This window comes from Ammospiza nelsoni, chromosome 1 (assembly GCF_027579445.1).
Source record: "Ammospiza nelsoni isolate bAmmNel1 chromosome 1, bAmmNel1.pri, whole genome shotgun sequence".
In the NCBI taxonomy this organism is placed as follows: Eukaryota; Metazoa; Chordata; class Aves; order Passeriformes; family Passerellidae; genus Ammospiza; species Ammospiza nelsoni.
The window spans coordinates 114,451,405-114,523,493 of NC_080633.1; the positions used below are offsets into that span (position 1 = coordinate 114,451,405).

At 39.0% G+C, this 72,089-nt stretch overlaps 1 protein-coding gene across 2 annotated transcripts; it reads right to left on the reverse strand.

Annotated features, from left to right (window-relative positions):
- Window positions 1-7,106: 7,106 nt before the first annotated feature.
- On the reverse strand, window positions 7,107-54,831 carry ATP6V1H (ATPase H+ transporting V1 subunit H). 2 transcript variants are annotated; one of them, XM_059486024.1, is made up of 14 exons: window positions 54,663-54,831; window positions 53,246-53,372; window positions 44,831-44,933; window positions 43,344-43,433; window positions 38,135-38,248; window positions 35,344-35,448; window positions 34,250-34,294; window positions 31,985-32,082; window positions 30,355-30,547; window positions 27,170-27,348; window positions 26,235-26,360; window positions 23,977-24,078; window positions 19,469-19,582; window positions 7,107-8,099 (listed from the first exon to the last, which is right to left on the reverse strand). In XM_059486024.1, exons 2-14 carry the CDS (start codon window positions 53,347-53,349, stop codon window positions 8,039-8,041), a joined length of 1,434 nt encoding a protein of 477 aa, XP_059342007.1. In that variant the 5' UTR covers window positions 53,350-53,372; window positions 54,663-54,831; the 3' UTR covers window positions 7,107-8,038. The 2 variants fall into 2 exon arrangements, with proteins under 2 accessions (XP_059342007.1, XP_059342015.1); XM_059486032.1 differs by lacking the exon at window positions 54,663-54,831 and adding an exon at window positions 54,422-54,535.
- Window positions 54,832-72,089: the final 17,258 nt, after the last annotated feature.

The following is a 72,089-nucleotide window of genomic DNA, read 5'->3' on the forward strand; positions in this document are numbered from 1 at the left end:
CTTGGAAAAAGTGAACTTACCAGAACAAGAATCCAGGTAGAACCTAGAGGAAGCTGTCCATTTCCCCCTAGTACCCCTTCACAGAGCCCAAAACTCCCCATCACCTGGACCTGGGTGATTACCAAGGGTCCTCCAGGCTGTCTTCTTGCCACAACTCTCCAACCAGGGACACAGCAGAATCCTTCAGCTGCACAGACTCTTTGCTGCCAAGTATTTTTAGCTGCACAACCCACCCAACTCCTCCCATTTGGTGAATGATGACCTCTCAGGCACGGCACACACATCAGCCTGAAGGCAGAAAGCCACGAGACCATTACTGGCCCTTTGAGTAAGAGTCAGACCTGATCAAATGATGCTCCTGAGACTATTTCCCTCACTTCACAGGCACTTCAGTAGGTAATAGTTTACCTGCCACTTCACAAAATGACAAGTTTTATCTGCAATTTCTAACAGTGTGACATAATAGAAAAAGAATATAATCAAGACTGAAAAATAGTAGCTTTAAAGAAAGCACTAACAATTCTCAGCCCTGGAAAAGCTGCATGGAGCTTTTTAGCCATAATTGCACCAGGAGAAAATACCACCTCTCCTGGCTTGCTTGGTGTTTGTGCCTCAGGGGGACCACGTTTTCCTGCAGACATGGTGGAAGAGAGAAAAATGAAGCTGCAGGTCTGCTTAAGGAAAGGAACAGATTGGCAGCAATGAAATACATTCAGTACAAGCCATGAGACTCCTCCTGCTGTTTGCCAGGCTCCCAGAGAGTCAGCAGGTCAAATGGGAATGCAGAGCAGCTCTCCCCTGCCCTTGGAGCTGGCACTTGTCTGCAGACACAGCACTGCACAGCCACCTTCAGGGGACAGTGCAAGAGCCACGTGTGCACTGAGCTGGAGCCTCAGCACACTGTCCTCAAGGGGCTGGGTTTGTTGGATTGTTTCCCTAAGGCAAGCCAGGTGGTAGCTGTCTGTGTGCAGAGAGAGGGGAGAAAAGTCAAGAGCATCAATTGTTGTACACCTCTTGAAAGGCCATACCAGCTTTTGTCAGCTGAAGGGCAGATTGAGACCCTCCACTTGCTGAGCTCTTTTGACATCTCTTTACCTGACAAACATCCTCAGTTGGGGACAAGGGAAAAGCAAACAGCTAGAGATGTTGCATCACAGATATTTCAAATTAAGTATGGCTTGAGACACTTACCAATGGGGGAGTTACATGGCACAGAGCAGTCTACCTTGACAAAGACTAAGATATTACTTCCTGTTGTGTAAGTCATTAGCATAATCTACACAAGCTGCAATGGAGTTCCTTTCAGTGTTTCTCAAAAGGTGGTTTACACTTCCCTGCTAATAATTTATGGTAATTAGGAAACTAATTAGAAAAAAGTTACTTTTTTGTTATTTTTGTTACAATCCGTTTATTTCAGAATTTTCTTTTATATTGATAATACATTACATAATTCTGTCAGGATACTGAGTTCAGGGCACACAGATTAAATTTCAAGTATCATGTTGCTGATATTGCAGAGCCTGACTCTCGTGAGGTATGACCAGAGTGAAAGCAAAATACGTCTATTACAAGCACTGCATGAAAATGCCCTTTATGAACTGGTTTTTAAAATATTTTTTTAAAACTGTGATTTGCCATATCTTTCTACAACAAAAGTTTAAACAGCAGTCTCACTGCCAACAAGAGATATGTGTTTACATCCCCATTGTTCCAGAATAAAACATCTCTGTCTCCTCAAAATACAAACTTAGAATCCAAACTTTTCATAAAAGATGCCAGAGATTATGTAGCAGAAAGGAAGGCCAGAGTAGACCAGAGGTCATCCCAGTAGAAGAGATAAAAGTCCTCACTTGTGTACAGTTGTTTTGCACGCAGTGAACCAGCTAAGGGGAAATTTAGACTGTGCACTGAGAGCAGGGACACAGGATGGAGAACAAAAGATGAAAAAGTATGCTAGTGGTTTGATGGAATGATGGACAACACCACTTGTCCTCCATGCTGACTTACAACATCGCAAGAGTTCATGGAAGTTAGGAAGTTAGGATCAGGAAACAAAGACCATAAAAGGAAGATCCCAGAAATCAACAAAATTCCTTTTATCTCCAGAAAGGGCACAGAGGCATGACAGGACAAACAGACTAAAAGAAGTTACAGTGCTTACTCCCTGCAGGGCAGTCAGAGTCATGAAGTTCGGCTCAGGTTAAAGGCAATTTAGGTAAGAATGTTGGAACTTCCATAGACATAAAATCTAGGAAGTATCACATATTCTCTTTAAGGAAATATTTCATCCCATTCCAGATTTCTTAGAAGAAAAAAAATCAGCACTGTGCATGTGAAGTCAGAGGTGATGAAATTCAGGACATTCAATATCTCAAAGTGGGAAAAAATAAAGAAGAAGAAAATAGGCTTGACATGTTAAGAGCAATATGATAAAAATCTTGACTATTTCTTTAGAAATAGTATTTGATAGAGTTTGAACTAGAATATATAAGAAAAACAGGTAAAACACAACAAGATAGAAGAGGCATAAATAGTCTTTTCTTACCAGAGGAAACTATTTTTTTCTAAAACATTTCCCTTATTCTAGGTCTCATCCATCATCTGCTTGACATAGCAACAAAATATATTTAAATTGTGAAATTCTACCAATTCTAAGAGAAATTAGAATATAATAGAGAAAGAACTAGATGCCACCTGAGAACTGAAATTTTGAAGTGTGACATTCAGACACTCAACAGAAGGTACAATTTATGCCCTTCCTGTAAAAGGACTTCACCAAAGACATCCCAGATGGATTTAATTTTTCATCAGTACTCTCTTACCCACAGACACGTGGATAGGAGAGGACCAGCTCCTTTCAAGTGCACCAGCTGGGGAAGCCAGATAAAGTGATTCTTTGTAAATGCATTGTAATCTTTGCAAATCTCCAAAGATGGAGATAGCCTGTGATCTTCTAGCAGAAAAAAAAAGAAAAAAAAAAAAGCTGTTGCCATGATCCCCACACTGAGAGACTCATAATCCAAAGCTGCATTTTAGCCACCTACACCTGACAGAACAGACTTGTTTTGCACCCTTCCTTACCACATGAAAATTGCCTAGAGAATGATGACCTTTAAGCCCACAATTTATCATGCTTTCTTCCTATAAAATAGTCTGATATTGTAGCAGTTCTGTGATTTCCAAATCAATAGGTTTTAACTGTCATTGCTACAATCACCTGTCCAGTTTCTTTGCCCATTCTTGGCAGAGCTGGATACATGTAGTTTTTTTAAAATGCTTAATGAACGACACTGAAAAAGTTATTTTCACCTTGACAGTTTGTCTCTGCACGGAGTCCAGACTTAGCAAACTGAAGAGCCTTGGAAAAATTATATTATGAATATGGTTAAAAAGGCACCAAAAATGACTCTTGAAAATCTTCTTTTTCCCTTTTGCAGATTTACTTTCACACAGAGGGAAAATATTGTGCACTTCTGGGAAAATCCATGAGATTATGAAGTTTTTATATATATATATATATATATATATATATATATATATATATATATATATAGTTTCTGTCCACTTTTATATGAAGAGGGATTGTCTTTTTTCTTTTTCCCAGTTTTGCCTCAAATTAAAATATTAAAATTACTTTTCCATAGTACATCTGTACTATGTACGTAGTACATAGTACAAGTTATCTTGGACATAACCAAGAAAGAGAAACAAAACACTGCAAAACATCAGTCGTTATTCCTTTTTTTTTTTTAATTGACTAGGCTCCTTACTATACAGTAATTTAGGTTAAAAGCATCAGTAAGGCCAAGGGGCAGGCCATGAAAAATATTCTTAAGCAAAGGATACTGGCAGTTTTTAGCACAGCTTGTGTTCAGCAATGTCTCGTGCATCTCAGAACCAGCTGTGCCAATGAAATATGCACACCACAAGGTAAAAGGGGTTCTGAGGTAACTCCCTAAATGCAGCACCTAACATTCACAAGACAGTTTGTTGCTTTCTGTGGTATTAAAATGATGATCCTCTCAGCCATTAATAAATCTTAACAGCAGTTCAGACTTTTTTAGTAATCACTTTGGAGTCTAAGAGGAAGCAAATACAATTAATAACATACCTGGTCATCACAAGAGCACGAGCTTTCTTCTCAGCTCTGACAACATGTGGCTCTAAGAAGACAATTCCCAACTATTCTGCAGAAGCTGTCAAAGGGAAAAGCAAAAACTTTTGTATAGAGGCGAGTCAACCAATTTCCCCGAGTCCTTGTCACTGCATGCACTTACTGCATAAAACCTGCATGCCATATTCCTGAAAAGGTATAAACCAGCAGCTCAGAGTGTTAGAAATGAGTGACCATCTTCATTTCCTCACACAGGTCCACAAAGGTATTTTTGAAGCTCAGATGAGATACTGAAAAGAGGTGTTAGGTAGTATGGTACACCCAGGGCCTGGGCAACCCAACTCCTGCTTAGCGCTAGTTCATTTCCAGCAGAGTATTTCACTGGCCAAGAGCAAAGTCTGGCCTTAAGATCTCAACCAGCTTGTGGGAATAATAAACATTCAGTAAGCACATGACTAAAAGCATTTTCCTGCCTTAGTTCTAGGTGTCAGTACCTCATCATGCATCCCTCCTATATAGAATTGTTACAGGTTTAAATTCTTTTCACAGTTGCTGTCTTGAAAACTCAAATTTTTTTCCTCTTCAGATTTCAGACCAAGACCAAAGTTCAAAGAAAGTCATTTAACCAGAAAAGTAAAAGAAATCTCAAATTAAACTTAAAAGTCAGTTTATCTAAAGATTTCAAAGACTCTGTTACTTTAATTAAACTCCAGGAAAATAAAGGAAAATTAAACTCCATTTATTATTAGAGGAAACATAAGAATGAAATCAAAAGTTAGGGAAACAGTGAATTTCTCCCAGAGAAGACTGATTACCCTAATTTGGAGGATGGTGACTATGTCTCCTCGCTTCAGGAGCAAGTTAGTCATCTGGTCCATGGCAGCTCATCTCCAGCTGTCTCTAAATCTTCACATCACCAGAGGGAACAAAGGAAGCTGCTGGCACACATTTCTCTTCCTGACACAGTGCTCTCCCCACACCGTCATCACACAGCCTTGAAGCACCCAATATGCACCATGGCATCTGCCTGCCTGCCTGCAGCAGGCCAGATTTTGGGAGAAAGAGGCTGAGCAAGGAAAGTGAGTAATGCAAACAGATGAATAGTAAAAACAACACTCAGTAGCAAAAGCTAGCACTAGGCATGTGAGACAAAAAACAGATTCAGTAGAAAGTTTTATTAATTAATTAAAATTCAACCAAAACTTTTGGTTGATTTTCCTGATTCCAAAGGTTAAAAGCTCAACAGCTCTGTCCTCCTTTCTCTCTCGGGACCATGGATGAAGGCCTTTCACTGCCAACAAGTGGGATGGGAGATGAAGAACCCACATACGGAAATTGCTCTGCAGCTCCCTGCTATGTCAAAATTCCCCAGGACCTGTAGGACACCATGAGCAGTCTGACTCCTGCAGAAATCTCAGCTCTGGCAACTTCAGTCCAAATTACTGCTGCACAACAATAAGTCCTCCATAACATCCACCCCTGCAGGTTTCCAGGCTTCTTAAGGTACAATTGTTGGCAGGAACTCACTCAGATCCAAGCTTTGAGCCACCTGAATGTTACCATTGGCAGCTGGAAACCTCAGAGCTAGCAGGCTTTCAGGTTTCACAGGCACCAGGACATCAATAACATACAGGGATGTAAGTGAAACTTCAGAACCATTGCTTTAATTAGAGAGCTGTTGGACACAAGGTGGTAACTAAATGTCAGTGAATGTCAGGTATCACACAGCTTAAAAACACGCCACATGATGAAGAACTAAATTATGCACAGGATAATACTAGCAAAGCAGGAGAGGAGAATTTATTTGTATAATACATGAAAATAATACTCAGATGTTTTAGGTCAAGCCCTGTAAGCAATTTTGTTTCACATTACGAGCGACTTGGTTATTTCTAGCTCCTCCAGAAGAAACGAAGAGGTTTCCAGTGGTAGTATTCATCATGTTTACTTCTACAATTCAATCCAGATCTCCTTACCCAGCAGTGCTTTAGTGTTCCCTTTGGAAAAGGAAACCTTTTGGTTTTGAAGGTGGGGAGACATTGCTTTCTCATTAATGCCACGCCACAGTTCTTGGACCCAACACTACAGCTGTAACCATAGGACCAACCTTTTAGAGCAGTCTTAGGCCCTGCTTTCATTGTCAAGTGTGACATGAGAAGCTGCTTTGTAGAGCAAGACACTTGGTGCTAATTCAGCATTCACTCTGCATGCATTTCTAAAGGCCATGCTTCAAACAAAATCTTACATGGTGCAGTAGCCTGAACGCTTGCCACGTAGCCAAGACACACAGGATGTACAGCGTGATGCACATCATGCAAGATGTGCATCCTGAGACTCAGCTTGATTGGAGAAGAACCCCATTCATGGGCTGACACCACCACACAATGTAAATTGAAGTGTGAAATGCAGGGAGGACTCAGAGATTCATTCCAAGAGCATTTAACTGACCCAAGGTAAGAATGGCAGTGTAGGTGCACCCCTGTTCTCCCAGCTGCTTCCCACACCACCCGTATCCCCCAGCACTGTGGGAATAGGCAAAGCTAAGATCTACTCACATAAACTGACTTTAGTTGGAGTGAGGGTTAATTCTTTCTAGTCTTGTGATACTGACTACAATATCAAGGCCTTTGCCTTCTATACGCAAAAGTAAGCAACAGTCCTTAAGCTACACAATCCAATTTTAATTAAGCAGACAAGAAATCATCAACTTGTAGTCCTCCAACTCTCTTCTCTCTCCATTGCAACAGTGGTCAAATTTTAATTACATATGATGAAAATCCAGGCTGGATAAGGAAGAGTTTTTCCAATTAGTCTTTTCACTTGATGACAAAGTACTCAAAGCTTCCTCAGAGACTTGCACCTTAAATGACTACTGACAAGATTATGTTCACTTTTTTTTTTAATTCTAATAATGAATCACAAGAATATTAACTGCTTGGTATTGCAAGTGCCTGGAGCAGGCTTCTATCTATGCAACAAAACTGCTCTCATATGCCAAGCCAAGATCAGCTTAAGTTTATTGATTACATATTTTATACTGAACACAAAACACAGAAAATATTGATAGCCAAATTATCTGGCTTAATATAAAAGAAATACAATGGATTTTGGAATGAAACCAGAACACTAACATTTACAAGTATTTTCAATAACCAAAAACTCCGTGAAATTACAATTTCAGCAGCTAGTAGTGCACATTAAAAAAAACAAACACACCCTCAACTTGATCTCTGATCTACAGCCTTAACCACTGGTGTTATACAGCTGGACTTATAATCTTGAGGGTGTGTTTTCACTGATGGAGGAGTGATTGTTTTCTTTTCCTCTTCTCATTTCCAGATTTTTTAATGTAGTTTCCAACAAAAAAACTACCCCACCCTCCCAAAAAAGCCCTACCCATACCTTTGCTTTTATATACAATTTCAACACTATTTTGAGACTTGGTATATGTTTTAGTATTGATAATCAATATTTCTCAGGCTATTGCACTTTCTATGAAACACTAAGGCAAAGCCTTACTAATTTGTCTGAGACATAAGGGGACAACTTACTTTTCTTGGAAAGTGACAACACTGATAAGCCATTAAAAGAAATGAACAATTTTTCTAGGCTAATTATAATATACATTATGGAACGGATATCCTTTAATAAATGTCTTTATTATGAGAATAAATACATAAAACAAATGCAATATATTAGCCACATTTCTTCATATACATTCAGAATAGAACAAGAAGCTAATAGGCATAATCAGCAGACCTAGTTAAACGAATTTTTAGTAAGCCAACAACACTAGAGGAAAGTTGGAATGTTTATGCACCCGTAGAAGACAAAGAGCATGTGATTTCAGAATTTCCTTTGTATTCATTTAAAGAGAAACACACTGTAGTTGTGAGCACAAACTGCATGCACTGATGGAGGTGCTTAGCTCCGTGCAGTGGCCGTCTGAGGTTGTTCTGACTGCAACTGCTTCCCAAGGTATTCCCTGAAATACAACAAAAAATTAGATTGAGAAATGTTCTGGAGAGTGGGGACTGCATCAGTGGTGGGAATTACAAAGTTTATAAAGAAGAAAGAGCTTTAAGTTTAGAATTAATCCCTCAAATAATGTCAACTGGAGGAACAATGAGCACACCAAGCATCCATCATCTGCCCTATGAAAATAAAACACAAACCAAACATAACCAAGCTGTCTAGAAAAGGAAAAAGCCTAATGGGAACATTTAGAAGCCCTGACAACTGACACAGAACACCCATAAAGCAGATAAATTTTGCTTGTTAAATATATATTATAGAAGCTATGGCAAAACATCTGAAAGTATCCCTTTCCACAACCCAGCTGCAGGAGCACATGTAACACAAAGGACATACTGGCAATACAACAGGCAAGCAAACAGACACTGACTCAAAAACTACATATTCAAGTCGAGAAAAATAAAAGATAATCAATCCAGGCCCTCTGTATACCAACATCTTCTTTGAAGTGTTTTCCTCACCTGCACTTTGAAGTGCATTAAGCCACTTACTTTCTATCTCTCCTCTCAACACTGGAACATCTCCCAGATTACTGGCACTTGCCCTGAGCAACAGTGTCTAAATTCCATGGAAAAATACTGCACAGTTCTTATGAATGTTACAGTCCTTCACTTTCTCTTGTGAAAGCAGATCAACACTTCACAAAAAAGAACCACAAAAAAAGCTGAAAGCAGTCCTTAATAATAGTACCTGGGTTGCTGCTTGTCACAGAAAACACAATGATTGTACCACTGTATCAAGTGAAAGAGAGGCTTCAGGACTTGTGAAATGTAGGCGTTCTTTTTCTACTGCTGATCATACACTTAGTACTGTGCTTTCTCACTACACAGATATTTCAACCTACACAGGTTAAGCACTAGAAGCATCTCAGAGGGATGGTGTTCAGAAAGAAGCCTCAAGAAAACCCTACATAACTCAAGAGTATGTGCTTTTGCTTTATTAAGAAAATAAATTTCAAAGATCAGGGTTTTTGCACATTTCAAAAACTAGTTTTCAGCTTAGTACCCTGTTGAACAGTTGTCCCTTATGCATTGCAATTGAAGTACAGCACTCCAACTGCACCACCCAACACCACTTTTCTTAGTTTTAACATTAAGCATCCAGAAAAGCAAAAGTTCCTATAAAACATTAACTTCAAACACCTCTAGCAAAGCAAATAACACATAATTTGTATGCAGAACCATATGTTATGGTTTAGCACCTTCATTTACAGCTCCATCAGGTGTTGCTGTAAAATCACAGTATTTTAATGTTTGGGCTCCACTTAATAGATACAACTCCTGCTTGTAACAGACAGGTTATCACCCTCAAAGTAGAGGCTCCTGCTGGCAAAGAAGGAAATGAGCTGCTCTCTTGTGGTTTTGCAGAACTCAAAACTGTACCAGCAAAACAAAATTTAACCGTCATCCAAAAACACAGACAGCAGCTATGGAAGAGCTTCCACACTCATCAAACCTCTTTCTGCTCCCTCTATGTTTTTGGTTGCCTTTTTTTTTCATTTGTTTCAATGCCTATATGCATGTACTGATTCTAGCATTTCTTCTCTGACATCCAGCCCTGAAACCAATTGACACTTGCTGCATACATGGCTCTGCTCATCATATTACAAGCCCACAAAAATATTTACTCTTAAAGCACAGATGAACCATATTGAATGTAAATATTTAATAATCAGCAGACAGCTACAACTATTGCAAAGCTTACACTGCTTCAGATGCATGGCCAAGGCTTTCTAAAAACCCCACTAGAGTGCAGTGCAGTCAGCAAAAATCTCCAAGGCAGCAGAGCAGTAGCACATTTTGTAGGTACTTAGTGCCTTCACACACACATTCAACTTCTACAGTAAGTAGAACAGTATATTCCCTACAAAACTTTTTAGGTGTAAGGTTTAACTCCAGGGTCAAGGAAAAGCTCTCATCCCATTTCCCCATACAGAATGAGTACTTGCAGTTACATCTCTACATTGTCATGCTGCAAACCCAAGTGAAAATCCCACAGTGTTCCTACCCCATCACTTCTTTAGCCACCACACAGGGCCACTGAAATGCAAAACCCTTGCATTACAAGCTGTTAGAAAGATCACTTAACCAAACAGAAAATTATCACTTCCATTTGAGGGTCACTGGTTAACCCAGGACAAGTTATTATTGCATGGTCTAGATTAGATGAACATGGAATCATAGAATGGTTTGGGTAGGAAAGGACCTTAAAGATCATCTGATTCCAAACCCTCTGCCATGGGCAGGGACACCTTCCACCACACCAGGCTGCTGAGAGCCCCCTCCAACCTGGCCTTGAATACTCCACAGGATGGGGCATCCACAGCTTCTCTGGGGAACCTCTTCCAGTGTCTCACCACCCTCACAGGAAATAATTCTTTCTGATATCTAATCTAACTCAGCCCTGTTTTATTTTGCAGCCATCATCCCTTGGCCTTGTGAGAAGCCCCTCTCCAGCCTTCCTGCAGGCCTCCTTTAGGTACTGTACAGGTGCTCTAACATCTCCCCAGAGATGCCTCTTGTCCAGGCTTAACAATCCCAACTCAGATCTTCTCCTCAAAGCACAGGTATTCCATGCCTCTAAATCATCCACACAGGTCTCCTCTGGACTTGCTCCAAAATGTTAAGTAGGACCCTGTTCTCCCTCTGCTATAACACATATTAAAATAATAAGAAGATTCAAATATATTTTATAAATACTGGTATTTCATCCTATTAGGAGGTTCAGAAGAACTATAAGCTCCAAATTTCACTCCTAAGTTGGACGTAAGTGTCCATCCCCATGCTATTACAAATTAAGGGTCTAAGACTTTATCCTGCACTGATACTTAGTTAAATCTTAAGAGAAAAACTGGGATTTTAAAATTACTATTTACCTCACAAAATTAAAGTCACCTGTAAGAATGCAAGCATTCAACACATTGCACTATAAGAGCAGGTATGATCAAAGGATGGATCTTGTCATAAGATAACAAATCAGTTAATAAAATAATCAAAATAGCATCTGAGATTTGTGGTGCAGGCTCCAATGGAAAGTAATGAGGTAGGTATTAGGCTTACATTTTTTAATTGCAAGCTAAAAGTCAATAATTGGACCACTACAAGATATTTTAAACCATTTTTACTCACATTGTAACAGAAAAGCCTTTATAAAAAAGTCAATTTTAGCCATCTTCTTATTTCCTTCAAAATAAAACTGTCCTTATTAGAAGCAGATGATGTTAGTGCAAACAATTTGCATTTGCACATAACAGCATTCAAACATGAAACAACTGATTCACTATAAATTTAAAAGAATAAAAAATATTACCTCTGCACTGCAGAAAAGCTCCAAACATGCAACTGTAGTACTCAAGACTACAGTACACTTTTGAGACTAGCTATACAATCTTCCATTTCTCAATTAAAGCTCAGACCAACAAGACTTGAAACACCACACACTTTCACTTCCCTGGTCACCCAAAATTCTGACAGTGAAGCATAAGTAATTTCCATTTGCAAATTTATCTTTTCATTCTTACTAGAACAACCAAGTGAGATTCCTTCCACAGTAGAAATTCCCCCTTTTTGAGGCCTCTTTTTAGAAGCATATTTTCTGCTATTCCCAAAGTGCTTTTTCCAAGAAGAAAAAGAAGCTTACAGGTGAATACAAGAATTCAGTTTATCTCAAGTTCTTATTCTTCCTTTTGTTTAATTTAATCAGTTTTTGTTTCTCATGAGAGCTACTGACACCTTGAAGCAGAGATATACTTAAATGTCATAATTGAAACAAATGCTTAAAGTTTATTTATGAAAAGGCACACAGAACTGATGCAACATGTAAATTCAGTGAATATGGAATAAGGAGATTGCAAACTAGAACAAGACACCACCTACAAATTTTATACTAAATATACCATATACTAAAAGATCACTTTCAAGAACAAACAATCTATGATAGAAGGGTATGATAAGACACAGACTAAAAGATCATTGTCAAACAACAAACAATCTGTGATAGAAGAGCATGACAAGACACACACAACAGATCCCTAGGGGCCATGTGTTAAAATAAACAAGCCTTGAAGTTTAAATAGTACTACTTTCAGTGTTATACTCCAAATTCAAGTGCAGTCAGATTTACCTGTCCTTTAAAGGACACTGAAAATTAATGGGCAAAGGAAGAAAAGGAGACAAAGCACAGAATAAAGGAAGGATTACATTTTCATATTTTCTCTTTTCTTACATTTAACTCTTGCATCCTGGTTATTAAAGAAGTTATCAAAAATATTTGATACTCTCAAATATCTGCAATCTCTGGCTTGGTTTAGCAAACTGAGGTTCCCAAGAGACAGAATGCCTTTCTTTGACAAAAACCAAAATAAAAATATTGATTTTATTTTTCTCTACCTAAACATAATCCTAGATTCCCATACTTTTGAAAATAAAATTGAAAAGTTAGTTCTAAAGAAATCCTTCAAAAAGTCTGCCACTTGACTCAATAAACTCGAAAGGCAGTGCCAACATATACTGTTTACAGAAAAATCATAAAAATATGACAAATAGTTAAACAAACAAGTTCACAGCACAGGCAGCAGATAGAATAGTTTGAACAATTGATCAGTTTTGCCAGCCCTATGTTACATTTCTGCTAGAGGTCTAATAACCTGGAGAGAAGTTATTAGACTAGAAAGAAATGGACCAGTTTTACTAATTTATTGTAATAAATTTTTTTACAAGTAAGTATTTGAATTACACAATTGATATACTCCCAACTCTAAGCAGGCTAAACTAACCCATGAAAACATTGTCTTGTAAGTGTTACACTGCACAGATTAACTATCCCTGGAACCTCTGAGCAGTACACATGAAGTGGCAACACCACCACAAGGTTGCAACCATCTGTCCAGTCTCCACCTAATCCAGTGTGAGACAGAGCTGGAACATCCACCCTGTAACCCACTCCAGCTGTGTAGGCCTGTATCTCACAAGGCAGTCAGGCTATTCTGGTGAGACAGCACTTTTTGTTCATTTAACTCCCAAGTGAATTGCAGTGAATTGCTTTCTACAAACAAGCTCCCTTGAACACGGTTACTGCAGTGTCACATTAACACTGGTGGTGGCTGGGGAAAGGCAAGTGGAGCTCCACAGGGGTCACCACAGGTGCATCTGCCTCCCCACAGAGTCACAGTAGGCAGGAAATAAAATAAAGAAGCCAGGCTCAAATCAAACCTGAAGTGATGTTAATATTTGGTTCCTGATATGTAATATTAACCTGTCTTACTGCTGGATCCAAATTTATAATGCTGCACATTGTTATATATCTTTTCTATATATAGTATAGAAGAAAAAAAATACATATATGCACATTACATGCTCCTCAGTATCATCTTCTTCACAAAAGTTAACAGGAAGAGAACAACTGTAAAAGCAGTAAAGTAACAAACAGAGACATCTTCCTAGAGAGCTGGGCTGGGAAGACTGCCCAAGTTGGAGTGCTACCACTGGAGAACTGCTGTTGTGTTTTCTTTTGTCATTTGTTTACTGAACACAATTTTCTTCTTTGACTCAGTGGATTTATGCATTATGAAATAGTCCAATTTAAAAATGGTATTAAAGAATATAAAATGTGTTTATTATACCGATGCCTGCTATGAGTGGTTTTGAAGCTAAGTCATCACAAACCAACAATAAAAACAACAAAACAAACCTACACAGCAGAATCAAAGTCACTTTGACCAAACAGCTTGGTCCTCTAACAATCCAAACTGAAGATTTTTATAAATTATCTTTTTCAGTGGAACTATGGTGATTTTAACCCTGTATCTTCTTGACCTATTAATGTGGCTGTGGATCTCAAGAGAGAAAAGATACTGCAAACATCTCTGCAAGTCTCAATACTTAGTTTAACAGATTCCACTTCATACAAACAAATAGAACAAAAGCCAGCTGTTGAGATAAACAAAATCTAGGACATTGTTTCTGTTTAATTATTCACAGTAAAGAGATGCTCAACATTCTGATGTGCACATAAAACTAAACAGCTTGAATGGTTGTACAGAAGGATTATGAACATTACATGAAAGGGGCTTTGTGTTTCTAAATGGAGCCCTTTCTTCAGCTGAATGCAGTAATATTAATAGACAATCTACAGATTATCATGATTACTGAAAATATTACTCATAGCATGGTTCAAAGCCCTCCTTACAACATCAAATGCAGCATTAATGTGAGTCTTCAAACTGAGACACTACAAGAACCTTCTTTCCTCTCAGCAGTTTCCCTGGTTTTGTCCAATCTTAGGAAGAGTTATTCTAGACTTCCAGTTCACAACTTCACATACAAGCTATGAAGAGACAGCAGATCAATGAGCTCTTATAACAAAGCTATGACTTAAGCATTTGATTTTAAAAGAAAATAAACTGTGAAATCCAATTCAATGTGTGTCTTTCTATTAGGGAGAAAAAGCACTAGCCATTTTTCACTTATAAGATATGCTATGAACTAACACACAGAGCCATTCCGTGAATTTAAAAGACCCACTTAAACTTGCAACATGGTTTGAAAAGTTTTATATTTAAACATAAGGTTTAGTTACCACAAAGAATTTTCTTGCTTACAGCACTTAAGAGGTTTTTATGTAAGAATGACCAACATCAATAGTGTTTCACTGAATTTTCCTATCAGGAAATCAAATTTTTAAAGAACACTAATCAGAAGTATTAAATTACCAAAAAGTTACTACTTTGGTGACATGTTTTTCAGCATAATGCATGAAAATGAGCAATTTCTTTGAAAAAAGAAAATGCAAACTGAGAAGAACATCTGATATCTTCCATGCTAACATGAGCTCTAGAAATATTAAAAAGTGTTTCTGCAAAGAGTAGGGATCTTATGATAGAAAACATGAGCACAGTGTGAATCCCAGAGAGCATATGCCCAGTAAAAAAACCACAGCCTCTACACCTACATGGGATGAAGTTTTACAAGAATACACATTTATGTGCAAATAAAAAGATGGAACACTCCACTAGATATCAAGTGTGCCTGCAATTAACTGGATTTTTGCTTGTCTCATTCTAGCTAGGAACTGTTGTCTTAAAAAAGATTCTTTTTTATCAGAGACACTATCTTGTCAAACTTTTCATTTAGTTAACTTCTGTTAACTACTGAAAAGGAATTGTAGCGATAATGAAGGCTAAGAACCAGGAGAAATAAATATAATGGAAGTCATTATCCTGTAAGTACTGTTTCCCAGATTTAAGCCTACTACTCTATTAAGCATTCCATACTTCAGTGTTGGGATAGAGGAAAAAATAAGGAGTGACAGTGGGTGTAAACTTCGTGGCTGCCAGGTAGAAACCACTACACCCTGCAATTGTCACTCCCAAATGCAGGCATTGTACAGAAGCTATCTGTAGAGTAACAGCTTCTAAATACAGCATATTGCAAATCCTAGGCAGTTTCAGATTTTTAACTGTCTCCCTGCAGAATCCCTCATTTTAAAAGATGGGAGAGCAAGTAATTTCTCTGGGCTGTGCATTTAGAAAACCATGTATGAACCGGCTGCATATTCAAAGCTTGCCCAATTTGTTGCTTCATTCAGTATGCCCTTTATGAATTCTGCTTCCATACCATACTTGATCATGCTCAAGTGACACATCCTAACTCCCACTGTTTAGCACCTGCCAACATACTCATACTCCTCATGTCAGTATCAAGGAGGAGGTCAGGAGCCCCACGCCCAGGCTGGTGAATGACTGGGAGGAGCCTGTGCTGGAGCAGGGTCCTGACAAGGATCTGCAGATCCATGGAGAGAGAAGCCCATACTGGAGCAGGTTTGCTGGCAGGATTTGTGACCCTGTGGAGGGACACATGCTGGAGAACCCTGTTCTTGAAGGACTGCACCCCGCAGAAGAGTGACCCACGCTGCAGTAGTTTGGGGAGGGCTCTTGCCATGGGATGGACTCATGTTGGAGAACTTCATGGAGAACTATCTCCCATGGCAGGGCCCCATTATGGAGCAGGGAAAGTATTCCTCTCTCTAACCAGTGGGACAAAACAACGCGTGACAAACTGGCCATTACCCCCATTCCATCTACCTGTAGCCCTAGGAGAGGAGGCAGAGCTTGGAAGGAGGGAGGGGTGGAGAAAAGGTGCTTTTAAGGTGATATTTACTTCTCACTATCTTGCTCTGGTTTTTTGTTAGCAATAAATTCAATTCATTATCCCTAATTTGAGCCTGTTTTGCCTGTGACAGTATTTGGTGAGTGGTATCTCCCCAAATTCCTTATCTCAGCTCAGGAATCCTTTGTTGTATTTTCTCTCCCCTGTCCAGCCATGGAGGAGAGCAGTAACAGCAGCTTTGGTGGGTGCATGCACCCAGGGTCAACCAACTACACTGGTTCCTAATATCAGCATGGGGTGCCATGACTAACACAATTCAAGTCAGATTGAAACTCAGGATTAATTCCCATGTACAGGCAGTAAGTGATGATAAAGATAATTTTGCTCCTCGATTCATCAAGTGCATGATCATTTAACATGCAAATGTAACTGGAATATTTCACTTGAACTTATCTCATCTGAAAAGCTGACAGCAGTTACTGCTTTTGCCAATGTAGCTTCACCATTTAAGAGAATGCCTGACAGTCTGATTTCCCCCCATTAATCCCTGACTTAAAAACCCCTAAGGGAAAGCCAGTTGAGCAGCCTGTAATGAACTACTCAAATTACTTAGGAGTTAATTGTCTCTAAGTTAAGCTAACAGTCAAATGATACAGCTGTGTTTTAGGCAGAATGCTACTTCAGCTGCCCCATGGCATTCCCTCAACTCAAGTACCACAAGTTTTCCTTTGTTAGCTCCAGGCACAGCACTTGCATCAAGCCTTATTGTGGCAGAGCAAAGCTTTATTTTCTAACCTTTCTCTCACTTAACCTTCAGGAAAACCTGACTACCTCTGTCACACGTGTCAAAGACAGATATGCCAAATTGTTCTGTACCAGTTAAACTCAAGGAAAAAAACACAATTGCTTTGAGTGAAATAACTGTGATTCCAGAATAAGTGGAAGCAAGAGGAAAAATGTTTATTGTTTCCCCAGGTCTGAAGAACAAGGGAAACAAAACCTTGAAGTTGCTGAATAACAAATTTTATGACAATGCAAAGCTTAGTAAGTAGGCACTTAAATCACAGTGTGTGGCAGTCAGGGGACTCAGCTTGTGTGGTGAGACGAGACAGCAATGAAACAGAAGAGCTCCCAACACTCATCAAAAGCCAGATCTACACAAAAAAATATCTAGCTTCCCACATACAAACAGTGTGTCATTTCTTTCACTTAAGCTGTAAGTCCATGCCAGGGGGAACACTACTTTAGCAAATAAGAGCCAAGGACAGTATGTCCCAGAGGCTTGTTCCACTATGAATTAAACAAGAAAACATTCCCTACAGAGATGACAATGTGAATCTGCAAGTGGCACTAACTTAGACAGATTCTTTTTACTGACATCTCTGAAGATCTGAAACTAGGTACTTTTGCCATCTTCCCCTCAGTCTCAAGTCTAAAGGTTCACAAACTGTGAAAAGTAGGCACATGTTCATGCTATTAAAAAACCAAAACAAATCTAGAAGACCAGATGTGATATTTTTACAAACAGTAGTCTCTCACTGAAAGTGAGAAAAAGCCAGGCTTGGCATTCAGGAAAATTTTTCCTACCACTGAGGTTTGTGCTGGAGAAAGACTAAAGGTCTTCCTACCAGATTTTCAAGACATCAGAACACATGAAATAAAGCCCATCCCTACTGCAGAAGGCAGTATCAGTAACTAAACTTTCCATGCTGTAATTTCTATTTAGGAGCAGCTGGTTTGTAATACTCGGAATGTTTCAAATGTATCAGAACAGCACAGTGAGAAAAGAAATGTATTAAACTGGGAAGCAGTGTAGAGCATAATATACAATAATGACCAAAAATTAGATTGAACATGACCATATGTTTAGACTCCATCTCCACACTCAAAATTTTCATGTGATTTATCAAAGTACTCATTACAGGTGGAGAGTATTAGCTGGAATTTTCATAGTAGGGTATTTAAACACGTTTCTCTTTTATAGAATGTTCACACAGCATCCAAGAGAGAGAGTAGGATAAAATAAATATAACATGTCTGAGAGTTAAAACCTTAAAAGTTATATTCTTCAGAAGAAGGGGAGAAAATTAGCTTTGTTTGACTTATGATACACTGCAGAGAGAGACAATGGGAGCTTTTTGTCAACTTAGCCAGCCTGTCACAGCAAGGTGGTGACTTAACCTGTCAGAAGGTGCTTAACAGTCCATGCTCCCCTACCACTTTAACACTACTAGTGTCATCCCTACTCAGCCTTTCAAAAAGTTCAAATTCTATAATAGGTGAGAAAATTGACAGATGTTATAGAAACATCCAAGCACTAAGCTTTTCAGAAATAAAAGGTTGTTTAAATCCAAAATTAAATTAGTTTTTTGTATTTCAACACTTATGTTCCAATATACTCAGATGTATTGCTGTATTTTATCTAGCTTTAAGACAATGCCAGACTGAAAATATGAGCTCTGGTGCACTCATAATTAATAACCAGATTAAAAGCTCCTCATTAGTATTTTTAACTCTCCATGCTTTATGCTTAGCATACCTAATTAGTTTGGCAACTTACATAAAGTTGCTTCATGAACACTGTTTTTCAGAGCTTCAGCCCCTCAATGCTTTCCTACAAAGGTCCTGTGTGCTGCTGGAAAGGCAGCCTCACACACCAGCAAGCTCTGTGGCAGAACTTGAGAGCTATTAGAGAACACTCAATCAGCCATAAACTTCTGCTACTCCACACACAGCTCAAATAATTCTAGAATCATTACAAAATATCCTGAAAAGAACCACAAGAACCATTGAGTCCAGTTCCTGGCCCTGCACAGGGCCAGCCCAAGAGTGAACGCATGTGTGTGAGAGCATTGTCCAAACACTCTGAACTCTGGTGCTGTGACCACTTCCCTTGGGAGCCTGTTCCAATGCCCAATCACCCTCTGGATGAAGAACCTTTTCCTAATACCCAACCTAGGCTAAAATACATTGTTCAAGTGAATTACTTGTGTGATAGTCAACCATGTAATGAAGCTATTCAAATCAACTATCTCCAAAACACACAGAAAACCTAAGTTTTTACCATAAGCATCATAGTAATCTGCTGTTTAAAAACTGCTGTATTAACACATAAAAATGTTATTTCTCCCCTAAAAGAAATCTACTGTTTTGAATCCTGTCTCCACAACAAAGATTTCTCATGGTTATTAGTATGTAAACAATCTTCACATACCAGTTGTGAACCATCAGCTTCTGCACAGCCAGCAGTGCATTGTAACGAACTTGCTGGTCTTCGTGATGCATGTGGTTCATGACCAGCTGCTTACCACCAAGCTGTTCAATCACTCTGAAAAACAGGAGAGGAGCAAGTTTTTTTCACATTACTTTCAATTCTGGGTAGCTATCCTATCCCACCACTTCTCATTCAAGGCATTAAGAGGTTAAGTCTAAATTATATAATATTTATTTCATTAAAATTATTTATTTGCCAAGATACACATCCCACCTGATCTGTTACAAATACATATTATCTTCTTTAATAAGATAATATTCTATATATATCTTTTAAAAAAAGATTTTTAAGAATTCACAACAGAGAGTGTTTATACTGGACTCCTGTTTGCCTCTTTGAAATAAATAATCCAGAAAAGACCCCTTTTCAGAAAGGGTTATTTACTTTACACAGCTCTGGAAAAGGGTTTGCAGGGTACAGAATTATCAATTATTAGGTAGGAGAGGTAGTGCCCTCCACCCCATAAATGAATGGCAATCAGGTCACTCAATTTTTTGCAAGAATAAAACCTCAATCTCTTCTGAATTGTCTAATACAGAAGAATATTTGTAATCACACCAAGACCTATTAAATCACCCACCTCATACATATAGTGCTTTTTGAGATTCAAGCTGTACTTCAGCCACAGCTACTGCTGCACAAGATGCAGAACTGGCTATTAAGGTTCCATTCCCAGAAAAAATGATATGCTTCAGCTGCATCTTTCACTACACACTTCACCACCACAGTCAGCCTTTTAACAGTTATACCAAATCCCCTATGAAATACTGATGAAACCTTGTATTGCATGCCATGAATATATTATTTCTTAATAAAACTGGTAGAAGGCAACACACTTAAAACCTGAAAAAAGTATCACTATCCAGATGACTTCACATGCAGCATTTCAGTCTGTCATAACAGTAAGCTTGGAGAGAATTTGCAAGGAATATATAAGCTGATTTACTCACTAACTTTCATATGTTTTTTTACAGCAGTTCTCTCACTTAGCAGTTAAACATGCTGTCCTGTGAAGACACTATCATTTGCTTTAGAGGCCTAACCTGATACTGCTCTGCCATTTAAAGCTTGCATTAGCTATCTGCATGTAGTACTGCTCTTTTCATGGCCAGATTAATGCATTGCTGCTGCACAAAAAAATGCATTTTTGCAAACGACAGAGCAGGTATGAAGACATAGCATGGAGATGAAAAAGAGAATTTTTAATTTCATCTTCTACCTCAGTCAAACCTATTCTTAAGACCACAGGGAATATTATTTCCCAAAAATATTCAAACATTTGTTCCATAAAGCAGGAATGGATTCAGACAAGTGCAATTGTTTCAAGCTGGAAAATCCTTGCCAAGAATTCAATAAGTTATTAGTAATGTAACAGATTCAAAAAAACCTTTCTGCCTGCCTTATGCAGCCTCACCTTTATAATAAGTTAAATATAAAACCACTGCACACAAAGGCAAGAGTATGAAACATAAATAATAATTTTTTCTTTAAAGGACTTTTAAAGAAGTCCTTTTCTATTAAAGGACTGACTTAGGCCACTGGATGTTCAGAAGTCAAAGGATGTGAAAAAGGCATTAAACTCAAAAGCTTCCTTATGATAGAGGTATGCAAAAACCAAAATGAAAGGTTAAAAGCCTATAATCACAAATGGTAATAGGCTTTTTCAGATGACAATACATCACTGAAATCATGGCTGAGAACATGAGGAGTTGAAGAACAGCATTATCATTCTTGCATAATGCTGCCTACAGGTACAGATCACTTCCCAGCCATGGGTTTAACCCAAAGGTCTAAACAGTGAAGAAGGTTCACAGTGAATCATGTTCCTTCAAGTTCCAAACATGTCCAAAACACTACATTTAGTTTCCCCTCTCCTCAACTGCTGCTTATTTTACAGAAGTAATGGAGACCAGTGGAAGAGTTGTATGTGCACATCTTCTGCAGTGACTGCTCCCCATAACATCACTGCACTAAGCCAAAACAGTGTCATTTCAAAAAAGTCTCTGGATGCTGAAGATTCAGGTTTTAACATGACCCATTTAGAGGGAGAAAGAAGACATAGCAGATAAAGACGAATGCAATTTAGACTGTTATAGCAGAAAACAAATATAAAATCCACACTACTTATCTGAAAGCCCAGGTGAAAAAGGGAATGCAAGTTTTTTTTCTGAATCCTGAGCTAAGGAAGAGAATGGCTCCAGGTCTCCATCTCTTATACATGTAAAACACAAAGCCCATGTTCATAACATTCAAGAAATTCTAAGTGTTGATTGTACATAACAATAACCTGTAGGCCACGTGGAAGCTTTGCTGGCAATCTGCATATTTTTAGTGTCAGGAAGCAACAGTGCTAAACTTTATTTCTGCTGTTACACTCTCAGAAAATGCATCTTTGTGAGCCTCATGAGAAGCCCACAGTGCTACTGTCTCAACAATTTCATCCAAAAAGTTTAATTTTAAAAGCAACTTAAAATTATTTAAGCATTGGAGAACAGCCATGAAAAAACACAGTATCTTGTTAACAAACATTTCTTTTGCCAGACAAAGGAAAAGATTAGCCAGAACTGCAGCTCTAGGTCTCCACTGTACCCAGCAGGTGAAGTCAAGGAGTTTTAGTATCCAATTTATCTCTGCAATCCTCAAAGGCTAAAGGATGATCCAGTTAGGAGTTTACAATAAACACTTAACAGAAACAAAAGTATTTAGGACACCTGAATTCTTCTACTCTTCTAAACGAAGGAGCTGTATCCATTCTTGGAGTGAGTCATGCAATGAGAGAGTGAAATACCAATCACATGCGGGAGCACTACACAACTATGTACCAAAAAAACATAAGGAATGGATTACTATGCTGGAATGGACACATAATACATAGGTATTTTAAGCTTTTAGTTAGTTCCAAAATTGCTGAAGTCATATTTGGTAGGAATACACTGGATTACAAATTAAATTCTTTAAAAGTTTGTTCAACGGGACAGAAAGTTAAATAAGCCAAGTCTGTAGACAGAAAGCAGCTAAAGTATTAGAATTTGAGATAAGATAAGAATGTGGGTTAGAACAGTATCTAGGACACTTTTTATTTGCTGATGACCACTTCTTTTGAAGACTGGCACATTGCTGAATAGGCTTAACAGCCTGGGAGCTAAGTGGAGCTGCAGTCCTAACAGCTATACATTTTCCCAGCCACAGACAGAAGAATACAGGTCCTGTTTATCCACTCTGATTTCATAGCTTTGGTCCAGCAACCACATGGCCATACTAGTCCGCACATTCAAGTAAATGCAGGCTAACTGTTCATCCATAAATATGAATAATAAAATAATTTCATACAAAGAGCAGGTCAAAGCAAGAACAGCTGACCAAAGGGATATTCTATACCATGTGGCAACTTGCTCAGCACATAAAATTGGGAGGAGGAGGAAGAGGGGAACTATTCAAAGTGATGGTGTTTGTCTTTCCAAGTACCCATTATTCATGATGAAGAAACACCTGCTTTCCCTGGGAGGGCTGAACATCTGCCTGCTCATGAGAAGCAGTGTATTAATTCCCTATTTTGCTTTACCTATTAAATTGTCTTTATCTCAACCCACTATTTTTTTTGCTCTTAATTTGTTTCTCTTCCCCCATCCTACTGTAGAGAGTGGTTATATGGACCCTGAATTGACATCAATTTAATCCTGTGCAGAAACCAGGAACAGACTGCTTCTTTGCTACAAAACTTAAGTCACATGTGCCTCTGTGTAAGTGATGAGCCAGTTTCCTGCAAAAACCAAAGGCTTCTTTCTGCTTCACTGGTCTCTACCTTAGAAGTGCAATTACTCAGTAAACATCTTCCCTCACAGGTTTTTAAAACAGGAAAACATAGCAATGTCCATGTGTATTTCAACAGGAATTTGAGTTTATAATGAACATGAAAGCTTTCACAAAAATGAATTATTTGTCTAGCTAAAACATGCTTAAATGGAAGAGTGAAAACTGAATCTGTGGATCACTGAAATTACACCACCAATTATTTGTGGAAAAAAATTTCTCTGTAGTCTTAAGTCACAAAACAGTCTTTAGCTGGAATAGTCCATGTCTACCCCAAGTCCAGTAATTACAGTCCAATTAGTCATAGAGAGGAAAAATTATATGTTGATTAATCTCTTGATAGTTCCTCCAATTTCTTCTGGTGCCTGGCTTCTGGTTTAGTCTAAACATTGTATTCAATACTTTAATCATTGCTTCCCTTTACAGTTAAGAGACACTGAAATCTATTAAGTCAAAGATCCAGTTTGCAGTTTCTCATCTGATCTAGTATGTGTTTCCTTATCTTTCCAATAAATAAAACTTAAGCATAATCTGCATCCATTTGTACCATATTTTAATACAAATAAGCAGAAAATGCCACAGGCAGAGTACACACTCCAGCTGCCTTCTAGGATAACAGCATTCTGGCATTTTCCTACCGTTTCCCACGGGGATAGTGGCGTACATATTCTCCCACGTCATGAGCAGCTACAGCCAGCACCTGCGGATCATCAGAGACCTCCAGAAGTTTTGTCAGGATCCTAGGAAAGAATGTGAAACAATGAAGTTCCACATTTTAGGTTGGTTTTTATTTTTTTGTTTTGGTTTTCTTATTTGTTGATGGGTTTTTAATCAGTGATAACTTAAAATAAAAAAGCCCATAAGCATAAAAATGTTTTACAAGTCACCCAAACAGTAAAGCTAGAACTTTTTCCAAACAATGCAGCTGTACTTAACAAAACTGGGAACCTGTCCTAATTAACAAAATTATTTTAAGTATTCACTATAGTCAGTTTAGTGAACTACATACACAAATACCTATAACCAAGGATTACAAAATCTCTCCTTTTTTTTTTACTTTGGCTCCAAGACCAACAGTTTTGAATTCTAAATAAGCTTCATTAGAAAGCAGTTCTTTCCTAACTCAAAGACTGAGATGAGAGCTATGCTCCTTGCAAATTCCTCCAGTGCCACATTATTTTCATAGTATGCCTAGAAACACAGAGGTGTAAGAAGCATAAAACAGCTTCTGGACTCTTAACACTGTCTGAGTTTTTTAATTAAGAAGTTAAACCACCTTTAGTGAAAAACAGCTACAAGTAACACTGCTCCCTAGACAGTAATGAGAAGGGAGGAAAATAACACAGACTATGAAGGTGAGATACAGCTGAAAAGGTTAAACATAGAGATCACTGGAAAATTAGAGTATTCTACGCTTAGTGAGATGACAAATGTGTTCTAATCAGACAAAGTTAGAAACAAGCTGAAATCGGTAGGTTGAAAATTCAACTGGAATTTAAAAAAGGAACATGCTAGTAAAATTAAATCACCACAGCCACTGCCTGCCTCCCTAGAGGCCAGAAAGTGACAGGAAAACCACTTCTCAAATGAAAAGAACTCCTACTTTTGACAAGAATAGGAAGCAGAAACTTGAATCATAAGACTAAGCAGAAGACACCAAAGAGCCATATAATGATGTTGAACAAAATATAAGCCCAACATCAAGGCAGGCAATAATGCAGAAGGTAATAAAACAATTATGTTTAACAGTAGCATGAAAGTATTAGATTTAGAAAAATAATAAGCAGGCAGATAAGGAAAAATAAAATTATATGGCTCAAAGCAAATAAGGATTGTTTGTCAAATGCCTTACAAGGCAAAAAATGAAGTTCTGAGGTGCAAGAATCTCCCCATTATGTTGTGGCGGAGGGTGTTTTTTGAGGATTGGTTTGTTTGGCTTGGTGTTGAGTTTTTGGCGGATTTTTTTAAAGTTGGAGGTGTGTTAGGAACTACTGAAGATTAATGTCTTTGCAGCAGCAGAAGTGCAAGAAAGTCCCAGAATCAGGAGAAATAAATACAGCAAAACATGGTAATCACTACAGGAAATACTAAGCCTCAACATCAACTTCATGCCAGAGTTGTCAGCATCCAAAAATTTTAAGTCTATAATCCTACATATTTAACAATATGCACTCGGGGAAGAATTTATCAGAATTTTTCTAAGGTATCAGGCCAGCTGAAACGCACATAACGCTCAGGATCACCTTGCTCTTGCCATGTCTTCTAACATCTCACATGCTCCATTTGACCTCCTGATATCTGTTAGATCTGGCACTTATTAGCAAGCCCTGAACTGGAAGACCACCATGTGCTATCAGTTAATGACAACAGCCAGGCATCATTTCAGGACATAGTTTCATATGCCAGACAGCCAGTCCTCGACTGCAAATAAATATGGGTTCAGGTTCACTTCATATAACAATCTATGTACTGCAAACACAGTCCCAACACAAAATAGACACATTGCAACATAATGCACTGAGTCAAATTTCTCATGGAACAGTACCACAACTTTCAACTCCCAAATATCCAAGACAAAAGTTCATTACTCAGATCAACATCACACACAACACAAATCTAAGATTAAGATCCAGTAAAAACATTTTTAATCAAATCAAACCTACATCCAAGTTAAACTAAAGATATTCCCTCTATCATAAATACACTTTCACCAGTAAAAGCAAATAAACAGTTCTGGTTTTGAACACAGCAAACTATACATTGTAAAATAAGCAGGATGTTATGACTTGCTTTCATTCTTGACTTTGTGTTAAAATGTAAAACCTTTATTAGAGTCTGGTTCATTTAAACACAGAAAATATTAAAGGATCACATTATTCAAGACTTGAAAACTTACTTGAGCAGTTCATAATTCTTCTCGTTTAGTCTTACAGCATTCTCCCGCCAAAACTTCTCAGATTTGTGCACAGGACTCCACTCCAGTCTTCCTGATTTGAGCTCAGAGCTGTATTCATCAAAGGAGCTGCAACACAAAACCTAAATGAGATATTGGCCAAGCTTCTACAAACTCTTTGAACCATATGCCCAAGCCTGTCCCTAACAAAGCTGGAGCTCTAATTGCTATGACACATTTGGAAGTCAGTGCTCTGCAGAACATGAGAATTGCTCCCTGTCTCACCATTTGGTAAGCAAGAAAATGCATGAGAGGCAAGAAGAAAAATTTGTTTTCAAACACAACCTTCTATCCGCCCCACAATACCATTCCCAAGAAATAAATTTGAAAAAAAAAAAATTAAAATGCAGCCAGGCAAATGCAACATTTGGAATTTAATTCTCTGTTTTGCTGGGTTTTTATGTTTTAACTTCCCCAATAAAGGATTTCAGTCTACCTTCCATCCACTTAAACCTTTGACACTACCTACAATATGCACTTGTATCTACTACCTACAATGTGCACTTCAATTTAGGCACAAGACCAAGAACTAGGTAAACACTAGCAAAAACTTTAGTTAATCTGGACAGTAGAAATTATTCTAATCAGGCAGACTTCAGTTTTGACTGGAAATCCTTTAAGATCACTTTCAAGTTCTTTAACAATTTCTCAGTTACAAAGATCACATTTATAAGTGAAGACTTATTTTCTATTTATTTTCTATTCAACCTCTAAATACTGACATACAATAGGAAACTAACAACCAGCACATCTCTGTATGCTCTTACTAAATAGCACTTACATATCATAATTCTGTAGATATTTTAGCCTTAAAAAGAAAAAGGTTCTACCAACATTCACATAACTGCATTTTTTAAAGTGCACACCGCAAAGCATACCTAAGGTCCTGCACGCTCTCACCAAGCTTGTCCAGTAGAAATTTGATATCTTCACTGATGTCTTCATCATCATATTTCTGCTGATCCAAATTCTCTAGCTGCTTTAAAACCTTGCACTGAATCATGGCAAGAGCATATTCCTGGCGAGTTTCTCTCTCAGTAGACTTCTCTAACAAATTCTACAGAAGTAAAGATGTATTCATTTTGTTTAAGAACAGACTACTTTGAAACAAAGCAGTATTTTAAAGAAATACTCTTACTGGAACTTTTTTCATTACTAAATGACAAAACTGACCACTTCCTGAAAGAATCTCTTTCTTCAATAATAGAAAGTACAAATTCACCTGTTTTGAATATTTTCCACATGAAACTGAGGTGACTACAAATACTATTCAAAGAAAAAGGGCAGGCTTATATCTAAAATACCAGAACTTCCACCATAAACAGCCACTTTTATCTTGGATTACCATTTTAGCTTTCTGTGCAGCAATAGCATAAGGCAGAGAGCCTTTAAAAAAATAACCTGAAGTCTTCTTTCCAAATCAAAGTTACCATCTGGATTAGATCAGCTCTTTTCAAGTTTGGGAATATTCCAACTAGACATTTTTATTTAAAGAGAAGCTTGTTGGTAAGATTGGAAGTACAAGAACAGAATGCAGTAGTCAAGTTCCAATATCATTTAGTCATTACATTTCTACTCATTTTTATCAGCTTTCAATTCTATTTTTCAATTGGAGTTGGCCACCTGCACTTTTTGATAAAGCTAAAAACATGAATTTCATATAAAAGACAAAGTCCTTAATAAACAGAACAGGTGTTCATATAAATAATATTTAACATCTGCCAGAAATAAGCAGTGAAACTATATAGAAGGAATTTGACTGCATCAATCTTGTGACAGAACTATTACACTTAAGGTTCTTTTATATCAGACATCCTATTAGTTACTTAAGCAAATCAATTTTAAAACTTGAAAACTAAATCTAAGTCATATTGCTGCTTTTAATGGCCATATATAATTAGCTTTAATGTGCAAAAAAAAAAGGCACCCCAGTTTCTACTTCAGTAAGTGAAATAAAAGATAATTCACAGAAAGTAATGCTAATTAGAGTTAAAACTGCTAATGAGAGCAAATGAAAAAATAATGAACCTTAAATAAGACAATTCAACAGGTTCAAGGAGCAGGTGGGAAAAGGTTCCAAAGAACTCCTAGTTAAGATGATTGCAAGCAGATGTGGAAACTATTCCAAATATTATTACCTATCTCATACCATAGTGAGATGCTCAAGCTTTTCACAGTGAATTTGAAAGGATATGTTAACAAAGTAAAAACACAAATATATTACTATATAGAATGGATCAGTAAACCATTCAGTAATAAAATCCAAAATCTTAAGGAATAAGACTGGGTCTAGGAAGGAAACAGATGTAAAAGGGGATAAAAGTATGAAAAATGAGGGGATAAAATAAAAGGCAGAGAAAACAGTACATTCAAAGAGAGAGGAGTGCCCAATACTTGTTGCTTTATATAAAAAAATGTAACATTTGCAGTTATATCCTTCAGGCACTTAACTTGATAAAAAAGTGAAATATGTCAACTAAGGAGAAGTAATAGAGAGGACATCCAAGCTGCCAAGACTCATGGAGCACTTTCCATAATGCATAGACAGATTAGGGAATCATCAAGCCTAGTCTTTTACTCAATTCCCCCCCCAGAAACTGTGGCATCTCATACAGGACAAGGACTACTTTTCCTCTGCTACCTATATTAATTTTGTTTCAGAACTCACAGCTCTGATGTCTAATTTCTAATCTATTATGTTCCTGGCTGCCAGTTAACAACTCATCTTCACGCCAACACAAGTCCTTAATGTTGGAGAAAGGAAACAGCTAAGTTACACCCCCCAAGCCTGTAACAGAAACAACTTATTCTTTCTTAGCCTTAATTTAAACAAAACTTTAGCTTCATTTTTGTCTCCTCTTGCAAAACACAGAAGATCTAAGAACTAGCAACTTTTCTTCTATTTTTATGACCTCAGAATAGGAAGAAACTGGATATTAACTGCTGAGCTTCTCAGCTTCTTTTTCTCTTTTAAATTTTTTTCCAATTTGTCTTGCTATATGTCCCTACTTAATCCTAACATTAAGATCTTTAAGAACACTACAAAATCTAGAGATTAAGAAGAGTAAGAATATAGTAAGAATATATAGTAAGAATAGCTCCTACTGAAGATTTCATACCACTGTTCTCCTTCAACAAGACAAACAGCAAATTTTTATGCTCTGCTTTATCCAGAAATATTTCAATGGCAGATGTTTCCAGATAGAGAGACAGAGTAAGCACCTTCACACAGCTTATCATTGCTAATCAGCAAATCAGTAATCAACAATTTCCCTCTCCCCATTCTAATGTGCTTGCAACACTTACTATTGGAACATCCAGGAAAACAAACAGCTTCCAAGACCTGCATTTCCTACTCAGGAATACCAAGTGCTGCTTGAAAACAGCATTACAAAGTTGTTACAGCTTTCCTGTATTACTCACAAGACACTGGCAAGCATGCACATAAAACTAGTAGCATCCATGAACCTAAAATGGTACTCTCATAGTAAAAACATCAAGCCTAGGAACTCAATTTTTCCTAATTATCTCATATAGGACCAGGAATTTTCAGGTAATGAAGACACAGTAATTCAACTAATCACTCTTACATGGGTATTCTCATCTGCCTTTACAGAGCCACCAAGAAAAGGTTTTTGGACTAGTAAATAAAAATAAGTTCTCAGTTGGACAAACATATGCATTCAAAATAATACTTTATTAATTAAAACTTCATAAGGGAAAATTTATCAGCTATTAGTAACTCCAGGGTTTTACAGTAGTACCAGTAGAAAAAAACCTTGAATTAAGTAAGAGAAATCACTAGTGCCCATGTTAACATTGGTTGTTTTAGTCAATCTTATTTAGAGAAGACATTGAATAGCAGATACCTATTACTAGTAATAGCCTGTATATTACCTGTAGCAAATGCTCAAGGTAACAAAAAGTAAAAGAGAAAAAAAACCCAAAAAAACCAGAGAGTTAAACTTTCAATCTGCTTACTGATATGGTCCAGCAGAAATAACTGTTCATCAGCCACATTTGAGACCTAGGACTCTGTGAGGGAAGCACAGCAGGTACTCACCCGAAATGCAGCGAGGATGATCCTGGTTACTTTCTCTTTGACAGATTCCTGAAGAATATCCGACAGCACAGGGACAATATTGTACCGACGAAGATATTCACACATTTGAGGGCTAAATGCCAGCAGCCACACACAGAAAATCATCTGATACTGCAGCTGAAAACCGCATTTGTTGCTCAAGACACCCATGATGCTAAAAAATTGACATAGTACACATTTAATTTTTAAATAATGACTACATAGGTTGCATTGCTCCAATCTGACATGTTCAAAGAAATGGTAACACAAACTTATTGGAAAGAGCTGCTGAGGATGAGCATACAACACACACTTCACAGTAACCTGCATCACTATTTATCATTGTATAAGCAGCTTGTTCAGAAAGCCATCTTTTAAAGAGATGCTTTTTATGCATTAGCCTTAAAACCATAAAGCAGCTTTTTACATTTGAACTGATGTGGTACTGTATCCATCTTCTGGTTAACCAAGACAGTTTTTCTACCGGTATGTTTAAAGCATTATTTGTCATTCTGGAAGAAACAGAGAAATCTCAGCCATTCCTTCGCTTAAGAAGAAATAAATAGAACAAAATCTACACAAATTGAACCTCATTCCTTAATTGTACTTGTCCACAGGAGTGTCTGCAATGAGCTAAAGTATTCATTATTTAACAGCAAGTTCTCAGAAAATGGCTCATAGATACAAATATACAAACTACTGCTAGAAAAATAATAGCACCCCAAGATCTTCAAGAAGACATCATGCAGATGGTTTGCTCAGCTGAAGTTTTGAAAATTTAATAAGCAATTTACAGGTCAATTTTGAAATAGATAACTCAATTTAAAATTTTAAAAAATAATCTACATTCAAAATCATTCTTATCAAGTTTAAGACCAGTTCAAACATGGTGAAACACAGGTTTATTGTAATGCTTTAATACTTGATTAAAAAGCTTCCTTGGTTTCAGCAGTGTCACCTTGACACACAGGAACATCACCTGAAATTTTACTTCAGTAAGAATTTTGACTTTTCTCCATTTCAGTGTAAAGGGATATTTTTCATTAAAGTGGAAATTATGTACCAACCATCCCCACTAGAGGCATAGATGGCAGAAAAATTATTTATAAGCAAGCATTTTTTAAATAAGATTAGTGCTGAAATCCTAGCCTAATGCAAAGCTATTTATTAGGAGAATTGGATAAAAGAGTGACCTACTTGAAGCCATATGTGGAAAAAAATTAGTCTTAGCTCCAGAAAATGTTTCTCCTTTCACTAATATTTTCAGACAGAACCATTCCAAACTCAAAGACTCGGATGATTAGCAGAAACTCATTTTGTTAGTCCCTGTTCTACTAAAAAATAAACAGAAGATCTCCAGCTGAAGACAAATGGTTATATTCCTGTTCAGATACATACTTAAGCAGTTCTTCTTGAACAGGCAAGTTGCATCAATGCCTCAACAGTGCAAGTTTCATTTGTCTATTTGATTCTGTTAATGTTTGAAAAAAAATCTCTTTTGTAGGCAAACAGAGCAGCTGTCTATTACAAGAGAGTTCCATTCCAATAAAGGTCACTGGGGAATGCACTACTAAATGCATGTATATCCATATAAATGGAAATAGGTGCTCACCAATTCACTCCATCTGCTTCTACCCATGCAAAGCGGTATTCATTGACCCTGAGCATCAGCTGCAGACATCCAGCAACACACTGTACATACTGGGAACTCTGGGTGAAAAGAACAACACTTCTTACCAGAAGAGTCAGGTAGTAAGAGCTGAAGTACAGTTTCCCTAATTATGCTTTACTGGCATAAAAGAAGAGAGTTCTGAATATTAAAGAAGTGTTATGCAAGCAATACCACTTTACATTATCAGAATATTTGAACATGCCTTCCTTCAGTATCTATGAATGAAAGCTGTCTTCTGTTTGAATAAAGTTACCAGAGCATGTTTTTCTTTCTTCTTACTCAAGTGTCAGCATTACCTTCACTGATTCTAATCATACATTAATCACGTATGCTGCTGATAAAATCTTGTTTGCTTTTTTCCTCCCTATAAGCCTTTTCCTTGAAATTCTCATAGTAGCTCACCCACATAATACAAACTCAAACCTTTCAAACATTTAATGAAATAAAGAAGTTAGGCAATCCCATATGAAAAGAAAGGAGGCAATAAACAGAATTGAAAATAAAGAGTAACTCATTCTGTGTCTCTCATGAGAGATTTAAGTCCTTTATGTAAAAGCTAAGTCTGTGCATCTAGGCTCAAATCATCTAGATCAATTTCCCTGTGAAAGTATTCATTTTCACACTCCATGCAAATAAAAGAGCTACAAACACACAGACCGATCTCCCACTCCAAATAATGCATTAATTTATCTGGATCACCAACCCATTGAACTTGGAGTTTTCTTTTTAAAGAGTCTGTCATAAAAGCATTGTCTTCCACCACCATTATAATTGAAATTTCATAATAAGATTCCAGTTCTCATTTCCTGTATAAAATGCTACAACTGCATCTCTAATTTACTCTGAAATTAGCCAGGACCTGCTTGAAAATCCTGCATAAGCTAGATCTGAATCCAAACACTAACGAAGTTAAGACAATACTTACCCACTTTAATTATCTAAAACATATTTGCACTCTGCTGCTCTGGGTCCCTGCCATGGCACGGTACATCCATGCAGCGCCACAGTGCAATGAATACTGATTTCTGAGCACATCAGAAGAGCTCATGGCTTCACAGTAAGTGCTGCTGTGTGCTGCAGAACTATATATTCTTTTATGGCTGTGTGACAAAAGGCTGTCAGTCTAACGACACCTAACGCTATGGAACACAGATCTGCGCATGAAATACTGAAATACTCCAACTTATATGCTCAGGCCATTGTTTTATGCCCTACCCAAAGTCATGAACAACAGTCTAGCATATTTTCTACTTTAAACCCCAGGTGGGCCTAAAGTAGGAAAAAACCTCCTTTAAACCTCCTCCTGTAGAGGAGGTTTCTCCTCTACAGGAAGCTAACACTTAAAAGCCATGACTACACTTTGAAGAACAACAAATCCCAAGTTAAATCTTCTGAGAAACTGTGACCACTTTCAGGTTGCAAAACGAACAAAAGACCAAACTGAACTGTACTCCACGTTCAAGAGCTATGATCAACTGCCTCATCATGCCACAACACCACAGAAAATCCAGTCAGGGTGATCATTTGCATTTGTTATACTGCCTCAGTTCATTTCCAAGCCCAGCAGCTTTTACAGCTACAGGAAATACAGTATTTAAAAAAATGTTGATGCTAAAAGGACAATCTGCTTTCCTCTGAATTCAAGCTACTCAGATATGAAAAGTTTACAGCTTTGAAAGCACTCCTGCAATTTCATGCCACAGTGGTTTATGGGCAGTATCAGCTTTAATATCTGATGTGCCCTTTTCTGAGTTCTGCACAGCACAACAGCCAAAAGCTTCTCAGTTTCAGGTTTCTTCAACAAGTCCAACAGCTCAGTGGTAAACAGACAGTACTGAATCACAGAATCATTTGGGCTGGAAAAGACCTCTAAGATTACCAAGTCAGGGACTTAAAACTGTTTGAATATTAAATTAATTTTATATAATTTTTTCAAGTTTTAACAAAGAGAATCCTAGACACATCAACAGCTTTAACAAGACAAACTAACTTGTAAAATATACACTTCCACTGCCAATATTCTATGTGAAATGAAGTGCTTAAAAATACTTTTGTTTCTTGGCGCCATCACCTGGCACTCTGCTGTACAGTTCTGATTCCAAGTACTTCTTATCACTGGCACCAGAAGAGATCTACATGTTAATCCGAGGAGTGAACATCACCTGCCCAAAATAGCAGATTGACAGATTTCAAAGATATACTCACATCACTTGTGGAGACTGCTCCTGAATCCCCTGTACCACGTAGTTTCTAGGAAAAAAAAAAAGTTTAAAATCAGAATTGTTCTTCACCCTTAAGGAACAGCTGTTACCAAGTTTCCTTCAGTTCTCCAATCTTTCTAGTCATTAAAAAAAAAAAAAAAAAATTAGAATATCTATTCAATATTTTTCCTGCTTAATATATTGTACTGATTTCCCACACACACTTCATGTCTGGGAGAACAAGCTTGGAACTGATCTGGTACATCAACATTTTTAATAATTTAAGTGTGGATTTATTCAAGACATTTATTTATCTTAGAATTTGAAAACTGCACTCTTGCACCTTTCTGAAGGAAACTCCAACTTAAAGATTCTCATTCCAGAGGGGAAAAAAAATTCTTCTTTAATAAGCCCAGTTTAGAAAACTATGAAAAATATACCATTAATAAACCCACTGAATGTTTCTCGGCTCTCCAGAATCCACTTCTACTACAGCACTAAGAGGAATGAATGACAAATCACTGTTTTGAAGGAAAAATGTCCAGAAATTAATGCAAAGGAGAATGATTCATCTTTTAAGGACAAGCCAGAAGTTCATGGTTCAAACAGAGCCAATACTATAAAAACACTGTCCGAGTAACTTGGAATTTATGCAGTTAGAAGACACAGGACTAAAAGTAAAGGCTTTGTACTACAGTAAACTGGAAAAAGGTTTTGGTATTCAATTTCTGCTGCCATGTTACTTTTCTTCCCAGCAAAAAACTCTGATAACCAAAATAGTAGAGGCAAGACAACTAACTCTCATCTCATATTTTCTCAGTGTCCAGAAGAAAAAAGATAGTGGGAACCAACAGAAAAGGCAAAAATATTTATTATTAATTTACAGTTCAAGGACTGGAGTAAAACACTTAAAATACTAAGCTAAAAAGTAAGTGCTTGAATAAAGAATATTTACCTTTAAAATGACAAAGTAAAATATCATTTAAAAAAAAAAAAAACAAAACCAAAAATATACCTCTTGTTTGCACATTTATACATTCATATTCTTTAGAAAGTTTCCAAAGTTACTATGAAGTTTAAACAAAAGTAGCTTTTTACCTGTGAACTAAGCTGAGTTTTAATCCAGTTGAAATAGTAATTCAAGTCACTGCCTTCCATAAGCTCCCTCCCCCAAGCAGCCAGTTTGGCAATAATTCTTGCTGCCTGAAAAAGAATGCAATAAACCGATTTTTCAAACACAGCAATTTCAGAATTCAGTGAGAAGTTCTCTAAACTTTGGAAACCAGTTTTAGATAAAAGTTAGTCCCTTACAGAAATCTACCTGTTTTCTATGTAGGGGACAGTTTGTGCCTGTTATCAGTTACCTATAGCTGTTGAAGTTAAGAAGGCACCAGTGAAGAACTCAGAAGGAGATGGAGGGAAGCTGTCGATGGGCTACTGCTGTAGGACACTACTAGAGTCAGAAATCAATCAAAAGCAAGACACTTGGTGGCCTAACACATGCAGGCTTGATTTAAGCAATGTGGCATATGCCAGTACAAATGGTAGCATGGTATTGAAGTGTTTTTGTACTTAAACTGAAGGAAGTCATCTTCAAGAAGGGAGAAGTTTCAAGCCCAGAAAAAGAAGAGCGGAAAAGTAAAATGTAGAGTACAATTTAAGAATGAAGTTGGGGAGTAAAAATGTGGTCAGGTTAAGAATTTTCATTATGCCTATGGCTTTAAGAGTACTTAAACAAGAGTATATTTCTACATCGGACTTTCCAAATCATATTTGAAGTCAATCTACACAGCAGCCTGCAGTTAATTTGCAAAAGCAGTTGAGCCAGCTAACATATAAAGAGACAGTGCAACCAAGAAATTACTGAAGCAGGGCTTCATTTGCATGCACACAGTTCCATGATGCAGTGAGGACACTATTCCCAGCCACCTGCCACCTTACTGCATTCACATGTGCAGCAGCACCACCACCACTGATTGTAGAGGGATTACAAGTAAGAGTCTGGAACAATAATTGCTACATTAAAATGTGTTAGATTCCCTTCTTAATGCAAGTAAGTCACCCTAAAAAATCCCTCCAGCTTTAAAACACAAGATATTAGCTCTCTAGTCAACAATTCTTCTGAGTTAAAACTGCTATCTGGCTCCTGAATGAGACCATTTATGCTTAGCAGAATTTGAGCCTACACAGAGGATGAGTATTTTTATCTGTCTCATCAGATGTAATGATGCAGCATCAAAAAATATTCCAGAGTGCATAGTAAGGAGAAAAATAAACCAAACAAAAATCACACAATCCTAAAATTTGTGTTTAAAAACATTCATGTGCTTTAAAAAAACATGCACTGTACTAAAAGGTAAAATAGGCAGGAAACTTAAATAGTGTCCACTTTAAGTGGATTCTCTTCACATAAGATTCTCTGTGTCTTGTCAAATTATTTTTATATTTTTGCAGTACCTAAAGAAAACAATATCTGAATAACACAAATCTGAGCAGAGAAATGCTGACCATCAAAATTTCTACACCATATGTTTAAAAAACACTATTCCAGGGAGACTAAATAGTTTGCACTGCAAGGGTCTAAAAATTATGCTTTACCTGCCTATTTGGGCAGTCAGCATTGTCTGAATGCTCAAACTGCAGTTTTGCAGGATGGGTCTTCAGTAGCACTACCACCAAAAAACTCACAAAACAAACTGCATTGGCCAATAAAGAACCCCAGCCACCTCCTCCCTCAGCAACATCAAGAAAATTGATTCCCATCCATGCAGTCAACCTGATTAAATAAATAAATCAAGCCTGACATTTTTCTTGAGAACAAGCCAGCTCACTGTTCAAGTTGCTGTACAGCCCCAAACACAGTTGCACTGGCCACACACCAGGGCAAACAGCATGGCTTGCTCAGTGTCCTGGAATCCTTGCACCAGTTCTGCCCCAACAGCCTAAATGGAGACCAGGTGGTGGGTTTCTAGTTTGAGTCTCTGATTTGACTCTACCATATCATTCCAGCACAAACATATGCAGTGTAGAAAAATTCATAGCTGTGCAGTTTTCTCTTCCTCAAGCCATAATATAAGTTTCACTGTTGGAAACTATGGTGTCCACTAGGAATTTAGAGTAACACAAATGTAGTTTTGGCCCACAAGAAAAAAAATGTGCTGAGATGAAATATTCAGTTCTCACCACTGACAACAGAAGAATATTAATATTCCAGAAAAGCTACTCCATATACAGGAGCAGCAAACAGTAGTAGTAGTCAAAGCACAGCAGAAACAATACACTGCACATGGCTGTGGGTTTGGTTGGGATGGACCTAATTCTCTTCATAGCAGTCCATATGATGCTGTGGTCTAGACTGGTGTCCAAAACAGTGCTGGGAATGTGTCAGTGTTTTAGCTGCTGCTGAGCAGCACTGGAACAACATCAAGCACTTCTCTGTTTCTCACTCTACACTTCCAGTGAGTCAGCTGATAAACTGAGCATATGACAAAATAAGGTTCATCGAGGTAAAGATATTTCCTTAGCACAAAATGAGAATTTAAATTCTAACATTTTACAGCATTGAATGGCAGTTGTGATAAAAGATTTTCAGGTATGTTTTACTGTACTTATTGTTCTGAAGTCCCTGCTCTTCTGAATTTTTAAAACCTGCCCAGAAATAAACCAATGCCAATCTCCCAGAAATAAACCAGTGCCAGTTAACAATGTAACTTAGCTTTTTAAATTGTGGTTAGGTGACACTTATATTAAGAATGACTCATCCAGACTGCAAGAAGAAAACTTTCCAGTCCAGGCAGAAGTTTAGTTTCAAATTCCAAAACCTCCTGAAGAAAAAGAGAGCCAGCATTTTTCTCTACCACTTTCAGAGACAGGTTCATTTAAAACTTACCATATGCACAGTGAAGAGATCTTGTCGATTCAACATTGGCAGAAAATAGGACCATGCAGTGTTTTTACCACGTTTTGCATAATCAAAGAAGATGCAAACACGCTGATGATTTTCCTGTAAAAATTGAGAGAGGAACAGATGACAGATTTGTAAAAGTAGTTGACATAAAGCAGCTATTTGCTCCTTGGTATGTTGGCACAGATTATCAGAGTGTATCCTGGCTTGTAAGAGCCCACGGAAACTCTTCAGTTAGACTGAAAAATTTCTTGTGGATACAGCTCATTTCAGCACTAAGACTGGAGATTTGGGGTGGAGGAAACAAACCTTGAAGCCTCAAGTATCAGTACTGCAATACCTGCTTGAGCAAACCACATATTCTTCTGAACATGCAAGTGGAGTAAGGCAAATGAGAAATAAGATAAATGTTGTCATTTTTAAAGAATGACACTACTCTTCATCTAATCAATTATGCTTGTTCAAAGTCCTCACAAAGTTTTCAATGTACTGCTACTTCCACACAAGAGCCTGTTGCTCAACTTCTACAAGTGGAACCCTAGGGGTGTAAGTGAGCCTTTCCATTCCTCTCAATGGGAAATCAGTTCTCTCCTAGATCAGGCTGCAGCTGATTCAGCAGTTCTCAGGCAACCTGCATATCTATAAGAGGGCACTGCCACCAGAAGTCTGTTCTCCAGGGCTCCAACCCTGAGCCATAGAGACCACAACTACCTGAGCTTGGGCACTAGGGACAGACTCTTCAAGTATTTTCCCTAATAATCACTATGTAAAGCAGCTATTACAGTTCTCTTTACAGCAGGCCAGAGAACAGGCCATACGATCATGACGGAGAAAATCTCTGCTGTTTCCTAATAGCCTAGAATATGGACAGACAGTCCCAAAAAAATCTCACATTTGAATTCTTGCTTTTCCTCAAGCATTTCCACATGCATTCCAGCCAGGCTTCCTGGTGGATTGGAAGCTTTCCTTCTGAAGAGATGTCTCCCCATTGAGGTCAAACTACTACCACTAAGTACACAACTACTATCAAGAAAGGCAAATGAGAAACTCACAAAAAGACAGTATCTCAGTCTCCACTGTGCAGACATTTTAATTTTCAAACTCCCTTAGCTAGAAATGCTTTTCTCTATCAATTCTGCACCCTGTTATTAACTCTAGGGATGAAGAACCAGCTAGGCAAGGTTCTTTGCTAGAATATGATCCATTAAGCACAAGACAACCCAAATGTATCCACGATTCAAACAGTGACATCTTACAAAGCCTTAGAGCTTCAACCAATTCCTTGAAAGTAACAGTCCTTACCTGAAAAAACAAGTTTTCTCACTTTTACTTTTCTGATTCTCTTCCCCATCCCCCTGCTGCAGGAGTGAGTGAGTGGCTGTGTGGTGCTCAGCTGCCAGCAGAGGTTGAGCCCCAGCAGTATTGCACCACACAGGCTGCAAATTGCTGCCCTGATCACTGACTGGGGAAGCTGAGACGTCACCAGTTATCTGCCAGTTACAACCCTGACAGTGATCCATTTTCTACAGGATCTACATTTTCTACATAAAAAAGCACCCAGAAATGTTCTCAAAATTTGATGTAAAAATTATGAAAAAAATAAAAGTAACATCTCAGGAACACAGAGCCTTTGGTGGAGAGTTTTTACTCTGTGAGCACTTGCTTGATGAGAAATGGCAGTTTGATCAAATAAATCACTGTTAGCATCTGAATGTGCTAAACAGTCTAGCTAAGAAAGATCAAAACTTACCAGATCAAAGAGTTCAGTTTACAACATAACTAAGACAGACAAGTCTGGAAGCAGAAATGAAATAATTTCAATATGCTGACAGACAGAAGACTTGTCTGGTTTGCTATTAAGGTGCAGGATCAAGACAGAAGGGAAGGAGTGGAAAACTCCCCACGGCCCTGAAATATGTAGTGTTGCACCTTCCAAGGAAGCTACTGACTATACTAATGAAAAGAAAATTCTGAAGCTCTCGCATCAACAGTTGAATAATTTAGCAGCTGTCATTTTCTGAAGAAGCATAATGAAGTTCAGGAGATACTGCTACCTGCACCTACTAGAGTGAAATTAGAAATTTCATAAGTAACAGACTGTGCAGTGTGACGAGGTCACTAATCCAAAGGAACTGTTTCAAGAATTTATCAGATGAAGAGAGTAAGAAATGTTTCCTCAAGGATGGCAAGATGCTAACACTTTCCACCTTCTGAAGTAAGCAGAAGAGTGATAATCTTACATGGTAAACACAACACTAATTTCATGTTTGCCAGTGTTCAAAATAAATCTTTCTTACAAAGGTCATCAAATCAGTAAGTAGAACTGCTGGAACAATCCTAGACACCCAAGTAAGCTTTTGGTGAGCTCAAAACAGAGTTGACATAATTTTTACTACTTCACAAGCAAAGAACAGAAAGATAATAGAAGCACCACAGTCAGTTATTATCAGACAAAAGCTGAATTCTGCTACCTGTGATAGTTTTTGAAAGTTCCAGCTGTCAAAAGCAGCTTCAAATATTATTTGTTCATCTCATGAAACTGCAGCAAACATACTTTCTCAAGGCAAAATTTACTTGGAGTCAAGGCCGTGTCCTTGAACAATTTCTTGCTTAAAATCTTTGAATGCACTGAATTAGGATGAGTCAAACAAAGATTGGAGACTTCATAACCACCACAAGGAAAATGGGGCAAGACTATTTACATGAGCATGTACTGACAGGACAAGGGGGAATGCTTCAAACTGAGTAGGTTTAGGTATTAGGGAAAGATTGTGAGGCACTGGAACAGGTTGCACAGAGAAGCTGGGGATGCTCCATCCCTGGAGGTCTTCAAGAATAGGGTGGCTGGGGTTTTGAGCAACCTGGTCTAGCTGAAGGTATCTGTACCCACAGCAAGGGGCCTGGAACCAGATGCCTTCAAGGTATCCTTCTAACCCAAACCATTCTATGATTCTATGATACTGTGGATTCTTGTGTCTGGGCAGTCTGGAGAGACCCTGCCCTAAATTCACCATTATTGGCCAATATGCTGCTTTCTGACAAGAATCTTACACCTTGAAAATGTGCCATGAGACACCACTGGCTGTATGTTCCAACCCCTGAATGTGACCAAAACAAAACAGAAGTCCTGTTTCAGCCTTGCAGAATGGAGTTATCACAAGTTAGGAAACTCTGAGATAATGCCATGTGGATGCCTTCACACAAGCCTTCTATGTCAGCATCCCTGAACCCCTGAATAATGCAATCACACACAGCATTGCAAGTCAGTACACCCTTCAGGATACTGAAGCAGAATTTCTACAGTGAAAAAGGCATTAAATTCCAAACAAAAGCAAATATGTAGTGTGCACCAATATCTTTGTTCTGCTGCATCACTATAAAGCCTGAATAATTTAAAGCCATTACATTTAACACTAAGAATTCCATACATGCCACTTCTGGGACAGGGTAAGGCCCAAAATACAGCCATGTCATAAAGTCCAGAAAACACATGCACCTAACCACCTATGACAGAAACAATAGAGGAAAAGAGAGGCTACTCAAAACTGCTTTCTGTGACTACCTACAACTATTCCATCTGTTCAAAAGTGGGCCAGTGAAAGCATTACCTGTGGGGTATTAATTCCACAGCAAAGGAGATATCATCAGCTATCATCTACTCTAGCTGCAGGCCATCTGCTAATACCAAAGCACATTAGCAAAACAAGGCCTACGAATACTCACAAGTACTGAAAAAGGGCAAGTGAAATGATGACTTCTCTGGCCACTGATGCACAGAAAGCAAGACCAATTCCTCACAAAAGTAGCCATAATAAACAGAGTTCTCACACACTGAGCCAAAGTTTGTCATCCAATGGGCAAACCAAAACAAGGTATCCCCAACCCAGTGTCCTAATCAAAGAATGATACTGAGGACACAGTATCTCTGAGAAGCAGAGGTCTTTTCTTCTCAACGTTTGTGTCACACTTGACAAAATGTAAAACTTAATGAGAAAAAGTGACCAAGCTACAGACAAGTAAATTGCTGCCACCACCACTAGCTATTATCCTATTAGCCCAGATGTCAGGGCACTCACTTAGGGCTCTATTGTGCAGACAGGCACATGAAAGAACACCATGGTCCCGATGTTATACAAACTGTGGAGAGGTTCACGCTTTCAACTTGCCTGTTGTAATACTGAATAGTCACAGCAGGAACTAGAACTCATGTGGTTCACCTCCTAGGGCAATACTCTAAACCAACAGCACTAAACACACTTCACTGAAACCTGGGATCAAATAGATCATAAAACAGGAGAAGAGAAACTATCAAACACAGATAGTATACGTGAATACTAGGAAAAAACGCTCACATAACTCATCTTGTTACATCGCTCCAAATGCCTTCTCTTAGCCAACTTCAGAGCAAGGAAACATAAAAGCAGGATTATCTGACTGGGTAAAGCCTCTTCTTGAGTTATCCCAATCAGCTCAACAGTCTGAGACCAAGTTTAATAGCCTGCTCGTATAAAGCACTGTTGTCCACAGCTACAAAGAGCTGTATGTTACACTGAATTAAAAGTTCCTCATTTATAATTAAACCATCCAGAATTTCAGAACATGTCCCAAACCACCTAGCTTATGTTGGAAACCTTATGCTGCAGAAACTACACCTTCTTGCTGAGGGTAGCCAAATTAACACCTTCAAAGGAAAAGCTTTAACAAGTTCATATCCTCCCTATACCACAGGAAAGGGCTGAGGTCACAAGTCACAGAACTTCAGCATTGTTTAGGTTTAGGAAAGACCCTTAAGATCACCAAACCTACCATTAATGTAACACAGACAAGTCTAACACAACATAAGCTGATATATCAAATGTAAAAAGTATTTAGAAAAAAAATCTGCAAATTAAGATCACATAAAATGAAACTACTATGCAACACGAGCCTTAACAACCAAGTTTTGAACTAAACATAGTTGAGAACAAACAGACAAGCATAAAAGTTTGTTTTATTTCCAGAATTTGAACATAGTACAAGCTAAGTTAGCCTTATAACTTTAGGTCTAACATTTAATCTCTGAAGACAGGATCTGAAAATTTAGCAGAATATTTTTAACACAGTATGACAAACACCTGAAAATACATGAATTACACTAAGGAAACATTCAAGCATGCATTTAAAGACTTAAAAATAATACAGATTATTGACCTACTTGCAGCATATCATCAACCATAGTCAGAATGTACTGAACAGTCTGTTCCTTGGAGATATGAGTCATCAAGTTTATAAATGTTTTAGCACACTAGAAAAATAAAAGAGACATTAAAATTAATATTAGCAATTGTCTTTGTTCCTTTTGATAATATAAAACAGGATCTTATTAATTCACAGTTAAGTCTTACATAAGCATTGAGCATCCCAACATCTTATTCAATTTCAGTAAGAGATGAATACATTTGACATTATCTCACAAAGAAAATTCCCTGTCACATTGGTTGCTCCCTTTACAAATTGTTTTATGGCTTTCAAATTAAATAAGTACTTGCTAGTGAAAGTTACCAACATACTTGGTTGCAAGTCAGATTAGAAAAGCCTCCCCCAGCACCCTTCTTTTAATGGTAGTGATATCAAGTAAACTGACAGAACAGCAACTAAGAGCACAAAAAAAGTTTCAGCAGTTTGAATGGAGGGAGGAATACAGGTAACTCCTCTATTCACTTACTATATAGTAAGAAAAGTAATTATGTAGAAAAATCTTTGTTCCTCTTTGAAGAATGTTATAATTTCAGCAACAGGCTGAAATAGTTATAACATTACTTTTTACACTTCCTCCTCCCCCTTCACCAAATTCAGCTAAGCCACAAAGAAAATTTAATGTTGAACTGCTACATTGTAATTATGTAGTAACATATAAAGTACACCACACTATGCAAACTACGATCCATTAGATAACAGTAACACACCACAATTTCAAGAGAAGAGAAATAAAAAACCAAAACAAACAGCCTAAAATTAAAGTTGAAAAAATGGCCATAAGTGTTTGTGTTTTGAAAGCATCTACACTTCACCTTCCTCTCCGCCTCTCCCAATCCTCTTGATGTCTGACATTCTGTGCTAGAACCTCAGGCTGAGATTCTATGGATTCAAATGTTATTAAAATGTCTTTGGGCATCCTGCCTGGTCTCCATAAGGGCAAAGGACTGATTCAGTCCTAATCAGCTCTGTCCAATGCAAAGGTCTCATATCTTACCATGCCTACAATGACACAAGACACCCATGTCCAAGTGAATCCACCTTAGCAGCCAATGGACTTCATGCTCTAACTAATTATAATTGCTTAGCTAACTAAGCAGCAATCTTACTGGTAGCAGCTGTCATCAATAAACTATAAAGAAAAAAATCTCAAAAAAAAGAAGTGACTCAAGTACAAGTGTGCATGATTAAGTAAACTGGGATGAGGGAAGACTTGAGCTAGTTAGTCCCACAACAGAGTCAAAGGCAGATGATTTTTAACAATTATTTAGTAGGTTTTAAAAATAATGAAATAACATCCAACCCATATCTAAGGAAAAATAAAAGAATCACGATAGTAAGCTTTATACTTATTCTAGAACATCTTAACTGTATGCATACAGTTAACAACAATAAAGTAAGAGTAGATTTGAATATCCAAAAGACACTTCATTAAAAGAAAGTTACTTGATTGCCTTCTGTTTGCAACAACTCCTGTTTTTCTTCTGGATTTCTTTTCTGTTCAAAGCGCTGAATAAATTCACAGTCTTCACCCGAAATCATCTGACCTCTGAAAAACAAAGCATTAAACTGTAAGTAACATGAACAGTAAGCTGGAAATAACTGTGCTGGGTTCACATGGCAAGGCTGTGTTAGTAGGGGACTGCTTGGGTGGCTCCTGTGAGAAGACACCAGAAATGGCCCCTGCGTCAGACAGAGCCAGTTCCAGCCAGCTCCAGGACAGACTCACCACTGAGCCAGCCTGAGCCACTCAGTAATGACAGTAGCACCTCTGTGATAACACATTTAAGGAGTAAAAACTGCTGTGCAACAGCAGCTGAGACAGGACTGAGGACATGTGAAAGAAACAACTCTGCTGACAGCCAGATCAGTGCACAAAGGAGGGAGGGGAGGTGATGCACAGATTCCCCTGCCTGTGGTGAAGACCATGGTGAGGCAGCTGTGCCCCTGAAGCCCATGGAGGTCCTAGGTGGAGCAGAGATCCACCTGCAGCCCATGGAGGTCCTAGGGGAGCAGAGATCCACCTGCAGCCCATGGAGGACACCCTTGCCAGAGCAGGCAGATAGATGTGTCTTACAGGAAACTGCAGTTCATGCAGGTTTTCTTGCAAGACCTGTGACCTTGTTTTCTTGCAGGGCCTGGAGCAGTACATGCCTGGAAGACTGGAATCTGCAGAAAGGATCCATGCTGGATGAGTTTGTGAATGACCATCAACCATGAGTAGGACACCTCACGATGGAGCAGGGGAAGAGTGTAAGAAGGAAGGAGCAGCAGAGACTGAGTCTTATAAAATAGCCACAGCCTCCATATCTCACTCCCCTACACCACTCAAAGCAAGGAGGCAGAGAAGTTGAAGCCAAGTTGAGCCTGAGAAGAAGGGAGAGGGTAGGAGGTGGTTCTTTGATTTTTTCCTATTTTTCATTAACCTACTCCATTTAATCAGCAATAAATGAATTTAATTTCACCACGTAGAGCCTGTTTTGCCCATGATAGTAAGTGGTCAGTGATCTCCCTGTCCTCACACCTCAACCCAAGCTTTTTGTTATGTTTTTTCCCTTGTTCTTTTGATGGAGTGTGTCCTGTCCTGATGGACACCTGGTGACCTGTCAATGTCAACCCACCATACAAACCTTGTTTCCTTCATCTTGAGCTACCTCAGAATCATAAAGTGGTTTGGTTTGCAAGCAACCTCAAAGAGCCCAGTCCAACCTGGCCTTGAACACTTCCAAGGATAAAGCAGCCACAACTCTCTGGGCAGCCTGTTCCACTGCCTTACCAACCTTGCAGTTAAGAATTTCTTCGTAACATCTGATCTAAACCTTCCCTGTTTCAGTTTAAAACCATTGCCCATTGTTTTGTCACTATATACCTGTACAAAGTCTCTCTCCCTCCTTTTCATAAGCCCTGCTGAGGTACTGGAAGGTCTCCCCAAAGTCTTCTCTTCTCCAGGCTAAACTACTCCAACTCTCTCAGCCTATTTTTGCAGGAGATGTGCTCCAGCCCTCTGACCATCTTGGTGGCCCTGCTCCAACAGGTCCATGTCTTTGTTGTGCTGAGGACCCCAGCGCTGGATGCAGCATTTCAGGCAGGGTCTTGCGAGGGCAGAGCAGAGGAGATACAGCATTGGTAAAGTGATATGGTCGATACTGTAGCCCACAACAATGTAACAGGCTCCTTCCTGCAAAGGGTCTCATGTAAAAAAATTTAAAACTTATGGTGGAATAATCTGTCAAAATGTCTTCCCTATGCATCACCTCTGAACAGTATTCTCCAAATAATTTTTAAACTTCCAGGGGCTGAACACAATGTCAGTTGTAAGAACTGAATTACACACAGCTAGCATGTTATGCCAAAATGATAATACATAACACGAGTAACAGTCTAATCCAACCAAGAAATAAGTGCTGAAAAACAAAATTAATTGTTACTTTAAGTTTGCTGTAAGCACTGAAGAAAACTGTAAGGAGAACAGAGATCATGGTTCCTAATTTATTTTTAGCTTTCACTAATCCTATGTTGAGTTTAAAAACTGATATGCATGCAAGTTCATCTAAACACATAGCAAGGGGGTTTGATATAGTGAACTGTTGTGGACACCTCTAAGATAACAGATGTCTACTTAATCTTCTCTTCAACTTAATGTTCAAGTGGTTACTGCCATATCAATGCTATTTCAGAAAGCTGTAGACTCAGCTGGGGTTTTTTATAATACAAAGCTTCACATCACAAGAAATAAAAAAAAATTGTCAAAATAGCACAGTCAGGTACTCTTCAGGTAAGAAAAGTAATTTTAAATCAAGTAGTCCTAAAATTATCCAGGATTTTAATAGGTGACTATCTTTACTAGGTAATACCAAGAGGGCTTCAGGAAAGAAGAAAATCACACGCAGTCACAGGGGATGAAAGCATTAGACACTCCTGCTTCAGTTATTTCCATCTCCTTTTAATATTTCCACTGAATGAAATGCCTCTTCCACTTTGCAAAGCTACATAGCATGGACTCTTCACCCATCTTTTCCATACTCAAGTTTTCAGATGTTCCATGACTAGAGATTACATTAAAATCATTGTAAGCTTTGCAGGAAGTGTTCACAGTTTTTTTACCCAACTGGCTCACCTGGATTCTTGAAACAGAAAACTAAGACCTACAATGAAGTTTTTTTCTTTGCTCTTACTTAAATGATTATGTCTTGAGTATGACCTCATCACAGAGCCACCTTTTATCTATTTACTATTTAAGCAAAGAACATAAGTAGTCCAGTGCCATGTGTGCTACTCCTATATTCCAGCTGTTTTGTTACAGATATCCTCATATGCACTGAGGAAAGACAACCAAGATTTACTAGAGGGAAGATTCGTAAAGCCAGTGGTAGGATAGCCCTTGCCCAGCTTCTGCAAAAACTTGAATAATTATAGATGAATCATATGGGATTGGCCAATGATGATCATGCTGCTACCATGCCTTTTAGACTGACCTATGCTCTTTCTTGCCTATTAAGGTTGGATTTAAATAGTTATGGAAAGAGCTGGACAATTCATCTGCCACAAACATTGAATTTAAAGACCCACAACTAGAAGCCTCTTTTGTTCGAAATAATGCTGACCAAGCCAGGAATTCATGGATCATACTGATACAAAAGTAACCAGATAAGCTGCTTGTTATAAGAATATTGCCATTTACAAAACACTTCAAACATGACCTAAGACAAACCCTTAATTTTCAGCTTTAATGCTGGAGAAAGCCTCAGCCCATGAAGAGAGATATTTCTTTACAGTCAGGCTATTAGAAGAGGTCTGCCAACTGCAAAGGGAAAAAGCTTTCAAGCTTTTGCTTTTATCCTACATTAGGCCACAGGAAAAAAAAAAAAAGAAAAAAGATGTGTGGATTGATATTGCTGTTAAAGAAAAAAAAGACAGTAAAGTTTATTCTTTATCATTTTGTTAGTGCCATTCAAAAATACATCTTCCAACCCATACAAAACATTACAAGGGATCTGACAGCTTTTTAAACAAGCTGTTAATATTTTATCAACAAACTCATACATCTGATTAATAGTTTTAGTAATTTCAAATGCATCTATTTCCATTCATCTTATTTTAAAATTGAAATGACTGATTATACAGTAAACCTTAAAGGGGGGGTTTTAAGAAAAACCAAGCAAAAATCATGAGAAAGTGCAGAACAGCCTCAGACAGCTGATACTGAGTCCCATGATGCTATTACACATTTTCCTCACGCCCTCTTCAAAGCAACAGAAATTTCACAGCACTTTTTAGCAAACAAGCAACCAAAGCCTCCCTCCATCCCTCTTCCTAGCAGCCATTTAACTTGTTATTTTCCAGGATGTGTTACAGTCTTTTGCCAAGATAGAAGTCATTTTGAGCTTCAGCTGTGTCCTGGTTTCAGCTGGGATAGTTAATATTCTTCCCAGTAGCTGGTACAGTTCTGTCTTGCAGATCTAGTATGAACCCTTTATTATTTTTTTCTTATTTTTTTCCTCTTCTTTTTCTGTTCCATTAAAGTCTCTTTATCTCAACATGTCAATTCTCCCTTCTTTTTTTCCTCCTGTCTGAGAATATCAGGTTTAGGACAGGAGCCCTGTAAGCACCTTTCAAGGCTCTGTTCCTGGGATACCAAGAGCTGCCTTTGAGAGCACTTGCTAGAGGAGACAAAACTGAAACTCAAGGATTCAGAAAGCATGAATTTGCAAGACCACCATTTTTAAATCCACCTGATCACTCAATATGACTCAGAATCTTGTGATTACTTCTTTCAGTTGTGCATTTCCTCCATCAACTCTTGTTCCTTTTTCTTTTTTTTTTTTTTTTTTTTTTTGTTTGGATGATTTAGCAAGACACTCTGAAGGTTAGGGTATTTTTGTTTGGTTTTTACTTTGGTTTTGGGTTTTTTATATTAAAAAAATTTACTATCTATGCAGCAAATATGAAGCTCATATGAACTTACCATATCAAGGCATAATTTCTTTTATCCAGGTATCTACAGTACTTTGCATGTACTAGAGACACTAAATGTATGCAACTGCTCAACAGTTTTAGCACTACAAAATTAAAACAGTAAAACAGACTGAATGTACTCTACAAGACTCAACCAGATTTGAGGGAAAAAAAAAAACAAACCACAAAACAAAACGGAAGAAAATCCCCCACATACTACAAATTAGGAAACTTCTATATTTCCTCTAAGACACGACTGACTTTTAAAGTCTGACATATTCAACCTGCTTTAGAAGGTTCTTCCACCCCCAGGAAAATAGAACAGATATTCTAGCATCAGAATTCACAAACATGCATGTGAAGCATTTGAAAACACACAGGAAACCATGTACAAATTAGCCATCAAGTATCTCATCTGATTAAATATAAAGTACTGTCAAATGCAATGTATCTAGAAAACCTACAGTGCAGTAAGGTGCAAGCTGAACTCTGAAACAAGTTCAATTTTCCACAGAACTCTTTTACTACCCTAAGGAAGCAAACCCAAACCTGCTTCGAGCAAGCCAACACACCCTCCCCTGGCATTCTGACACTCTGAGGCAAATGCTGAAAGCAACCACACAGAGCAAAAAAGCAAATTGCTTTTTAGCTCCAGGAGGGCACCCACACCTCTGAACTGCAACCAGCCTCAAGATCCAAAGGCAGCAAAGTCCACAGAACTAAAGCTTCCACAGGCAGACCCACACATCACCTTCCACTGCTACAAGCTTTGTTACTTTCCTCTCCCTCAGACACAGACCCCAGCTGGAATCCAACATAAAGACAGGATACATTTTAGCACCAGGTTTTTTTTTCCACAGCCTCATTTTGTAAGGAGCAGCGAACACACAAGGAAGCTGGCAATATAGACAATTGTCATATCTAACAGTATACAGAAAAAACATCAAAAGTCAGCAGTTGTGTGTTAGTGTAGTTTGATATTTAGTTTACAGTTACAACCTTCAGAGATGGAATAAACACTGTGTCAGTTAATCTTTAGCTTGAACTGACTCTACAAGAAAAGTCAGGCTACTGAAGTCTGACCAGCTACAAGTGAGCCATTTTACTTTTGCACTGAAGAACAGAGAAAGGAAAAAAAGAACTTCAGATGCCCTTCTGTGTGACCCTGAGCCCAATGCTGATGCAAGTGATGCAATCTTCAAAGCACCTTTACACAAACACAACTGCCACAGGCAGAGGAGAAAAAACACCTCATCAGAATTTCTTGTGAAATTCTTTGACTTCAACTATCTAAGTACTATCTACAGCTTCTTCAACTACATAAATACTGCCTCTAGTTTAAGAAGCATAAATCATGTTTAAGAAGCAAAAATCATGTCACACCTGAGTTGATGTGTTAACTTAGGGAAAAGAAAAATATTTCCTTACATTTAAAAACATCTGATGAGTTGAAATAATTCCTTCATACATATTTATATGCAAGTTTACCACACTAAGTGCACAGACAATCAGAACAAGGAGCTCAAAAGGAAGAGAACTGTCCTTTCAAGCACCCCATTTTCCTTCTCCACAAACCAGACCAAAACAAACCACTCTGACCTGCCTCTAACAGGTGCATCAGAGAAAGTACTTTCTACTCATTTAATAATGTGCTTCATTCCAGAAATGAATCAAATAACTGCACTGACTGACTTTCCAAGAAACCCCTTAAAGCTCAGCCTAAAAGACACCACCACATCCAAACCTGTCCATTGTCAAAAAGGACACGTCCAAATCAAGGTATGAGTTTATTTCCTTTGGAAGCACCAAAAGTTCTGCTGATGCTTTTCAATAACTCACTGTAAGGAAACTCCTCAGGCAAAGAAGAAGCTATCCTCAAGAAGCTCCACAATCCCTCTGGCACCATTTAAGTCAATCCTTGAAGCCAACTTATTCAGACAGCCAGGCTTTGTTCCTCAGTAGATACAAGACAAAAAAAATTACATTTATTTCAGAGCAATAATAAAGAAGACACACTGTTATTGACATACAAAGGACACCAAGCCTCAAAAAGTCTCACTCATCCTCTCACAGGATCATAATACCCAGATGTACTACAAGAGCCTCCAAAACCTAGCTAATTCCAAGAGAGGAAATAACTAGTTTATTCTTTCTTCATAGATTCCAGAACAAAGCCAAGTCAAATTCTACATGTAAAATCCAAAAAGGAACCCTGCCCTCTGGTCAAAAGAAGTTATATAAAAATTTGCTGCCAGATTCATAAACTAAACTCCCTGTTTCACACACTGCACCAGAGAAAGACAATTCCAAGAATAAATTAAAATTACTAACAGCAGGCCACACAGCCAAACAAATAATACCACACAAATTCAACTCCTTGTCAAATAGAGCCATCCCCTATACAAAAGTAATAGATTTTTCTCACCAGCCCTATAGAAACACTAGAAAAGCAAAGAAAGAATCTCATATTCATTTCCATGAACAGTGAACAACTAACTGTACTCCCACTTTTATCCCAAGTAACTGCAAACCATCACTGCACTAGGACAGCACAGGAACAGCTGTCCAGGTGTCCGTGGGACACACTTCCTGTCAGACAGACAAAAGGGCACACAGCAACAGCAAAAGCCACTTAGATTGTTTGAGAAGTGCTTGGGAGCTGCCACTGCCAGGTTACCACCCCAACCTTTCTCTTTTGCCTGCAAAGCCACTGAGCACCACACTCAACCAGGAACTGATCCATCTTAAGAATAGCCTAGCAAAAAAAATGTTCTCAGAAGATCAGTTCCTTTATGCAGATTTGTCATGCAGATATAGAGTCACATAAAAAAGAGTAATACAATTCAATGAATGGAATAAGCAAGTCTGAAATACACAGCACAGGGCAAAGCAGGTAGTCATTAGTAAGATTCCACTGGGTTAGCATTTCTCAGCTTACATGAGTACAGTTTTGCAAGGTTATTGCAAATATGACATATTTATATGTACCACAGCAATCTGAAAAAAAAACCCCTATTTTTTAAAGTGGTATAATGTTGATAATCAGAAAGCATCATCAGTATGGAATGTGTCTCTACAATCATGAAGATTTCTTCCTCTTTAGTTACAAAGCAATTAATTATAAAGTAATTTGCACTTTGTCAATATTTCTCATACCCACCTGTCACAAGGAACAGGCTGCAAGAATGTTTCATTTCACTTCAGAGTACACAGGACTAGTGAAAGTCTGTTTCTTCTCCCCATTTCCTACCTCACCCATAAAACTTTTCCTCAGCTTGTCTCTACATCCTCTCAGGACAATACTGCTCTTGCTTCTCCTGGTGCCATCACATCCATGCAAAAGGAAACTCTGAGCTTGCCTGGAACAGCAGCACAGCTTTCCCCAGACTGAAGCATTTGTTTCAGCCTACTCCCCAATTTACTTGCTTAAGTTGTCCTCCAGAATTAATGCTCCTTTACTTAAGGTACAGCTTCTTTTCCTGGACACCACTCCAGTTTTGCTAGTACAATGTGTATTCCCACAAAAAGCACTGCAGCAACAGATATACCACACTTACACTGAAGACAATTATTACTATAAACACTTCTTAATTCAGCAGTCACACAATAAGGCTAAAATTGAGACTGGTGTGTGAATTATCAGGCAAAGAAACAGTTTTACCAAACATTTGTGCAAACCTGTACCATTTGCTATTACAGCATTCAGCTGATACAAGTAGAGTTCCCCTTCTGGTAATAAGTCATAAGGAAATTTTCCACAGCCACTTCCATTTAATGTAGATTTTTTCCAACTACTTCCATGCAGACAGAACATTCTTCACTGCTACATAATGCTCCACTGGAGCCTAAAATCTCAAAAAGTCTAACACTTAAAGGGGGAAAAGAATGTGGAAATGCTTTACTTACTGGAGATATGACTGCCAGTTTACTTTGTTTGCCCGAACCTCAGCAGCTTTGGCAGCAATGATGTTTGTTGGGACAGCAGCATCCACAGCACCTCTGATATCCATCTTGACTGATAATTAAAGTGTACCTAGAAATGCAAACCAGATTTGAGACCTCTCATTAAACAACAGAGTATCTGTCTGTTAATATTTTTCAATATTTTAAAGAAATGAAAAGAAAAATCAGTTTCCAGGTGTCCCCATTCCTTAACACTGTACTAGTTAGTTTCTGAAAAAATCCAAGTTCTATAAAGCAATTAAAACATGGCTGATTGGAAACAAAAATAAGCCAAACCTACACACTCAATCATAAGTTCACTTAAAATAAAAGACACAGACCATTACTAAATAACTCCCAGTCTTGTGAATCCTTGAACAATGAAATTAAGTTACTTAAATTAAGGTGCCTCTTCTGCATCAGCCAAGTAGCCCTAAAGATAAGAGAACCTGTCTTCTTTCCAAATCTTTCCACGGTTAAAATTCAGTGCATATCCTCCCCACACCTTAGGACTGATTTACTTCACATATTTGTCTAAGAGCATTTAGACATTAGAAACATGCAAACTACAACTTCAGAGAGGAAAAAAACCCACAAGTATATAAATTAAATCCATGCTACACAGACTTAGCGAGAAAATCAAGATCATTAGTGTACAGAAAGCAAACTAAAAATAAATACGAACAGAAGCTCTTTATCAGGATATAACACATTACCACAGACAGTGACCTTCACCACTTCTTCCCCCTTCCTTTATGGTTTAAATCTCCACCTGACGTTGATGCCAAAACAAGAAGTGTGTTGGCAGAGACTCCAGATCCAGCTAGAGCTGGAATTCCTTACAGCCGGACCTGTACCCAGCCTCTCCACACAGCCTGTTTCTGGACTGTTCTCGCCCCCTTACAGACCGAGCAAGAGCAAACTGGCACCCTCAGGCCTATCCCTCACAAACACACCCTGCCTTTATGACTGAATGAAAATACAGTTTTATCAAAAGAAACCAGAAAAATAAGGAACTATCCTGGGCAGAAAAGGACAAATGCCCTCCCTTTAAAACCACTTCCGTGAGCAGACCCGCACACAGGCGGCACCGCTGTGTCCTTCAGTGCCCACGGAAGGTTCCCAGGCCCTGTGACCCACCCAGAGCCACTCGAACACCGCCCGAGGGCAGGCTCGGTACCAGCGGTTTCGGAGCTGCAGTTGAGCCGCAGCAGCAGCGCCTGGGACAGAGCAGGCACGGTCCTGCCGCTCCCGGCTCACCGAGGGGCCCGGCAGAGCCCGGAGCCTGGCGGCAGCGGCGGAGCCCCCGCCAGGGCCCGTGAGGCGGCACGGCCCGACCCCGGCACCCACCGCGCCAGGGCCCGGGGCAGCTCCCACTCACCGCAGGGGTGTGGCGGCGGCGGAGGCCGTGCGGGGCCGGAGGGGAGGAAGCGGGGAGGGAATGAAGAGGAGGAGGGAAGGAGAGCAGAGCAGAGGCGGCCGCGGCTGCCCTGGGCAGCCCGGGCAGAGCGCGCACCCGCCGGCCTCGCCGCCGTCATGTGACGCCGCTCACGTGAGAGCGACGGCGGCCTGCGAGGGACATCCCATGCCGCCCCGCCCCGCCCGCGGCTGCGCGCTGTCAGTGCTGTGCCTGTCTACGCGTATTTAGAGCGCATAAAAATACACATGTATGTTTGTATGTACCTGCACATGCCATAGAGTCATCGGATGGGCTGGGCTGGAAGGGACCTTCCAGATCATCTGATTCCACCGCCCCTTGCCATGGATGCAGCCCAGGGCAGGGTTGGCTTTCTGGGCTGTGAGAGCACATTGCCGGGTCGTGTTAAACTTCATGCAAACCAACACCTCCAAGTCCTTCTCCTCAGAGAATCTGCTCTCAATCCTTTCTCTGCCCAGCCTGTGTTTGTGTCTGGGATTGCCCTTGAAGCGACACGCAGAATAAATAAACTCCACAACCAGATATAGTTATGAAGTGGGTATGTATGTCAGCGCCCGGCACAAGCGAGATAGCTCTCGTGAAAACGTGTGCCGCGAGCCTCAGTCTGACCCACATCTTTATTCACAAAGGTATTCCATATGCAATACATTTAGACATTAGAAACACAAAAACCACAACTACAACTTTCCCATGCATATTCAACCCCTGGCCCCGCCTGTCCTCGCCTCGCAGGGTAATCACATCGGCGCCCTTGTGGGCATGCGTTGTTTGCTGTGGTGGTCCACGGGGCTCTCTGGTGGTCTCTGAGGCTGAAGGCCGTGGTCTTCCTCATGACTGAACTGCTGAACTTTTCTCCTTTGCGCATGCGCTTTGGTCTCTTGGTGCTTATCCGAGTACATCTGTCGGCCTTGATTAGCTTGGAGAAGGAGGAGTCCTTTTATCTGGGCTCTTTGCATCCCTTGGTCTAGCCTGGTATTGTTCTTCATGCAAGAAGCTTCAGAAATTTGCATTTTCCTATGCCCTTTGTACCATGGCAGAGGTTTCTTAAGTAAAAAGGTTAAAATTCAACACACAGTTCTACAAGCTAAACTTTAAATGCTTAATTTATATTGCTAATTCAAATGAAATCTCTATTGAGAGAGATTTCTAATGAAATCTCTATTTCACCCTGACCCACGTGTGTATAGGTGTACGGTTTTACACAGGGGATCTAATCCCTGACTGGGATGGAGCGTGTGCCCACAGATGCCCACCTGCGCTGTTTGCAGAAATGGCTCCACTTTTCTGGAGTGTGGAGTGTGAAAAAACCGCCAATCCCTGATTTTTAGAATTTTAAATGTTTAATAGTAATAAAATGGTAATAAAAATAACAATATAATTAGAGTGATAAAAAGTTGAACAATTGGGGTTAGGACAATATGAGACAATAAAAACAAAGAGTTGCGGACAGTCCAGGTACCTCTTTCTGGGCAAAATAGTCCCAAAAAAGGACCCACGTTAACAGAGGATTAACCCTTAAAACAATAGCCTGTTGCATATTCATACATCTCATACATGATGCATAAATTCCATTCAAACATAGGATTCTGTCTGGTCAGTGTCAGCTTCTTCCTCTGAGTCCTGACAGCATCTTCAGGGCTGGGCGGGGCGGGAAGGAGTTCTCTTCTTCTGATAATGGAGCAATAAATTCTTTTTCTCTGAAAGATTTAGGTGTCCTGTGGCTGCTATCTAGAGTGAGTACCTAATTCCTTTCTTTAAAAAAAAATCCCACATACATAGTTTCTATTTTAACATTATGTTATAACCTAAAACTATATTTAACACACTACTTTAAAAAATTAATACAGCATAACTTTCTAACATAACACATATAATATTCATTTTAATACTTGCAAAAAACCAATCATAAAATAGGCATTTTTCACACAGAGACAGCGCAAATGGCTGGGAATGAAACTTGAGACTAAGGACCCAAGTGTTTCAGAAGCTATGGGCTTAAACTTTTATGTTTCTGAGGAAAAAAATAATCTCAATGCATTCATTTGCTGAGTGAGGTTTTCCAGCCATGCCATGCTGAAGTGCATAGACATACCACTGCTGGTCAGAAATTATCCCAGACAGTCATTCTGCTAACAGATAAGGAGAAAACAAAAATAATCATGGGGGTTTTGTGTGAGCAGATCAAGACAGCCAATGTAGAGCTGGCTTAGAGCTGGTGTACAGCTCATCTAATTTTTCTAGGGTCTCTGTATTTTCCATTTAGAGGAGACACTATTCTTTAAATCATGCCTGGCATAATAGGTGCCAATATGTGGGGTGGGGATTTAACTCCAGGACAGTTGTTGTCACTGTGCTACGGATTTATACTTCTTGCACAGAATTTTTCTTTTAAAATGGGTCTTCCTTCATACACCCCCAAAAAAACCTGTTGGTTTCTTCATAACACAAGCATAAATCCCAGGTACAGTCCAAGTAACAGCATTTGCATGTCTTTCTGCTTCATCAGAAGAAAGCTCCCTAAGCCCTGTGCACACTCTGTGTCACAAGTCTGTAATAAATACATCCATTAATGTGATTCTGTGGATTACCAAACATGTGGGACCTGGAGATTTAATCTAACAAATTTACTGACAGTGATAAGAAATGCTGGCACAGCTCCTGATCTCTAGCACAGATATGTCCACACAATTTTGAAAAATCTGTTACTTTGAAAGTTCACTTGAATCTGATTTTTGCTTCATAGCTGAGAGTTAGAATTTGGCCTTATTTAAACCAGTTCCTCTTTTAAAAGAGTGTTAGTAACTTCAGTCCTGTGGCATTCAGTATTTCCTGCTTCTGCTCTGCCTGTTTATGGCATGTCTCACTTGCCACTCCTTTCATGCCTAGCATCAGGCCTGTGGAATAAACATACTCACCTTTTCCACAGTCATTTCAAATCACAGTACCAATGATGGTACATATGGCTCTACCCATTTTAGAAAGAAACAGAAGCCAAAGGTCCTGCAAGATAAACAGAACAAGGCCTGAAGCTTTTAAAATGCAACTTGCTTAATGAGGGCATGTGCTGGTTTTGGCTGGGATTGAATTTGTTTTCTTTACAGTGACCAGCATGAGGCTATGATTTGATTTGTGCTGAAAACAGGGATGTTTTCACTGCTGCTGAGCAGGGCTTGCACAGCACCAAGGCTTCTTCTGCTCCTCCCTCCACCCCACCAGTGAGAAGGCTGGGGGTGCACAAGGAGTCTGGACAAGACACAGCCAGGACAGGGGACCCCAGCTGACCAAGGGGATATCCCACACCATATGGGATCATCCTCAGCATGTAGAGCTGGGAGAAGAAGGTGAAATAAGGGGAGATATTTGGAGTGATACTGTTTGTCTTCCCAAGTACCTGTTATGCATGATGGTGGCATTCACATTCTCTGAAAAAAACCCTTCGCCCAGGATTTTTCTCCTGGGAAACTGAGAAGCCTCAGAGAAAAAGGAAAACCATTCTTATCTCATTTGCTTCTCCTGTGTGGAATGTGTTTGGAGATTGTTTACGCACAGGTGATTGTTTCTTTGGACTCCAATCTGAGCTGTTTTGACTCATTTGCCAATCAGTGCCAAGCTGTGTTGAGAGTCTGGAAAAAGTCACAAGTTTTCATTATCTTTTTAGCGTTCAGTAAGTATATTTTCTGTATTCTTTAGTATAGTTTAGTATAGTATTCTTTAATATAATATAGTATCATAAAGTAATAAATTGGCTTTCTGAGGACATGGTGTCAGATGCATCATTCCTGCCTTCATTGGCAAATACAATATGATGGAGCTCGACTTTCCTGGCAATGGCTGAACATCTATGTGCCAAAGGGAAATGGTGAATTAATTCCTTGTTTTGCTTTGCTTGCCTGAGCAGCTTTTGCTTTCTCTATTAGAAAACTATGAGTTTTCTTACTTTTACTCTTCCATTTCTCTCCATTCCATGGGGGAAGGTGAGTGAGCATAGCATGGTACTTGTTTGTGGCTGGGGTTAAACCACAACAAGGCTTCAAAGGCCTGAACAGTGATCCTACAAGCTACAGTCAGCACATCAGGCTTTGCTTCCATGAAGCTGCCTCAGTTGTCCACAATGATGCTTCTGCCCAGACCCCAAACTGTCCCAGCACTGAAAACACTAATGAATGTGCATTCTCTTACCTAGGCCAAGTATGGTATTCTTCCATCTTCACCCTTCCAAGCTCAGCCCAATAGTTTAAGTAAACCCTTAGAAACTGGATCAGCAGCCCTTAATGTGCATTTCCAGCTGTCAGTTTTAAGACACAGAGTTGCTCCTCACCATGTGCCCCTATGTCTAACAGGGTAACGTCTCAAATTCTTGCTTAGACATGCAAAGGCATTTCTTCTGCCAGGGATCACCTGTTTCAAGGAAATCATCCAAAATGCTGCAGTCTTCTTTGCCCAGCATATTTCTCCCAGGCCTTTAGCACACTTCTGGCTTAACCCAGGAGTGCCACAGTACTCTGTCTGAACCTGAGTACAGTTATGCACAGGGTTGTGGCTCTCTCACTTCTTGTTTCTGCTTTCAATATTGTTTCAGGACCTTACTGTAAGCAGAAAATAATAATTCATGGTTTCACTTTGGTGCCCAATGTAATCTCTTGTTCAGAATATGCATCAGGTCATCAGTGGTCTTTTTTCTTTATAGCAGACTATTTTTTGCCACCTGCAAGAGTTTATCACCATCCATTCAGCCTGAAGTCTGGCTTAAATAAGATGGATTGCTATTTGCAGTCAAAATTTTGATACTACAGCAACACAGTCACTTGTCTGTAGGAAAGTTTTAAAAGGTGTGATTTGGCATGTTGACTTCATCATAAACTTCAGTCTGGTTTTACTATTCATTTCCCAGGCTGTTGACAGGCTACAGTAAAAAATATTTCCCTGTAACTTTTCTGTAGTCTTGGAGTGAGGTAAACTGGTTGAAAGTATTTATCTGCTGAATTAGCAGAAATGCAAAGAGGAGAGAAATAGTTATAATAGTGATTACTTTTTTTTTTTTTAACATAGATTCCAGGGGGTATTTAAGGAACTATGAGAGTAAGCATGACATCTGTGCCAGGCTACAGATGTCTAAAGGTAATAGAATTTCTAGCAGAGGAATCAGAGTAGTGAACCCAATGTGCCATGTTAGAGATTGAAAACAATATATTGTTCCTGAATATATTTAATGCATCAAATATACATATATATACATATATATTTATATATATATGTATTTAATTTTCCTATTCTTCTATGCCATGCAATGAAATAAAGGCGTTAACACAAATTTACTGTAGCTGTAAGGGACAGTCATGTCTCACACCTCTGCAGGGCTCTTCATGTTTTTCAAGGTGTGTAAGGGGTAGTTCTCCATCCAACCACTCGCCTGGGTTAAGAAGGAAAGTCTGGGTGTTGATTCCTAACTCTTGAATGAGACACACAGAGCAGAGGGTAGAAAGAAATTAGCAGTTTTATAATACAGGAAGATCTTCAACAGAGTGCAAAAAGCATCTGGTTGGAATTTGTTCTGTTCAGCACACTTAGAAGTGTTTGAGGAAGGACAGATACAATAGTGTCATATACAATTATACATATATTACACAATAGTGTAGTGGAAACTTTGCTGGTGACAGTGTTACTCCTTTGACAAGTGCCCAGTGGAATTGTGAACGACTTTGCAGAGGGTGGTGGGTAAACTGCCAAGATTCCCATGTGCTTTTATCCCCCATCTCCAAACACTTGGGCACATCTGAAAATTTGCACCAGCGTGAGTCCCATGAGGCACTCTCTGTGTGAAGGAACTTCATTGCATTGCAAGGGAAAGCTTTGAGATAGGAAAGAATTGTACAGTTTTTACAGGAACCTGTCTTGTGTGCCTGTCACTACTATGACAGCAAAAGGCAATTCTCAGCAAGCAGCACAAACCCATCCTGTGTCATCAGCTTGGAGCATCCCATGGTGCCTTGTTTATGCTGGCTGATTCTCTGGATCTTGCTGAAGGTAATGACTGTAAAAGTTCTGTGTGCCTGTTTTTTTGGCAAGCAGCTATGCTTTAGGAGTCAAGTGTGCAAAACAATTCTCATTTAGCTATTTTTGGTCACATCAGTGCTTGTCCATTAACTTCTGGCAATGCAGCTTCACTAGAAGTTGCTATGTTTAGATGATTTTATTGATGTGTGAAACAGAGTGAAAAGTGAAAAGCACATCAACATGCAGGAATAAAAGTCATCAATTTCCTGGATCACAAAAAATAAGAATGCTCAATAGTTTAATACTAGAAAATTGATGCAGATGAGTCATCCTCACACTAGAACTACAGACAGCTGGATCGTGAGAGTGTTTTTCTGTTCTCCTTTCTTTCTTGTAATAAGAACAATGTGTCATTGTCTACCACTTATTCTCCAAACTACAGAAGTGTTTTGCACACCTGCCATTTAACCTTTCAGCACTCTGTATGTCACCTGGCTCCTGCATGTCTGCACAACATGTATATTTAACATGTATAGGAGAAAATGCTTTGAAAGTTTATCCAAGCAAAACATGCTTAGAAGGTTAGGAAAGTGAGCACACGTCCCTATCACAAAACTATCAAGTAATTTTTTTTTTCTCTCCTGTCTAATTGTGGAAGGTTGAAGAGGCCTCATTGAAGAAACCTCCTTGCATGGAAACAGAAGTGATTTTTCAATATGAGATGTGGAATACTTCATTAGATGTTTGTCCTGAGGAACTATAGCAAGATTGGCCCATTGTGAACTTGATTTTTACTACTTCATCTGTCTTTGTTTTCTCCTCTATTTTATCTTCATTTTATTGTGTGCGTCATGGTGGGAAAATATTATTTTGTGAGTATCCTTTTTAACAAGTAACACCTGCTTCCTGCAGCCTATATAGACTTATCTGATTTCTAGGTCATAGATCATTTGATAGATCATGGATCACTTGGATCATTTTTCTTTTAAATTAATCAGATTCTGGCCCAAAGGATCTGGCAAAGCTAATATGCTACAGTTGTGCATATGTTACAACAGGCAACCTTCTGATTGTTCCACCACCTCTTTGAAATTAGGTTTTACAAGTTCAGTGAAGGAACCACACATAACTTATCTGCAATAGGAGTGGTCTTTTTGAAAGAAATATAAACTAACATGTTATTGTAATAAATGCATCTTCTGTTTTTTCCCCTAGTATAATGGAACAATGCTGTAGTGCCAGAAAATTGGAAGTGAAGTGGTATGCATAACAGGAACAGAAAGGGCTGTGCAGTACTGTTTGTAGCCTTGAGAAATAATGCATCTGGGGTTAAAATAGTAATGATTTAGGGAGTAGGGACACGTGTCTCTGCCTCATGTACATTCCCTTTTCTGTTGAAAGCTGAATCTCCAGGCACTCTTTGAGCCTACAGCATCTCCTCCTTTCACCATCAGTCTGTTTCTTTGTGCCAACAGCTTTTGTCTGTACACCTGGAAGTGTAGAAGGAGTGCTCTTCTCCTTCATCCTCTCAGAAAAAGGTAAAGTCAGAACAGTAGCCTTTTGGAGAAAAAATGAAATGCTGAACTACTCAGTGCTGCTGATAGTAAATCTGGCTAGAGGACAGAAAAAGAAAAAAAAAAGTTATTTACTGGAGCTTACGCTACAGCTTTCTGTAACAGAGTCTACTTTACAATGACTTCTACTGCCATTGTCAAGCCTCATTATTCTTAGTTTTTCTCCTCAGCATTTACTGGATTTCTCTGAAAAGAGGACAGAAGTGTCACCAAGGCAGCTCTTCTCACAAGAGATGCTGTGTGGGCAGATATGTTATATCTACCTTGTATCTACAATGCTGAATTGTCGAACCTTTAGACTCTTGGTAGAAAAAAAATGTTGGGTTAGACATATTTTTTAGTTTGAAAAAAAGATGTAAACAATAACAAGTGAGTGTTAGCAAAAACTTGCCAGCCCTCTATACAGCTGGGAGATATAATCTATTAATAATCTACCTGGAGCCATAGTCCTTATATTTAGTGTGTCTGCATCCTGAGACATGGCTGCAGCTCGTGTGCTGTTTTCACCGGTGCTGCAAGGATTAGCAGCAGGCCATCTGTTCAGCCACTGAGGAAAACCATGTGATTGGCAGGTACCACTGACCTAAGACAGACATCTCCTTTTGGTGCTGCCTGCAGAGTGGAACTGTGTGCTGAGTTCCTTCTTCTTTCAAGTTGTGAATAAAAAACAGGCACTCTGAGGTGATAAAAAGTGTCTCATGGTTGTTCCAGCTTGTTTCTCTGGCATGTTCAACCACTCTGTGCTTGTCTTTCTCCTTTGCAATTTACTAAAACCTGCAAAGTTGTAAGTCTAATCTCTAAGCTGGCACATGCTGAAGGGATGAGACACTGCAGATATCTGAGGGCAGATAATCCTGTTTGTCTCCAGAACTCCCCCAGGCTGCAGGAAGAACTGGCAAGCTGCAGGAGGCCTGGACATTTGTCCATCAGTGTAAGGACAAGCAATCTTTATGTTGTTGTCATTCAGCCCAATGTCTGGGATTTGGTTTAATTTCATCATTAAATATAAGTGGTGCTTTTCCAAGAAAGATCATTGTAAAATTTGATTCAGGAACAGCCTTTTTATTTCTTGATGTGGAGGCAAGTTGTGCTCTACTTCAGGACTCACAGCTACCATGCAGACAATTGTCAGACAAAGGACAACCTCCAAAAAGAAGATGAAGCAGATATTAAAGCTGCACAATGGATTTTCAAGGTAAGAAAAAAATGCAAGATTAGTTATACAAATGTCCTATGTGAGGGGGTGAAATGCTGTATCTGGAAAAGAAGAGAAAGAAGTATTGATGTCATGAACAGCAGCCATAGGTTGTTTATCACCAAGACATCACTATTCATGCAGTTTTCCTTTTTCCTGAGCCTCTTCCCCTGCCCTCTGTTCCTCAGCATGTTGCAACCACAGTGACAATGGAGGTGGTGATCTGCCTGCTTTCAAAGAATATAATAAACACATCCATCTAACAAAAAAATTCATACTTTGTGAAGCTAATCTGTCGCTAAAAGAGTGAGGGAAAATATGTTGCTTCATGGTGTTTAGACGCTGAAGAGTTTTGCTGATTTTACTGGTACTATGTCAGATTATTTTTATTGGTAGTTGAAAAAGATGATATGCTAAAAAAATCAAACTGCGTTATACTGAAATCTACTAGGGAGTTACAGTAAACCCTCTTTAGTGAACCTATAGAGTATTCCTTAATTAAAAACAACAGTCATGTGTCTTCTAGATTTAGTCAAAAGCCTGAAAGCTGCCTGAGGAGTGAACTGCTATTATTTATTTAGGCATGCATGCATGTTCCTATGCATCACAGCAAGAGAGACAAATGCAAGAAACTGTATCTTATTAAAAGGGCAAAAGTGATGCACAGTTGCGCATGATAGGGGAAAGAATATGATAGCAAAGTCCTGCACTCCTGGAACCACAAAGGTTGTCTTTTTTCAGACTTAAAGCCAGAATAGAGAGGGGCTAAGGCATCCAGTTGAGTTTGTTGACAGGGCTGGTAAAAGTTGAGACAGGGAAAGAAGCCATTCCCAATTCCATGTCTGCCTTACAAATATTCAAGTTAAAGCTAGAATTTATCTCTCCATCCCATTTCCTTAGCCAAAGTATAACAATTTGTAAGAGGCCATTTCATTTGAATTATAGGAATGCACTCATCAGAAATCCTAAATTACTTTTAGGATTTTGCTGAGAGAAAATGTTCAGCCTGGTTTGCTGATATCAGAAGACTGTTTCTGATAATGAACAAGTACCCTCTGTTCAGAATTTCATGTCATTCTGTTTTCTGTCCATTTGGCACATGAGCCTGGGGACTTCTTGACCCTCTTCAAGGTGAAAGAGGTTTTGTCATAGGTCCAATGGCTCTTGAACTTAACCATTGACAGTCATAGTTTCTGAAACACAGATTCTGAATTCTTCATAACTCATGTCCCCAGACATTTCTTATTTATCCATCCTTTAATTCACTGCAGGTGAATTGTTCCCTTCAGCTTGCTGATTGCTTTTGTGGATATTGCCTGAATTTGTAACTTGTAATTTGCTGAGATTCTGAGAACTTGGTGCACAGGACTGAGTCAGTGACCACACAGAGGATAACTTATTATTTCTCTATTCTGCAAAGGATTTATCTGTAGAGGGACATAAATGCCACTGGAATGTTCAGAGCCAGCTACTGTCCACAATTCCTTTAACAGCACTGCTGCCAGCTTCCCTTCTCCTGCTTGCTGTCTGTTCCATTTACTTTATTTAGTGCTTTTGCTTCTAAATGCTGCAGCTCTGCTGGTGTGGCTCTCATCCCTGGTAGCAGACAGCCTGCAGAGACTGCCCAGGAGATGCTGTGTAGCCACTTTCTGAGCTCAGCTGAGTTGAAATTGCTGGGATGTGGAAGCTCAGGTATGAGGCTACATTCTCGGGGGGAACATGTCTCCAAAATTTCATAAACCACATCAGCAAATGATTCTTTCACATATGTAATGTAAGCAATGTTACTGGTAGCTAATGGGTCTACAAGGATTGTGTTAGTGATAGGAAGTTAGAAAACTTACCCATCCAGAAGTGTGTACAGCCCTAAGGCTGGGGAACTAAAGCAAACTGCAGGCTTTACCTCACATGCGTGGGAAATGCCTTTCTCTTTTACTGATAGGGAACCACTGCACAGAGGGTTTACATGATTTCCTAGGAGTATTTAGGAAAATAACTTCAGGTTTGTAAGGCTCAAGACCAGTTTGTCATTTACACTTCCAGAATCAAGGAGATCACATTCAAACTTTTATATTCTTTTTATTAACTGCTGGTGACATTGAAATGTACAGAAAGTTCAGGTTCTTTTGGTAAAACGTTTCTATATGTGACACTGGTTGCTACAGAGAGATTATGTTCTTAGACCTGTAATTTGTGTGACTGACAGGGTCCTTGATCAGACTGATTCCACAGTTCTCATTAATTCCCATGCTCCTTTTCACTTTAGATGAGATTTTGGATTTGATACTTGTCAATGTGACTGGTGACTGCTTCTGAGAGCAAGTTGGCATCTAATTCAACATGCCAAAGAGTAAAAAACCCAAAATAGCAAATAATTTTTTCAATTAAAAAAAAAGCCAAAAACAAAACCAACACCACTAACAACAACAAACCTAAATATTTTAAGGGAACACTTGAATTAGGTTTATTTATTCTTTAATGTGCTTTCAAAGAGAAACTGAATTACAAGAGAAATGTTTTTGAAAAGTAGTAGGCAGAGCTTAAAGGCTTTTTAAATTCTCTTCATGACATTTAAATTAACTCAATGAGTTGTTTGTTTTTATCTCCATTTACATTGCTTAAAAAGCCTTTCTCTCTGCCATGTTGGCATCTTGATTTATAAAAGTGTTAAAAATCAAAAGTGAATAAACTGCTTTTTACCACTATCTACACAAAGATACAAGGACTTTCTTAAGCTAGAGCTAACACGGACACATTTATGTGTGCTCCCTAGGAGCTTTTAGCAAGTAAACAAAATAAAACACCCCTGAAACATTATGATGCCTTGCATCATATGATGCACTGCATAGGGAGATAGTGCAAGGTTTCAAATATATCTCAGTTTCTTTCCCCTATGGACAAAATTTAGCCAAAGTCCTGTTCCACAGAGCTCATTGCTATCCTTTCTTCAGAAAAGGGTGAGAATGTTCCTCAGAGAGCTGCCACATTTTAGTTCATGTGCAGATTACACCTGGATAGAACCTGTTTCACTTCTATAACATAACTGTGGTTTCTAAGCATGCAGTCTCCAGATTTGGTTGGGTTTACATGAATAATGCACCTACAGACAGCAAAGGACAGGGCAAGTGCAGATAGGAAAGCAGTGTGAGGGCTCTGAGGGCATTGATAAATGTTAGAAATGTTCATGGCCCTGACCAGCCTCAGCTGGGATCTCTCTCCTCACCCATGGAGCAGCAGCTGGTTAAGTTTAGCCCACAGGGGCTGTTCCCTTGAGCTGAGCCCAAAAGGGTGATGGTCTCCAGCCAAGTGACAGCCATGCAGGGGAGCCTCCCACCCTGGGCTGACTCTCTGCCTTGGCCTTGGCTCTCACCTGTCAGGGTGGGCTTGCCTGGTGGTTGTGGGACCTGATCATAAATCTGATCTGAGAGTTGACTTCCACCTTGCTGTGGTACTTTTATTATCTGGATCTTTCTTGAATTTGTCTCTATGTTCTGTTTACCTTGCTCGAGTAGTGGGAGTGGGATGCGGGATCCCTTTGCTTCCAGCTCTCCTCCTGTGAGGAGGCAGCCCTGTTCTTGCTAGGGATTGAAGCAGAATCCTTTCCAGCTTCTGCTGACACTTGCCTCACCTGTAAGGGCTTCCCTTCCTCCACAGGGCATGGAGCAGAGAGGTGAAGAGCAGCACAGTGTTAAGTGAGGAGGTATGTGCCAGGGAGATGCAGAGAGCCAGTATGAATCCTCCTTAAACAATAACCTGCAGCTGAGGCACTGTGACACCTGCATGGTTATTCCAGCATGGCTTTCCTGCTTGCCAAGTCCTCTCCACTTAAATTCTGTGTGGCGGACCAGGCAGAAATGGAAATGGCCTCGAGCATGCTGTCTGAAGGAGCAGCCCAGGGAAGTATGGCATCCTTTATCCTTGCTCTAGCTGATCTAGCTCTGCAGGAATCCTTTGGGGCTGGAGATGTCCAACATTATTCTATGAACCGCTTGTAAAGTGAGTCACTCATGACCATGCATAGCTCACCTAAATTATTTGGCAACTGCTGTGAATCATAATTTCTTTGATAAAATAGGAATTAATTCGCAACCAATTCCAGAAAGGTCAAAAATCATAAAAGTTGTTATTTGCAAAACTTTGGTGCCAGTTGAATAATTGCACTGCTTTTATCCAGGGTCTTCAGCTGATGAGTGCTGGCAGTCATTAATTGCTGTTACTCTTAACAGTCCCTCTGAAGTCAGATGTTGTCTTTATCTTTTGTAAGAGTATGAAAAGTCCTGGCATTAGTAAATATACTCACCCTTTTCAGTCAATATAATCCCCACCAAGTATGTTTACAGTATGTTTTTCATTCTTAGTCATTTTTGTGTGTCTGAAAACTTGTGATTGTCAGAGGGTGTTGAGAACAAACCAAGAACACACTTCTGTTCTTCTGAACAGATCTTGTACATAGTTAAACAGGCTGAAACATAATTGAACAGTCACACATTATCTCTTATGTCTGAGATGGGCAGGGGATGCAAATAGTAGGGCTAGGAATTGAACCCCTTTCAGATGCAGCCAGCATTCTTTGTCCCTGCCAAAATAGTTATTTTCACACAGCAGATGTAAAATTTGAGACATGTTTGACACTGTTTTATTCAGGAGCAAGATTTCAAAGGGAGACAGAATTCTGGGAGAGATATAGGAGTATTATGGGGCATTTAGGACCACCAAGTTATGTGCAGCTAGTCATACTGACAGCTTTGATGATACAGTCTACTGTTTGATAGGGAAAACAATGGGTATTTTGCCAAATAGTTATAGACTAAGATAATAAAATAAAATTATAAGTTATGTTATAAGTTTTAAAGGCAAGCAAAGTTATTTCTAGGACAAGCTGGAGAGCATTATCTCTCTGTGATGTTCTCTGGTGGTTAATTTAGTTTGCTGGACATGTATCCTTTATAACAATAGTATATCTTGTCCCTGAAGTGCTTGCACTAGTTAAGAAAGGGCTACTCCTGCACAATTTTACAGACTATCAACCTTTATGAGACCTGCAGTGTTGTCTTGGTTTCAGCTGGGATAAACTTTATTTTGATCCAAGTAGCTGGTGCAGAACTGTGTTTTGGATTCAGTGTGAGACTAACTTTACTATCAAAGTAAAGTTTTAGATGTTGCTAAGCACTGCTTGCCCTAAGTCAAGGGCTTTTCCATTTCCATGTTGGGTTGGTGAGTGGGTGCACAAAAACTGGGAGGGAACAGGGCCAGGAGATCTGACCCAAGCTGGCCAAAGGGCCATTCCATGCCACAGGGTGTCATGCCCAGTGTGTGAACTGGGAACAGCTGGCCAGGAGAGGCCAATGCAGCTCTGTGGGTCCTGCTGGGGGCAGGGGAGGAGCACAGTGTGCTGTGAGTGGGGCCCCCTGCAGCAGACCTAGCCTTGGAAGACATGCAGTGAGCCACTGGCTTAGCTCCTGTCAGTGCATGGCACTCATTTCACCACTTGCTGGCTACCCCTGCACAGCCCTGCAGAGATCTTTAGTGTTGGGTTGGGGCTTTTCTTCCCACATTTCCTCCAGGTGTCCACAGTATACTAGTCTGCTCCAGGCAGCTCAAAGTATTAAATGTAACTCCTTTTACAACATTGTCTTTTAATCTTTAGCATGAAAGTAAGAACAGAAGAGTGTGTCTTAAGCAAGAATTCTTCTATTAGACAGAAAAAGTTGTGGGGGTGGTGGGACAGGTTGCTTAGAGAGGTTTTGAAGTCTCTGTCCTCAGAGGGCTCCAAATCCTGCTCAGCACAGATCTGGGAAGCCTGAGGAACAGGAGGCAAAACTAGACAATCTGCAGAGACCCCCTTCCAATCTCAACTATTCTGTTGAGAAACAAAGAGCTCTTCAAAGAGTCTTTCTTTTTAAACTTTTCTGTAATTACATAGCATAATAATACTTTTAATTCATAAATTCTTTTTTTCGTTTTTGCATCCAGAAACATTTTTCAGAGAATAGCTGGCTGTATTGCTCATCATTGTCTATGAGCCAATAATAGCTGCATAGACAGCAATCAGAGGCCATTCTTTTGTAAAAGTTGTCAAAATAATAAGGTACTGCACATTAATGGGTGGATTACTTGCATATTAATGGTGTGCAAATTTTCTAGTCCTCATAGATAATTTGTACTAATTTTCAATAATGTGTTTTTCTAATTTAGTGATTTACATATTTTACTATTGAAATAGTCCTAAAGCTTCCTGTTCACATATGCACCTTTGAAATGGGCAAAATGCAGATTCCTGGGCTGATAAGGATATTGCTGTCAGAAAGAATTTAATTAATATGAAAACCAAAAGGCAAAGTGCTTTTACACTAGTTCTGAAAATTTTTCAGCAAACCAATCCTAGACTGACCTGAATTACCGAGATTGTTTTTATTAATTTACAATGACCTTCTTTAAGTGGAACAAAATGTCATGCTGATTAATAAATAACCTACTCAGCCTAAATCTAGATCAACTCATTTGAGATATGGGTAGCTTCAGGTTTACAAATACATTGATTTACTGTATCCTTTCACCAGCAAGAGTTAACAATTTAGATAAAGGATGCTGAGAAAATCAACATTTCTCTGGAAGACCTGGAGACCTTCTTAAAAAGGCATCTAGTTTGGGTGTCTGGGAGCCAGAAGGAATTTACTTTTACTTCATGATATGCCTCTCAGACTCAAACTTGATGAAAATAAATGACTTTTGGTAAAATACAAAATTAAAATGACGTACCTTTCTGCATATTTCTGAGGGATTTCTGAGTGCCAGAGGAATCCTGAAGTACCAGATCAGCAAATCCTTCCAGTGACCAGGAGAACGATGTGGGGTGCAGTACCATGGTAATCAGAGGGCTGGAACAGCTCTCCTGTAAAAGCAGCTGAGAGAGTTGGGGTTGTCCTGCCTGGAGAAAAAAAGGATTCCAGGGAGATCTTAGTGCTGATTTTCAGTACCTAAAAGAAACCCACAAGAAAGCTGGAGAGGGACTTTTTACAAGGGTATGGAGTGACAGGACAAGGGGAAATGGGGTGAAGTTGAAAGAGAGTGGGTTTAGATTGGATACCGAGAAGAAATTCTTGACTGTGAGGGTGGTAAGGCACTGGAACAGGTTGCCTAGAGAGGTGTGGACGCCCCATCCCTGGAAGTGTTCAAGGCCAGGCTGGATGGAGCTCTAGGAAACTTGGTCTCGTGGCAGGTGTCCCTGTTCATAGGGTGTGGGAGGTTGGAAATATATTGTTTTTAAAGTCTCTTCCAACCCAACTCATTCTATGATCTAAGATTATCAGAGGCAGTTCTGGGTGGGAGTTTGAAAGTGTCATCTGACATTTACTGCTAGGATCAGCCTAAATATCCCTGTTTAAATTCATTACTCGTTTCTGTGTATATGTGAGTATGAAGAGTAATTTACTCCTCCTCCTTGCCTGTTTGTATACACTGCATGCTACCTGAGATGTGTCTGTGTACAATGCATGCTACCTGAGATGCATTTCTCATGAGTGATGCAAAGACACAAAAATCATTATTTCCACACATGCTTTTTCACAGCAATTTCTTTCCACAAAAATTTCAAAGGCTCCACAGGAGAATAAATGTTTATTTCAAGCCTTTAATACTTAGTCCTACATTTGCTAGCTCCTTCTAGGACAGTTTTGTACTTCCATTTATTTGCATCTTTTCCTAAGGCATATTCAGTCAAAAAAGAGATGCAAAAAGAGATCAGAATCCCATCACAAATACCTTATTTTCAAAGCCAAGCTTCATGTTGCTAGCTGACAGATAGGTGCATCCTTCTGAGAAGGTCAAAGCCATGCCAAGCCAGGAAAGGCAGAGACCATCACTCTTCTCCCAGAGCCCACACAGGGGATGAAAACACCTTGTTTATGTACAATGTAAGTAGTTGTATATTTCTTCACAAGCATTAAAATTTAAAAGTGAGACAGGCAGAACATTATTTTTCCATCAGACTCATCCAAAACATGGGCTGAAGGGAAATTACTTGGGAAATGGCAAGGATCTGTGAGCAGGTGAAGCCTGGCTTGCAGCAGCCTGTGCCTGCTTACTGGCAGTTCTGGATGTCTCAGAGGGCTTGGCCTTTCCCAAAGCCCCTCCCTGTCCTAATGGTGATTCCAAAACTTCCAGGAATTTAGATGTTGAGATCTTTAAGCTAACAGGTATTTATCCTACCACCTTATGTGACTGGAAACAGCTCAGGAAGCTAATTGCCTTCAATATTATACATTTAGTGTCAGTCTCAAAGTAAATCCAATCTAAAATACTGTATCAACTGTTAAAGGTAAGAGCAGGCTAAAATAAATCAGGAGCTGCCCAGTGATGCCTGCCAAGCAGCAGCTGATTGCCTCACCAAATGTCACATAATTTTTTTCTGGATCACTGTAGCAAGCACTTAATTACTCTCATGAGAAGGATGAAATTATTTTCAGGAGCCTAGAGATGTCAGGTCTATGCTGAGGAGCTCGTACAGAAAAAGGGGAAAGGCTCAAAATTGTTTTGTTATTTATTTGGTTCCAGTTGTGAACACAGCTTAATTTCAGGAAGTAGCTGTGATTTTTCCTATGACATTTT

Bases quoted from the DNA above. Each gene is read 5' to 3' on its own strand.
- ATP6V1H (XM_059486024.1), bottom strand. From the start codon at position 53,349: ATGGATATCAGAGGTGCTGTGGATGCTGCTGTCCCAACAAACATCATT. The intron at 44,934-53,245 runs GTAAGTAAAGCA...TTTGTTTTTCAG, and splicing joins AACTGGCAGTCATATCTCCA to AGGTCAGATGATTTCGGGTG. The intron at 8,100-19,468 runs GTATGTGAAGAT...GTTGTATTTCAG, and splicing joins AAGCTGATGGTTCACAACTG to GGAATACCTTGGGAAGCAGT.